Source organism: Platichthys flesus, chromosome 18, assembly GCF_949316205.1.
Source record: "Platichthys flesus chromosome 18, fPlaFle2.1, whole genome shotgun sequence".
Classification (NCBI taxonomy): Eukaryota; Metazoa; Chordata; class Actinopteri; order Pleuronectiformes; family Pleuronectidae; genus Platichthys; species Platichthys flesus.
Window position 1 is genome coordinate 10,185,028 of NC_084962.1, and position 54,338 is coordinate 10,239,365.

Genomic DNA, 54,338 nt, shown 5'->3' on the forward strand with positions numbered 1-54,338 from the left:
AGGTTTTTCAGTTTGTCAGTTCGTCTGGAAATGGGAATCTAGAATGTCATCATATATTTCCCAAGTATTCCCCTACTTCCTTTTTGGTTATGATCCTTCACACACCAACTCACTGAGTTAATTACAGTCCCCAATCAGATAAAACAAGTCCTCATTCTGCTGTGAACCAGGTTTCTGAAACCAGACTAAGGAACATTTTCTAACTTCAGAGGGCAGGAGAAGGAGAGAAGAGCGACATCTGCTGGGCTCTGAGGGACATCACACACTAAACTGCAGTAGAGATTATCACTTATTTTACCAGAGGAAATATGTGTTTTACTTTTAATCCAGTTCCCTGAAAGCTGGATTCCCCTTGGAGTTAATTCTGATTGTTTGAGTCTGAGGTTCAGGTCTTTGTGGAGCGGTTTCCCAAGGCTTCATCAACCTGGACCCACATTACGCTGTTGTACTACACATCACATATATGACTATGAAGTGAATAAAGAAACTCAGGTAGATTAAAATTATCTCTGTTCAAAGTTTGACTCACGTTAATGAAGAGGTAGACATCAGTAAAGAGTATACAGATTTGGTAGTGTGGTATTACACTACCGCGAGTAGCCGCTAGGTGGCAGCAGAGACATATGAAGAGAGGACGAATTTAGTCTCTGATTAGTTTCTCCTTTAAATTTGTTCCACCTATTCAATGATACACAACAATGTATTTGTGTTACATAAATGATATGATCTTATTCCTTTATCATAAATAATAGATATTGACAGGTCATGTACGACATTTTCACAATCACTGGAATTTGTAGACAGGGTTTGTAAAAACAAAGGGTTCCGCTGTATTGGCTTTGGAACTTTGAAAAAGGATTGAAAGTTCTTTTTCACAAGTTACTTTTACACGTAAGGACAGATTCATTTGATAGATTTATAGCTGAGCTTTGATTACCAGCGTGTTTATATGTGAGCTCTGTGTCTCCTGAGAATACATCCTGTCTGTCACTTGCAGAGGAAAATGTTTCGCAAACAATGTCCCCAGTCTCTGGGCACATCCTCTCCTCGTCCCGGCCCTTGACCTGTTCGGTTGACAGACGTTCACTCACCGAGTGATGAAGCGTTCCTCCGGGCTTCATTCAGATGACTGAGCTGCCTGCCATTAAATGAAAAACACTGCAAAACAGGACACCTGCAGCACTGATTTTATAAATGTCAGACAGTAAAAGTGGAGCAGGAGCTGATGGAGATGAATCTGGTTCCATGTAGTGAAATGACATTCAAGCAGTGTTGGGATGCAACAAAGTACATTTACTTCATGTATCTGTACTTTACTTAAGTAGATTCATTTCAGGTACTTCTCACTTTTCTGTACTACATATATCAGCAAATATCTATACTTTCTAGGCCACTAGAACTTTTTTTTTTTTTAAGTAATCAATAACCAGAAGGGATTTGATCCACTGATCCAATCGGAGCAGGCAGGAGCAGAGGTCCCACCATTATGATGTGGTTGACCTTTGCTACTTTAACTTTTAATATTTTAATAATGTTTGATATATACACTTTGACGCATTTTACACTCTGGTTTTTAAGTTTTATTGCCAGTTCCTGTTTTCCATCTTTTGTGCATCATAAACTTTTAGTGATTTTTCATCATTGTTCTGGGTCTTACACAATATGTATTTGTGCACTGTTTTCTTGTTGTTGTTTGTTGCACAATGTACTGTTCTGCAGCTGCTGTAACTATTTGGCCCAAGAACAATTTCCCCATAGGGACAAAAAAGTATACTTGATACTTGCATACAATGATTGAGTAGGTTATCCACACCAACAAAATCAAAAGAAAACTACAATGTTTTGGCGGAGAGTGCAACTTTTGAATATATGAACTGAACTAGTGATGATATAATAAGCTAAACAGATTTTTGAATGTAATACAACTTTAAAGAAACTCACAGCAACAAATCCTGCGTTTGGATGCACCACCTTAAAAGGTCCACTAAAGTCACACATTGGACTCACGGTGCTCAAGTTAGAATTTAACTAATGACCAGTGAGGGTCCACGCCTGGATGAATGAAGCCTGCTGACCAGAGCGAAGTCGGTCTGACATAATGTTCTCCGATAACATATCAGAAAATTCCTTATTTGGAGGTCTTACATGACAACATTGAAAACTTTCTCATACACACCCACACACACTATACAGGAAAATTACTAAACCTAGGTTGAACTGAACACACTACACTTCATACGTAATAATTATTAATATCATAACAGAGAGATTCGACCCATCGCAATCCTAAACAGATGATGAGTGAGTTCAAACCTTCCTGCGTCTTCTCGAATTAGCATTTGTTCTGTGCAGTAAATATTATCTGTCGCTGTCACTGATACCAACAAGAGAAATAGTAGAATATCTAAGGTGTGTCTTCTTGTTTTGACGCCACTGAAATCAGGACCTAAAACGCCAACATTTATCAAACAGCAGCATCCTGTGTCTGCTCTGTCAGGTCGTTCACGTGGAGACCAACACATGGAGGATATATCGGTTCACAGCAGTGTGGCAGGTTGTCTTATCTCTGTGTGTAACAGGAATGTGAAATATTGTCGTTGTTTTCTTTTTCCTGAGATACAGTTTCTCCATACAGGCTGTTACACAACTGGTTCCTTTTGATTAACATGTGGAGACGCTTTGAACCTTTGTAACATCACAGTTTCTATGGCATAAAGGGTTTTTATATTGCAGGCTTGAAATAACCACCGTCAACCAATGTGCTAAACTTAAAAAATGTACTTAAAATAAAAATGATATTATAAAGCAAATAATAAAAAAGAATTGCATTATAGCATCAAATATTTGTTCAATATTTGTTTATATACTATTTAAAATTTAAATGATGAAACCTAATACAATGGTCCCTCCCTCCTGTTTACCACTGTAACCGTGGCAACACTTTGGATAAATTATTTCCTTGTTTAAAGGTATAAAGTAGGTTTCTGATTTGTTTCCTGTTTCCAAACAATGATGATTGTTCAGCTTCGGGTCAAAGGTCGGGCTTGTTTGGCAGGATTGTCAAAAGGAGTATAATGGAAATGTAGGTTTAAGTCAATGGGCCTAACCAATATGTTGTAAATGCAGGTTTTCCATAGTGTGTGTGTGTGTGTGTGTGCGTGTTGACCTCGTCCATGGCCTCTGTTTAAGCCAGGAAAAGGTTCAAGGAGTGGCCAGCACCAGGACCTGAGGTTACCCTTAACACACAGAGACACACTAATTGTTTCCTTCGGTCACAGGATACAAACAAGTCAGAAACACGTGACCTGACACCGTTTCTGTAACAACACGTGAGGTGTCCGTCAATGTCTTTATTTGTGTTCATCAAACGACAGCCCTCGGTGAATACTTAAAATATGAGAAACGTCACCTGACCATGACAAAGACATGTCAAATTTTTATTAAATGTGTGTGCTGTTGTGTCATCATGCCCTGTCCTCACACTTTGTGTTACCATGGAGACAGAGGGCAATTAACAGTAGGGTGTCAGCGACCTTGTGACCACTCCACCCTCAAGCGCACACACACACACATTGAAGCGGCATTTGTGAGCCAGAGAGCGTCATCAGTGGACGTGCCCGTTGTTCAGGCCACGAAGAAAACTGGCATCTTTTCCCAGTGGGAAGCCAGTGAGGGATCAAACAAGTGAGGAATTTGAACTATAGTGTGAACTATACCCATGTCCTCCTGGTGAAGCTCATCGCTGGCAGGTGAAGAGAAGCAGATGACAACAGCATGTCATGATCAGGCCTCTCCCTCATGGTTCCTGCTGCTCCCTCGTGTCTCCTATTTGTCCCCAGGTCCTCCCTCTCCCTGTCTGAGTGCGTGTGGGTCTGTTTGTCCCAATCCACCTGCATATCTGAAACCCGTGGTCCATGAATCAACTCTGTCTCCACGCTCCGGTCGTCACCAGGCTTATCTGTGCACAAGAGTATTAAAACAAGCTCCAGGCTCCCCCGACCCCCACGTTTGCTTGACTTCTCTCTAATCCCATGTTTATCTGCGCCTCAGATCCATCATAAATCTCTGCTCCACGCCCGACAAGCCCAGTTATCTGTGTCTGTCCTGCTGCGGATCACCTCTACCCACAAGAACTCCAATGGGCTTTAGTCTCTTTCTCCCTAGAATCTTTGTATTCCTATTTATTTTTTTTCTTCATTGTATTTCTATATTTAGATATTTACTAACAGCTACGGGTAGAAACATAAGGAAAGCAGATTTTCATTGTAATTAGAACCTTTATGTTAATAAAACTTTTGAATCCTTTGAATCCTGACAGGTCCTGTAACACATTTAACACCGTTTTAACAAGGGATCGCGGGTCACAGTCTAAATTCATATAAAAAAAAAAGAGAAACAGACAATATACAAAACACACACACACACACAATATAAATAATGTAATTTGAAAGATGTTGTTAAATCACATGTCACATACAATGGATACTGCAATTATCAATGTCAATGTGTATGTGTGTTTTTGAGTGTGTGTGTTTGTGATTGGGTGTGTGTGGGAGAACGTCATCCCCACCCTGTGTTCTGAAATAGTCGTTCCCTCAGGTATTATGGTGTAAACATTTAATTCTTGACAGATATCTTCCTCATCCGTGCCTCTCCACCAGAAAAACACACACATCCATCACAGACAGTCGCTGCACACACACACACACACACACACACACACACACACACACACAAGCATTATAGGATATACTGTTTCCCCCTGACATGATAAGATACCTACCCAAACAGGGACAAACATGCTACAGCTGTCTCTGACTAAAAATTCCTTTTCCTACATCTCTCTCGCTCTATAGTACACAGCCGCACACACACTCACACACACTCACACACACACACACACGCACACACAGTTTCCGTCTGTCCGTCTCTCTGGGCTCGTTCTGGGCTCTCTCCATCATTCTGTGTCGTTTTACCTCAGTTTCCAGGAAAGACTGAAATAACTACACCTAAAATAATCGACTGTTTTCTTTCCACTAACTTTTCTAATTTTAGTTTATTTTATTTTCATTTATTGCCTTACGAGCTCAAACACCTCAAGGATCATGAACATATACTAAAAAAAAGTCGGAAACAAGGAGAGAGTTGATAACCGTGTCCACACTCTTGTTTCTCATTGATGTATTGTTAAGAGCTGCACTCAATGCTGAGACAATACATCCTCTGGGTTCTTTAAAATAAATGATATTACTCAAAAATATAAGGTTGACTCTTGTGAGACTGATCACAAATATCACAAATATTTACATAAATCTATGATGGAGGATGTGTATGTGTGAGTTTGAGGGTCAAGGTAGGTAAGACAGGAAATGGTGGACAAGAACAGAACTTCCTGCGTGAGAGGAGAGGGTGCTGCATCTTCCCTAAGCGTGTGCACGTTTTAAAAGGGGTCTTTGGGTCACAGGCCGAGGGGAGGCTTTTACTTCCTGTCTCAAACAGCCACACACACACATTAACATGGATAGAGAACATTCTCAAACTGAATTGAAGATATGGATAAATCTCATGAAAGTTCTCATTAAGAAAAGTTCTCCTCTTGTTATAATGCACTTTATTTTAAGTTTAACAAGATATTTAACAATATATTGAATCTTCTTTGTTTGTTTGTGTAATTCTGGAATTTCTTATCGTTATCCTTTCCTCGCTCGTTTGTTTTTATCATTCGACACTTTATCATACAGCCTCTAAACAAAAAAGAGACAGTGAGTTGAGTAAATGAATTTTATTATGCTTTTAGACTCTTTATGTCGACAGGAAAGCAGTGAAGTACAGAGTAATCAATGCATCGCCATCTTAAAAACAGATAAAATAACAGCACGCCCCTGTTTTTTCCACATCGGACATTTAGCAGAAGACAATATTTCACGTCGCAATCCTTCAGGGTCTGAAACCAGCGAGTGGAGTTCTGTGGAGAATCCATATTCAACAAGCACATATCTTCTGACGTGGATGTGAAATATGAGCTAATGATGCATAATTCACCCGAGATGAGATGGATGATTTTTACAATCCGTGCTCATGGAATGCAAGTAGTCTTCTTATGTACATCAGATTCACAGTTAAAGCACAGCGACGTCACAGGGAGAGGAATTAATGACATAATATTAACTGGAAATCCATTTTCAATACATCGATTCTAAACGAATTAATACTTTCTCGCTCCCAGCACGTTTGGAATATTTCTCATCAATCCAATTTTAATTAGTTTAGTGTTAAATCTGGTGCTGGGGAGATATACAGTTATAATGAATCCATATACTGGCAGTAATACACGTGAGGAACATGTATACAGTTTATATACATGACATAGAAAGCCAATTCTATTCCTCAACAACAACAAAAAAAGAGAAACACGTTGAATTATGTGTGGATTAGTGTTTGTTATCAGGAAATAAGCAGAAAGCTGCATCTTCACTCTCTGGACCGCGGAGTTAGTTCAGTGAACAATAACGGAGTCGCCTCAGTTTACAGTTAATAACCGACCAGAAGAATCCCATCATCAGTAGCCTGTGTAATGTTTAAGCATCGATACACATACATTACAAATAATAACACTGTTCATATGCATACGTACATACAAGAGTCAGTATGTGGCCACACAGAACCATGAACATTCAACATTCATCATCCCCACAATATATACGGGGAACGTCAGAGCCCTGGTGTGTCCGGACGACGCCCAGAGAACGGTTTCATATGGAAGTCACAGTATCGTCAGACGTGTGCACGGGATTCACGACGGTTCCAAAGATCCTCCAAGAGACAGGCCGCTCGACTTTCTGAGGTTTCTCTTCTGCTTGAAGAGATTTCCTCTCACACACGCCGACATCAGCACGTCACATTTTACATGCTAGAGAGTTAGTAACTGATTTAGACCATTTTCTTTTTGGGTTTACAGGAGTGTGACACAGAATGCTCAACTGTGTCACTGTTAAAATACAGGCCCTGCATTTGTGTGGTTGTGTGTGTCTGTGTGTGTGTGTATTCTCGAGGCATTTGACAGGAAGTCTTTGAAGCGGTTTAATATGTCTCCATTAAAAAAAAGCCGGAATTCTCAGGAGACCTAAAATTATTCAGGACCTCAAAATAAAAGATGTTTGGGTGGTCTTTTGAAAGTCATCTCTGTAGTAGGGCTGATGACAGATAATAATATAATATGATAGTAACTATGACACAGTGTCAATGGGGATAAACTGATTATTTCCATCTTATACCTAAAATAATCCTTCCAACAAGACTTTCCTTCTTTTTGTCTTTACATTCTCTCCATTTTTCTTCCAGTAGTTCCGACCACTTGCGTTTTTCTATATTCCAGTGTTTCATGGTCGAGAATTTTGTTAGTTTTTCTTTACTTTTCACTGTATAAGTTGTGCTAACATCTCTAACCAAAAAAGTAATATATCTCACCTGTAATTAAAAAAAGAAGATACTGATCTAAAGACTCATCCAGATCCAGTTTTTCCACCCTGGTAAAATCACAGACGAGATGTTGCAGTTAAATCTAACTCACACTATTGACAAGGTGGAATCCTAAATTCTGTGTTAAAAAATACAATTTGATTTTTCCGTCATATAAAGGTTTACAGTCAGTGTGCTGATTTGATTTGAATTTGCATATTTTGTTCTAATCTTTGCTCTTGAAGGAAAGGAAAGCCTGCAGATGTGCGGCTGAAGCAACAGGGCAGAATAAGAGTTGGCATTTTTTGTCTACTTTTTGCATTTGGAGTTTTTTGCTATGGTGCTACAGGAAACTTCCCCCTCTATTTGGAATCCTTTTCTCTAGGGATGGGGCTGGTGGCGGGGGTGGGAGTCTACATACAGGTTGCGGAGCGGGGACTTGGGGATAATCTTACATTTACTCTGGCATTTTCCTCTTAGACGGCGGCACCAGGTGTGCAGGCAGATCTGAAGGCAGTTCATGTCCCTCCAGTTTCACTTTTATCAGGTGATTTGCCAAGGCAAACTCCTCATCATCCAGCATCCCGTCCTTATCGATGTCCGCCAGCTTCCAGATCTTTCCCAACACTGTGTTGGGCAGCTTTGACTTCACCATCTCCCTCTTGGCGTTGGCCCCCGTCACCTTTCCGTTGACGGGAGATAACGTGTAGAAGATTTCATCGTACGCCGGCTTGTCGCGCACAACCACCCATTCGGCATCGTCGATGCCTTCTCCGGCCCCTTCGCCGTACCCGTGGCCAAACGGGCCGTCCAGAGTGCCGTCGAACGCACCGCCCTTCACTACTGGGTTAGGGCGTTGTGTTTCTTCTTGGCGAACCAGGACCATTAGACCGGCAATGTCGTTGGACAGCATGTCGTCGACCGCTTCAAGGAGTTTGGGTTTCAGAGGCTGGAATTTGTTGAGATCCTGAGACTGGAGTAAGTCCTGGAAGAATAATAATAATAAATAAAACACATCTCAAGTTTAGAGCTTATCAACTTAATCCTATATTTATAAATCTGCATTCCTTCACTCTTTCCTCATTACCTGCATCTTCTTCAAATTTGGGAAATCTCCAGGGGATATCTGATGCTCTCTTTCGATGCGTTTGTAGATATCTGCCAGACTGCCGATCAGTTCTTTCTTCTTGTTCTCCTTCCCGAACACAGAGGGCATCTCTTTCTTCAGGGCGCTAATGATGTAGGCATGAACCTGCGACCAGAGAGCGATTTGTTCATCACATTCAAGCTATTTCAGCAGCTACTCTGTCAGAAAAACAACAATAAGTCTCATACATAAAATGCTGTAAATATCAGCACAACAAAGATTTTAATTAGTCCTTAAATTATTTAAATAACAAATTTAAAATAATTTATTTAATGTTCAATTGGACATACTAATATATGTCCAATTTCTCATTTATTCTAATATTTAACCTCTATTGTAAAAAAGTTTATCACAGTTTTCAATATAAGCCATTATTGGTTTCCACGATGACCCCACACAAATTTGTTTCTGTTGTATGAAATAATAATTAATAATCATTAAACGAACCTATAAGAAAATATTACTAGATCCCATTTACATATGTACAGTAATTGCAGTTTTATAATTGTCCCACTCTCGACCTTCTTTGTTATACTTTCCATGGAATCAACCTTTTGAAAAAAGGCCTTGAAGTCAAAGGATGATCATTACTCAAATAAGAAATCAAACATTGCAAAAGTAATGGGAAAATAAGTATTTGTTATGCTGCTTCTGTGAAATGTGTGTGTGTTTGTGTTTCCCAGAATCCACCTTGTGGCCTTGAAGCTCATCCCAAAACACACACAAACCCCATCAGCTGTTACACAGGAAAAATGAACTCATCTTTCCCAGTGTTTGAGTTGTGTGCATGTGCACATCCTACAACAGGCATTGGGCTGTCGCCTCTCATACCTGACTTCCTGTCCAGAGAGGAAACAGGAAATCATTCGCTCAGGAGGGGAGGAAGACCATTTGTCTGGTTCTATTGGTTCTCAGACAGCAACAAGCTTTTTCTGTCAAGGCTAACAGCTGGACAGGATGGACAGGGCGAGTGAGTGATGCTCCGACCATCGGAACATGACACGCTCCAATAACAGCAGGAGGGACATTAATCAAAAATTAAAAGAATAAAGAAATTAAGTATTGTTCCTAAAAAGCTCCATCATGACCTACATCCCAGGTTAAATAATCTCTTTTAACTGTAGCTGTAACTGGGCCACAGTCAGATTCTCATCAGGACGGTGGGGGGGGGTGTCTGTCTCTCACCTTGGCCAGTCTTGCCCTCTTGATCAGATCGTTGAGTTTTCGAAGCGCTGCGTTTCTCGGTAAAGACTGAATGTCCTTAAATAGGTCCTGCTCCTCCGCCTCAAACAGCTTCCTGTTGTCAGGGATCAACAGAGGGTGGGACCAAAACGAGCCGATGTAGACACGGATCACCTGTTGGGGACCGAGAGGACATTCAGTGAGGCTGGGACCAAAACAAGAGAGAAGAGACATAAAAGGACCAAGGTGGGTCATAAACTGTTCCTCCTCTATGTTAGTGGATGGGACATGGATCAAACTAAAAAGTCCAAGCACACGTCAAATAAATGTTGGCACAAAAGTCCAATCAAGAGTAAAAAGGTTTAAGGACTATAGGACTATACCTCCGGGGTGTTGACTATTTTCCCTAGTGACCACATCAGGGCCCCGTAGACTCTCATCAACTGCTGGGTCTCTATCTGGTCAGCTTTGTTCAGCACAACCCTGAAGAAAAACAACCAAAGAGGACATGCCGCATTAATATTACATGAATCCTCGTTAAGGTTTATGTGCATGCACTGAGTGAGGAAGACTTCAAGACTGCTCTGTGTAGCTTTAGGTACCTAATCTTGTCCTCGTGGTTCTTCAGGGCCTTTATCACGTCTGAAAACTCATCAGAAATGTCCAGTTTGTGGGCGTCAAACAGCAAAATGATCCGGTCCACTCGCTCGGCAAACCACTCCAGGACCGCAGCAAAGTCATACCCTGAGAACAGGAAGAAGAGGAGGAGGAGGAGGAGGGAGAAACACGAGAGTCATAGTGTGAAATACAAGAACGAAGGTTCCAGATAAGAAGAGATTGTTTCTCTCTCTTGTTTCTTTGCTCTCATCCCATCCCGTTGTCACCAGAGGCATTTGAACGGACCTCAGTTTCAGTTCAAGTATCTACGCTGATGATCAACATCATCTGTTATCCCAAAAATGTGAGAATGGACTGTGATGTTGCAACATCCTCAAGAGAAAAGCCTTGCAATGGCTTCAGGTCACAGAGGAGGGACGCCCACATTGCAACATGGTGAGAGACAGTGTGTGTTTACTGATAGAGATGGTGCAGCCAAGGTTCAAACTCAATAAGAGGACTCCATTAATCTTCAGCATAAAAAATTAAGTTTTGTCTTTTAGAATACTTTACGTGAAGAGCCACAGTGAAAGTGAAAATGCAGTTATAACAAGTCAGTGACTGAGTCTGTCGGCAAGACTCCATCACTGACTCCTGGGACCTTCTGTCTCGCTCAAGGACTCTTACCTGGAAAAATTCCACAGGATATGAGAGGAGAACAAAGAACAAAAGAGCAGAACCAAGGGATTAGGGAGCTGAAATTTACAACCCACACTGAAGGACACTTCAAAGACAATGCAGTCAGTGGTAAACCTGTTACAGCTGAGATTACTGGAGAGCATGTAGGAGGCATTTGCTGTCAGTTGGTAGTAGTTTTGTGTTAATACAGGATTTTTCTGAGAAGCTATGTTTGTTTCTACCTTCACTCTACAGGCACTATCAAGTTTTAGACGTTATCACTTTGAAAATATCTGATTCTGACTTGGCCTGATACATCAATCTCCCTGCACAGAAATAGTAGCTGCTGATACTGTCGTTCCACAGCTGCTCCTCCAAGCAGAGGAATCACTGTCTCCTAAGGCTGAATCATTTTCTTAACTGGCTCATGATTGTCAAACAAAACAAATGCGAGTTCAAGCGATGAATGGCATTGGTCGTCTTCCAGGACAAATCAATGTTGATAATTCAAAAGTCCCCTTACTGGGACGTGAGCAGGAGTTTATCAGTGGTAGCAGTAAGCATGTAAAACATGGAAATATGTTTCCTTTTGTTCCACCTGAGAGGAGAAAGAGGCCACACTGCTGCTGCTGGAGCGGAGAGTTTAGAGAAAATTTGAATTTTAGTGGTTTGTTTTTCACACAAAGCACTTTTCATATGGTTTGGTTCAAAAAACAAGATTATTCTCTGGTCGGCCAATGAAAAAACGCAATGCTCATTTCATTGTATATAATTAAGGAACTAAATGAATCTGAAAACTTTTTGTAGTATTATCATAGAGAGGCTAAAAATGCTGTTCAGGTAACACTTGATTTATTTGGGGGCTTTTGGATGGGCGTAGCTAACGTGGATTTACCGAGATCTTTTCGATTCCTATAACTGACGTGATGTCCATCCATTATCAAAAACAGAGAAGGGGGCAGGAATATACTCAACACACTTGATGTTCGAATGCTTGGGGCCTGAGGGGTTTTGGACTTTAGGGTTTATCCTTTGCGGAACAAGAGCATCCCCTCCCGAAGAATTTCTGGTTGTTAAAATAACTTTCCCTAAACTTTTCAGACATGAACAACAGGAAAAACTCCAGTGTATTCGAATGAGGGGGGGCGCCTGGGTTGAGCATGCAGGAGGCAGGACATGATTTTTAAATTCTGCCAGGGATATTTTGTGTTGTTGTTTACAGAACATCAACCCTTGTCGTCACAAGCTCTCAAATTTCTTAATTGGTCTAAAATATCCAATATATGTAATTGTGATTTCTGTGTTTTTTTCCCCCCAAACCATATGACAAAGAGTCCGGTGAAGAACATGCAACAGTCTACAAATTATTTAAAGCCAAGATAAGTTTATATTCAGGCTTTTTGCAGCTGGTTGGTGCCGATTTATTTTCTACAATACCTCCATAATGGCATCTATGTAGGGAGCTATAGTCTGACAACTCTTCATCTAGAGACACACACATACACATACACACACACACACACACAGACACATTAAGATACTGATAAAACCACAGGTTAAAAGAAAAGAAACAAAAGCAAAGGATGAGACACAACATAAAAATATCACACACACAAATGAAAAAGAATGAAGAAAGTGAACATACACCTACATATACACACACAAACAACTTGGCCATACACAAACTTTGTCCTCAGAGAAAACATCTGTGCTGACTCAGTGGACGTTAGTTATAAGGCTGTCTATTTTGTTACATCTGAACAGACAACGGTCGGGCCACGCCTCGCCGTGAAGTTTATTTGGTTTGACACTGTTTTAACAAACACTTGGATTGAGCCCTCATGGAAAATAAAACAGAGCTGATGCGGGACTGTTTCAATTAAACTACATCTGACATTTAATTCTTGTTTGTGCTGATGCAGCATTTCTTTCTTATTTGTCCACAGAGAAGCTTCGGTTAACAATTTATGTTCCTGTAACTAAAAAGTTTCTGAGCTGAAGTTCTGAGGAAAATCCACAAAAGACCCAACCCTAATATGAGGTAATGTGCTGAACCCAGAAACCCCAGTTTGTTTTTATTTAGCCTTTGGAACGGCATGTGTGTGTGCTTGCATATTTCATCATGTTAACACCCTGAAATTCAAGATACTCTCTTTATAATGTTGTGCATATGAGTAACACTAACACCAGTTCCTTCCACCAGCATCTGATCTGATTGCACCAGTACCAATCATTGATCCTTTTATATGATATTAATACAAAATTTCCCAACCGATATAATATTAAGTTGTAGCACACATGAATGCTAGCATACCAGCCAACACACCAGTTAATAACAACATCCTATATAAATCTTGTTACTATACCAACGTTTTTGTGATACTGTGATTTGCAACTGGCGACATATCAGCTCATATTCGATTCCACTATTTGAATTTGAGTTAATACCTGTAAAGGTTTATATACTCTAACGTTCAGAAAATACTCTTTCCTCACACTGTCCATTGCTGTAGCTCCTCTTTTCAGCCTCTGTCTGAAACACTTGGTTTTAGCTCCTGTCTCTTTAAGGCCCCCCTCTTAATGAGGCCCACTCTGATCCGAAATGCCAGTTGGCCCCCTCTGTTGTGATTGGTCAACTGCTTCCAGTGCATGTAGGAAAGGTTGGTCTCTACTCTTGCTTAACCTGACTTTGTTGGAGACGTGCCAGACTAGCCACTAGGCGCTCATTATGCAAATGTGGGGTATTGTGATGTCCCGTGTCATTACGATACTAAACTCCTGACGAGTCGTTCAGGAGCAGTGTTGTCTGTTGGGCAGAGGAGCTTTGTTTACCACAGACAGGGCTGAACAAGCATAATATGTCTCCTTAAGAGAGAACACACAAAAGGGTGGAATGGAATGAATGTTAAAAGACTAAATTATAGCCGTCTTTAATCATCCGAGCTCTTTTGTTAATTTAAGTCGTTGGTATGGCGATGCCAGCTTTCAGCTTTGGGAATCCTGGTCTTGCCAGACACACATCAACCTGTAAGGAAGCTGGCAACGTTTCTCTGGATCCTTTCACATCTAAACTTCTCTTCACACTGTCGTCTCTCTCTGAAAAAACACATTTGGGTAAACAACAGAACACCAACATAATCCTACCAGGTTGTGTTTTTGATCTTACCCGTGTTGCTAAAACAAAAGCTAAGACATATATACTTAAACTGTCCTATTAAATCTGTGGGTCTCTATGTTGACAGTATGTGATCATTTGTGTTGTCCTTGTTTTAAATTCAGCGTAGAGAAGTGCAGAGGCAAACCTACACATTGTGTGCATTTATTTTGTGTCAGTGTGTGAGAGAGACAGAGAGCGCATTCGAGGACGATCTTTTTGTTGCTGCTTCCTGTTCTTTGAAATGAATGAGGCATAATCCTCCCGATAGCTACGAGCTAAAATAAACACATGCACGTGTGCGTCCAAAAGAAATGCTGACATTGTTGTTCAGAGATCAGTGGGACAAGGGGGGCTGCAGCTGAATGGGTCCGGTGAATGCACACCAACACACACACACACACGCACACACACACTAACATAAACAGTGGAAGATAAAAGTGTGAGCCTCGAGTGTGGTGCGTTACCTCGACTGAGTCTCTGTTTCTCCCCAGACAGAATCCCTGGTGTGTCGATCACACTGATGCTCTCCAGCACTGGGTTAGGCAGCTGGGCACACACAAACCTACATGAACACACACACACACACACACACACACAAACACAAAGACATTATAGTATCAGGACAGAAGTGTAAAACACTTTAAAAACAAACATCATCCACACCAGACCTCTAACGTTCCCTTATCTGCCTCTTCTCCTCCATCTCTCTCTCTCTTCTCTGTCCAGCTGAATAAATACCGACAGGTTAGCGGTCATCCTCACTGTGAACCCCCCCCCCCCCACACTAATCCCCACTGACAGTCAGCGCTGTTTCCTTTCAGCACTGGTGGGCCCTCACAGTGAGGACTCTAGTGCAAGAGTGTAGAGTTTTGGAAGGATGACTCTGCAAAAGTTGAGCACATCTCCCTCTCACAGACACACACACACAGACACACTCTCTCTCTCTCTAACAGAGGGAAGCCTGGCCAGTGAGCAGAGGGAAATTCAATCACATAGGAATGTAGAGCAGTGGTGTGGATTGTCACTCTCACTCTCTTGTTCTTCACCAGTCTCTTCCTCAATCTTTCCTACACCATATATAAATATCATATATATTACCCTGGTATAAACACACACCTCAATAAGATATCTTACCACTTCTGCCATCATTCTATCCAAACTCCCTCTTCAACGTGTGTGTGTGTATATGTGTGTGTGTGTGTAGGGATCTACCTGTTTAGGAATGCGTTCCCAAATGCGTTCAGCTTTCTGAAGGGCTTCTTGGGGTCAACCACCAAAGCGTTTCCGGGAATGACGCCTTCGGTGTCGCCGTGCATCACCGCGATGAAGGAATCCGTGGTGGGTTCGGGGCCGATCCGCATTCCAGGGAAATCCTGCTCCAACAGGTAGCTGGGGGCGAGATGGGGACATGAGACGTGGCCTTAAACTAAACAAGACAAGAGATGAGATGGTTTTGATAATATTTTCACCATGTAAGAAAAGTTCACCAATAGGCAGCAGGACAGATGTGTGCAACATCTTCAGCCTCTTATTTGGAAGAAGCCCTGCGTGCCTATTCACAGTGATCATGTTGAAAGGAAACTGATACAGATGGTAAGATGTGATTTAAAAATCAGCAGAAACGTAGTCTGCCTTGAATTAGAAGCTGCTGGAACCAAGATTAGGGCGTTAACATCATCGCAGGCTGGACGGCCGCCATGCACTGGCTCCTGAATAAGCAGAATTAGGTTTGTTGCCAAACAAAGAAAAAGTCCCGCAGAAGGAGAGTTTTGTGATCATATGAGACAAAGACAGAGGACGGAGGAAATCGTTTTCCCCTCAATCAGCTCCTTACTCTGAGTGATGGGGCTCCTGCGCGGACAGGATACTGCCTATGTTCCAATGTAAACTCATGAATCGCAAAAAGTGAATATATTCATCAAATATTCTGCAGCATGATCTCAATCCTTGGACGCAAAAAGAGGAATGTGGTTCAGCTCTTCCTTTTCTGTCAAGACAAATGGTCAGGGATAATACCTCGCCACAGGCGTGTTTCCTCACTGGTGATCAAGAACAGCTGACGGGGTGAAAACAGGGGACAGAATCAGATGGAGATTTTCTGCATGTTTGCTTTTAACTGAGCACATTCTTCAGGGAGACTTTTTAAATTACATATCTCAAAATGAACATTTTCCAATGCGTTTTACAGCAAAGAGTTTGCAACTGATGTAAACTTTTGACCTCATCTGTAACTATCACCATGGCAACACGACTGAGTCAGATGCCATATATATGTTTTAGGGTGAGAGGTCAAATCCCCGGCTGTGAATTCAGTGACACCCCACACATGTTCGAAATGAAGATTAGTGCGTTTCTGTCAACTTTGCGAACACGGGCCATAAAAAAAAAGAGATTTACTGCTGAAAGGATAATAAATTTCAAGTGTTGGATGTTTACATATTCTAACTGCAACCAGATGTAAAGATAGGTCTCATCTCCAAAAACACACACATATATATATATATATATATATATATATATATATATATATATATATATATATACACCTTGTGAGAGGAGCCAGCAGTGCCTGGTAGCGCCGTCTCTGTCAGTGTATGTAGAATCCTCCTCTCTGTCTGTGGGGAGGCTACCATCTGCCAGGTTGCATGTTTGATAGAGGAGACATACTATGTGTGTGTGTGTTTGCAATCCACATATGTATCAGCTCATATTCATTCATCACATTTCTTCCTGCCCAGCGAAGATAAAACTGAAAATTCGCAGGCGCAGGCTTCCCCCAACCCACAGCCTCAAAAGTTCCAGTTCATGAGCTTTAAAGCATCAAATCGACCTGGGACTAGAGAAGACAACGAGAATTCTATTTGTAAATTTGAAAAAAAGATAAATAATATATAGTTTCATGGCAAAAAGAGAAGACAGGCTCAGATTTCTGCCTTCTGACTAACCGCCAAAGAGAAAGACTTATCCTCCATCGTATCTGGTCTCTCCATCCATTTTTCTCTTTTTATTTTAACATGTCTTTAATTACGGTTCCAAATCTTTTGGAAATTCACATCAATCTAATATGTTAGCGGCATCAAAGGTTTAATCTTTCAGTCCACCCCCTGTTTTTATAGCATCAAATAAATAATTAAAACCTAAACTACAATTGGGGAGCCGTCTTTTGTCCATCATTAGTTACAGCCTATAGGATTAACATAGGGTTGTCCATGCCTCTGTCTTTCTCAAACATTCCTGCTTCACATTAATTTGGTCCAAAAGCATATGAGACAGATTCTAGCATCGCCACATTGGCTTCCTGTTTGTCTCTGCATAGATTCTAAGAATTTATTGAGGACTTTTAAGGCTTTACACAACTAAGCCCCATGCGTATATGAAGGGTTTACCAACTCTCCATGAGCCAGGGTGCCACCTTCCATCAGCTGATCGTGGACTTCTGGTAGTTCCTGGAGCCCGATTGGTGACTAAGAATAGAAACTATCGGGCCTCTGCAGAACAGGGCCCCCAAACTCTGGGAGGATTTACAAGCGGAGATTAGCCATGAGGCATCTGTTACTGCTTTTAAATCCCTTTTCTATGTTAACTAAAGCTTTCACACCTTTGCGATTTTAATTTCATTTTGGATTTAATGCTGGTTTATCATTATGTAATTTCAGCTGTAACTTTGTTAAGACAAGGAAGTGCTTTACAAATAAAAACGTATTATTATCATCAATGTAATTTCTGCACAAGTCCTATTTTGTTTTCATAAGAGAGAAGTAAGCATATGGGCGATAAATGCACATGGACCCAATGACAAAGCACAAAGTCTTCCACGTAGTTTAGGTGAGGCTGACAGGCAGATTGTTCAGCTTCATCCTCGAGACCTGCTCTGCTCCCTGTTTCACAGTGGGACCCTGCGATGTGAAACCAAAGGCTGTCGAAAGCCCTGACACCGGGTTACTCAGCAATTTCTACATTCCTCGTCCTGCTGCTACAATGTCAGTGGCGAGGGGGTCAGGCCGCTGAGTGTGAGGGTGTTGTCGTAAGAGAAAGAGTAAAAAGGAAAGAAGAGAGAGAAAGAGAGATGAGAGAGAGGATCAGTGAGAATCAGAGACGGCAGCAGAGGAAGAAGAGAGCGAGCAGGGATGTCTGCACTGCCTTGTCTTATGGCAGGAAGTCACTAACAGCATCCTCTCTGTAGCTTTCAACTAATTACTGACAAGGCTCTGTAAGAGAGAGTGTACGTGTGTGTGTGTGTGTGTGTGTGTGTGTGTGCATGTGTGTGTGTGTACGTCTGAAAGGCAAGATGTCAGCAGTAGTTCTGCAGTTCATCACACGGCTGCTCATGTTACCCAGCTCTCTGTGTATACAACTATAGATAAACCTATTTTATGCCATATAATTTACTGTTGAAGGGGGTTTAACTGATCAGAATTTATCCACGTGTATTTGGCACCAGTCTGCAAAATGACTACAAATGGGTGCAGCATACAAGAGACCAGGGACGTGCACAGACAGGGGATCAGCTGAGAGACAAAGGGCACTTCTCATTATTATCTATTTAAAAAAACAGAAGTTAAATAATAATACCCTCAAACTCACACCATTGTTAAATACTCAACCAACGGTAGCAGGATGAATAGCTATTAGATGAGGAACTACGATCAAAATAATGCAGTTTAATGCAGGAAAGTACAAAACAAAACATGTTTTTGTACTGTTTAATTTTGAGATTTTTTTCTTCCATGTCGTCACTCTAATGATAGAAAACTTCCAGAAATACACATTTAGATGTTTATTTTTTACCCTCAGTCTGTTTGCTAGCAAGACACAAGTTAACTATAATTGTTTTTGTCTTTAGGCTAATTAGCTGTAAACTTGAGGCACTGGTAGCTAAGTCCATCAGCACTCAGCTCCACACAAGCAAAGACAAACCAGTACAACAGGCAGAGGAGCTGGGAGGTGGGAGGTGCTGCCTGTCTGACATAACTGTGATGACTGTATTGACTGTAATCACTTGTGCACCTTCTAGCCTCACGATTCCATTAGGATTCAGCAGTTAACGATTCAAATTCACGACAATGCCTCTCGAAGCATTTCAATGAATCACATCAACGATTTCCTATACGACTGCACATGGCTGCTCTTTCATCAGTTAATATCATTAAGTAAAGTAAGTCAGACAAATATGACCTCCCTTTTTATTTAGAAGTGCTTTATAAAGTATTATAGACTGTTATTATTACTACGTGTTTACTGTTTCATTAACTTTAGACTTGTGTGCTGCACCTACGGCGTAAAAGGACAAACTCTGATCATAGCCTTTACTGTATCAAAGTGGCCCCGCCTGGCCCCCAACGGTAGCACCCCTGCACTGAGGCACATCACTCCACAGGTCCACAAGCAACTCTGCTCCTCTGAGGTTTTCTGATCATCCCAATTAAAACTGATCTTTGTAAAAAACCTGCAGAATTCACATTTATGTTCCTGGATAAACGGGGTGATCTACCTCCGATTAGTGCTGTCGTTATCCGTCTATAAAGAAGAGTTCAAAACCCCAACTTTCAATCAGGAGCAAAAATCTGTCTTTACACTTAAAAGAAACAACATAGCAAAATTTGTAATAATTATAGTCACCGACTGATATGAAAATGTATATGAGCTACAACAACACACTCATAACACTTGCAACACACAACTTCCTGGCTCCCAGGAAAATATTTATGTTGTAGATACGCCGGGTCCCCCAGACCCCCGGCCCCTCGAGGCCCCGGCAGCTCTGCACCCGGTCACACGTCGGCCTCCCACGTCCACACAGATTTCACTTTTAAACACGCTGCTGACATGTCCATCCGTCAGTCTGATCATCTAGACTCGAATGCAAAACACACACACCTCTGCAGAGACGGATGCAGTGCCAGGCAGTGCTGTCTCCATACGCATCACAGGGTTCTCTCTGTGTGTGTGTGTGTGTGTGTGTGTGTGTGTGCATTAAGTTGTCTGTCAAATAAACTTTTTATGGATTCAATAAAGCTCGCAGGGGCGTGGCTCCAACCAGTAGGGTTTTTTCACGAGTGTGTGTGTGATGGATGATTTCTGTCTGTTATTCCACTTGTTTGTTTTTTACTCTTCTCTACTTATTGCAGTTCTATCTTCTTTAAATTAACTCTATTGTAAGACCACCAAACTCCTCCTCCTCTTCTTCTTCCAGCCTGCTGTCAAACTGCTCCACTGCTGAGGCTGAGCGAGGGAACCGTCAGTTTGGGTGTGTCAGCCTCTCCCTTTCTATCAGTGTGTGTGTGTGTGTGTGTGTGTGTGTGTGTGTGTGTGTGTGTGTGTGTGTGTGTGTGTGTGTGTGTGTGTGTGTGTGTGTGTGTGTGTGTGTGTGTGTGTGTGTGTGTGTGTTTGTGTGATCCCCTCCTCTCTTTCCCACATGAACCGTGTACTGTGTTCTCACCGTATGAAGCTGGTCTTGCCGGTGGAGTACTGTCCCACCAGCAGGACCATGGGCTTGTTGTCGAAGTCAGCATCCTCCAGGGCCGGGGAGTGGAACTCGTGGAACTTGTAGCTCTCCTCCAGCGGCAGGAGCTTGGTTTTGTAGAGCTTCTTCAGGCCCTCGCTGACCGTCTGAAACACCTCCGGGTCCTTCTTCCTCCGGTCGTCTGTCCCAAGCCAGCTGAACATGGCTGCAGGTGTTCAGTCCGGTGAAGCCACAGACGCTGGTGATGAGCAGTTGTCAACCAATAAAGTCTTTGAGCGATTTGATGTTTGTCTTGATTTTTTCTTCTTCACATATAAAACAAAGAAAAGCTCCAATATTTTCTTGTAAACGTCTGTTTTAGGGGGAAAAAATAGCACAAATCAAAAAAAATAAAACAGATTTATTATAGAAGAAATAACAGACAGAGTGAGGCCTGCTGTTCTAAATAGGTGATGGAAATATTAGCTGGCCAGATATTATATTCAGCTTCAGATTTTGTCAACAATCAAAAATATTGCAATGGAATTTAAAGATGACCCTTTAAAGCTCTCTCTCTCTCACCATCCGGTCCATCAGTCCTCTGAAGTCCAGGCCACTCTATCCTCCTGGGCCACAGCCGCACTGCCTTCAGCTGGTTTATCTGTTTATCAGTAAATAAACCGAGGTAAACAAAATAAACCCTAAATCCTTCCTGTCACGCACGACATCCCGTTACCGCAGCTCGGTTCGGTCCAGGAGGAAGGAACCCCCCCCCACCCACCACCACCACCCAGCACGATGCACCGAGCTGCTGTCACAGCCCCGGTTATTGTTCCGCTGCTCCCGCAACAAAACCACCACAAGCAAACTCCTGTTCTCTTCTCAAAGATGAAATATTCACAGGGAGATGGGGGGTTGTTTGTATTAAAGCGCTGCAGGTTATCTTCTGGCCCGGTCTGTCACGGCTCGGCTCTGAATGGCACAGCAGCTGATGTCCTGCAGCCCCATTTAAATACCGACGCGAAGGAAACCCGAGCCCGCCGGAAGTGCCCAACGCCTGGCAGCGAGCGCGAGCGCGCCGCGGTCCCGCCCCGGTGATGCAGGGAGGAGGAGAGGATGAAGCCCAGCCGGGGGACGCCATGATGGAGAGGAGCAGGGAGGACGCGAGAACGACAGCCCGCCCCCTAGAGGTGAAAATGAGAACATCTCTCTTTTATCGCAGTATTTTAGTTCAGAATCAGAATCAGAATCAGAATTCTTTTTATTGCCATGTTTATTTGCACATACAGGAAATTGCCTTGGTGTGGTTAGTTATATGACAAATTGACTAAATTGTAGAAAATAAAAAAGCACACTCTTTTATGAATATATGTTGATTGTATCTTTTGACTGGAGTCCAAACAGGTATTAAACATCCTATTATGTTTTATTGTTTGACTTGTTTCCTTTGCACTTTATATCATGTACTTTTCTGCTTTGTTCTCCCGAATTAACAAGAACATTTTCTGTTTTCATGAGAAAATAGTAGTCTTTCTGAAATACTTTTCTGTTTTTCAATTTCCGCGATTTAGTTAAGTTAGTTGGTTGATCCACTACACTAACGTTTTACTTATTTTGCAAGAGACTTCATGTAAGAGCCTCCGTGGCACTTGGTTTCGTCTCTAAGTATGCGTCACAATGTGTAAGGCTTTGCATTGTAAATAATCACAGGCTAAATCACAATAATATAATTAAGAAAAGCCTCTGAATTTGTTTTTAATATTGTTTATATCTATATAGCAATAAAAAAAGACAATGACAGCAATTACTAGATATTCAGAGCATTCATATTTCTCCTTATATCTTTGCTTGTACAGCTATTTCATGGTGACTCCCATTTGACCAGCAGATGTTGCTATTTACTGACTTGAGTCAAGCTTTTGAGGTTGGTGTCAGGAATAAAACTAAGTTCAGAACGGAAGTCTGTCCTGGCCGACACCACATAGGGACATTTCCTCAATTTTAAAACTGTCATGAGACAAACCTTAAACCCACAACAAATCAAAGAAGATGTAACCAGTCCGCTTTATTAGTATTTGTTTTGAATTTACAAAATACATGTTGAACAACATACAGAATTATGACAGAAAACATCCCTGATTGATTTCCCAGAGTAGAGCCATTTTAAGAAATGGTACATATACGACTTAATGCACGGCATCAAACTGACCATCACATTGCAGATAAACTTAGTTGCATCAGAATTCCCCCTTTCTGTCAACTGGCAGGTCTCAACTCTACAAAAGAGTTATTTCAGTACAAATATGTAACACAGACAATCGCTGAGTGGATGTGGTTCGAGTTCAGCGTCAATGTTTACAACATACTTCATGGATCACCAAGGAAGAGGAACAACATTGACAAAATCCCACAACGGTTAACATAACATCTGTAGGTACAATAGTGGAGTATTAGTATTTAATACATACTTTTAAGTGTCATTATAAGCCTATGACGACGGGGAATGCAGAAGTGACACAAGCAAATATTGAAATCAGTAACGTGTCAATGTGAGAGCATAAAATATGTAAAACTGAAAATCGACAAGTGATACAATGATGCTATTAATATTTTTTCTTCAGATTATATGTTAAGAGAAGTAACAAACGCTAATGTAGCAAACTAATATTGACTGAGTCTCCCTTTTCCAGTAAAGAAAATATTGTCACATGGTGTTGGTCAGGCAGCTTAATTTTCCTATAAAACCTACATTAGATAAAAGTGCTATAAATCTGTTCTTCATCAATGCACAGTAAATCATTGTGATAATAACAGAGACAAAGCTTCATCTTCCTCTGATCATCAGCATTTCCTTCAAAAAATTACAAAATACATAATAATATGTTGATCTAGCCCGGTATACCACCAGCAGGCAAACAAGGTGTTTCATCAAGAACGCTTTAGGTGCGTTACCTGAAACTAAACCAGGGACGGACTAATGCTGAACGATACTACTTCTTATCAGTATTGTCATGGTGAACCATGTTCACATAGAATAAAAATGTAAAACTAAAAGAAAACACTGGAGTTTATTCATAAGGTTGTTGTGCTCCAGGTATTTCGATATTGGAAAAACATGACACCAGCACTGAACAGGGGATTAGTGATTTGTTTGGGTGATGTCTGAGGTACTGGTGATCAGACTTTGTATTAAGATGGCTCCTTCTGGCTGTCTGCAGTATATCAACCCCACCTCTTCCTTGTCAAAGTCAAAGTGCACCTCGAATGAATTATTGTCAAATGGGGTTAATGTCATGTTTTATGTAGTTCTTATCAAACTGATGTTTTTTTCAAGTGCTTCTTTTTATTTTGAGATAAAAATGGTTTTGAACATTCCCGCAACTAGTTGAGCATGTGACCTAGATACCGTCGCTCTGTCCTCCAAGCGCTACGGCGCAGACTTTGGCTTTATTTCAGCTTATTTCTATTTTTACTTAATTTCGGATAGTGGGAGGATATGGCGACTGGTGTACTAGATGATCAATTAAACAAATAAAGATACAAATAATAGTTTGCACAAAATCTAGGTGATTACAGTGAGGCTACTTCATAAGTATTTAAAGTGATAAATGTGACTTGTAAATCAATAAACTTTTGTTCATGATCAGATCGCAGCAACATATAAAAGCTACTATTCTAAGTAAAAGTGATAGGTGATGATTGTGACTTATTTTCTATCATATTACATTTAACTGGATAAGTGCAGCAGAAGATGTTTTTTTGTAAGAACGGTGTAAATATAGTGATGAGTATCATCTACTGATCCATTGAGATTACCAAGTTCCATTTGGACCAAAATGGAACTTCCAGGCCGTCCGACCCTGGTCCACCACCTCGCTCCTTCTCTCTCAGAGCCTCCGCCTCTTCTTCTGACCCTTGTCTGACAAACACATTCTCCAACTTCAGCCCCCCCTTCGCTGCTTCCACCTCTTCTCCCCCCACATGGTTCTCGCTCCCTTCCTCTGCCCACATCAACCCATCCAACGTCATCTCTGGAAACACAAGTTTCCTAGCTTTAGGGTCCCAGTTAATACAAATATTTCCCTCCTCCTCCTCCACTATATTGTGAGCTGTAGCATCACTCAAAAAACCACATTCATTTGGTATGAAATCTGATTGGTTGGCGAGGGGAGTGGGCACACGATTGGTGTTCTGGGACGCATAAGCAGATAGAAGGGCCACTGTCTCACTCTTACTAGCTTCCTCTGCAGCTCCATCTATCTTTCCATCAGTTCTCACTCTGGCTTTTTCTCCCAACTTCTCGCCCATAGTGAAGATTGTAGATTGTAGATTTAAAGGAACATGGAAGAGGCCGGAACCTTGACACTCTCTCCACTCTTTCTTATTGTGACTCTCTCCTGCTGTGCATTTCTGGTGTTCAACAATTAGATTATTCCCATCATCTCCGTCCTGCCACGGCTCTCTTGCCTCCTCTTTTCCCCCAACTTCGATTTGAGGAGACACTCCAACAAATCCATAGCAGACCGAAAGATCATCGTACTCTGGTGGCGGTCCAGGCTGCTGATGGGAGTAACTTGTTGGAGGATCTGCTATCTTTTTCTTGAAGCATGCAGGGTCTGAAATGTTGCTGTCCATGTCTGACTCATATTTGATCACACTGATGACGGCAAAGTTGGCATTCTCAGGAGGTAAAGTCGGTGGGGGAGGGGGAAAAGATGTGTTCTGAAGGGTGAAAGAGAAGTGACATGACGTTCAAGAGAGTTACCGAAACATTTTTACGGTATTATAGTTCACTTCTCAGAATGTGTTAGCGTGTTTCGGTTAACGGGTGTGTGTTCTTGCATTACCAGTGTATCAGGTTTCTTCTGTCCTTTCCCCATCAGGTAGTTATGAAGGAAGTAACCAACCACCATTATTCCACAAAGGCACAGAGATGGAACAGTGATACCCCAAATCAGGCTCAGCAGATGGAAAGTCATGGGGTCTGGAGGGAGACAGGAAGCAGGAACGTGTCAGACATATACATGCATACATGTGTGTTAATATAAGAAAGATTATATGAACAGCTTCTAAACCATATCAGGACTCATTGTGGAAAGTGGACGATTCATTATTTTCTAACTGTAGACAATTTTTCTTGATTGACATTTTGGAATTGTGCTCTGAGAGAGGACACCCCTGCTAAAGCTAATATCCTGTCTCTCCACGCCGGAGCAGTGTTTCTCAACAACTATCTAGACTGAGGCGGCCCAGCTTATTCTAATTTGTCCTGCCACAGTGTTATGTGCAAAAACTTTTTGGGTACTTATCATAATAACATAGGAGATCTCTAAGTTGGTGTATGCTCTGTTGATGTATTGTTAAGCTGTGTCCAGGTATTTGCCTTGTGCTCGCTCGCACGCCTGCTCTATCGTCCGTAAAAGTTTTACCATCCACGAGAGTAAGGCCTCATAGTTTCAGCTGCAGAATCTGCTACGCATGAGAGCGATGTGCACCCACAAAAAAACTATCAAACAATGAAAACACAACCTCCTTGGCGAGATACCAACACAATGCAGGAACAATCATCGATGCCCATTTCTCTTCTGTATCGTGTTCCGCCCATTTCTCTTCTGTATCGTGTTCCGTCACATTCCTTTCAACCAGTCAAACAGAGAGAATTATATTCCCTTTGTCTCACTCTCGAGAAATGAGGTTGTACCTGGAGGCGTGGTGATGCAGAGCCAAGCCGAGGACTCGCACTGCATGGGTATGGACACCAATCTTGACTTGGCAGAGAAGCAGTACTCCATTTGGTGCTTAACATGATGTTTGTACAGACGAGACACTACTGGGAAATAATGCTACAAATACACACACACACACACACACACACACATACACACACAGATAACAGGTTACACTGGTTCAAGAACTTTTGGGACTGCTTGATTCGACACCCTGTCAATGCCAGGAGGGTAGGAGAATATTTTACTGACTGTCTGTCCATGATGGCCATTGCGGATTGAGAGGTTGTAAGTCATGTGGGGGTATATTGTTGCCATGGAAATCACTGGTGTGTGGTTGTTAGGTTGATATCTCATTGGTCCTTTCAGAGTGACGATGGCGTTATTGCCCTCTGTTTCCACAGAAACCAGCGGAGGACCCAGACTAGCTGCACAGACAGACACATAAATTGAATTTGGGTACATTTCAAATATTCAAACTAACGGTTCGAACAGCGCTTTGACTCACTGTCCAACTTTGGATCAAATCTCCTCAGGGTCATGGTCCATTTGGAAGATGCTCTCCTGCCCACAGCTCGGACTCTGGCGTAGTATCCTTGCTCCTGATCCCACGTCTCCTTGCTCAGGTCACACCAGCTCCGCACTGTGTCCGTACACTGCTGCACACCCCTCCAGTTCACCCGTCTTCCTTTACTTCCCTCCACGCTGTCCCCGTAGCTGGCAGAGACGTATGCCCACACAGATACAGAGGATGACTGCACGAGCTGGGATAATCACAAGCCAGCTAGTTCAATGTGGCCTCGAGCAAGGAACTTGAGGTTATATTGGCTGATTGATCGGATTACTCTTTTCTTTTTGGTCTAGCCCTATCTCTTTTCATGGCTTCTTTTTGTCTGTAAAGTCTCTCGAGACTTGCAGAAGAAAGCCCATACAAAAATGTTGTATTCTGCTTTATCCAGGTGAGGTCAAATGTAGCGTGTGAACTTACATGGCATACTGCACTGTGAAGCGTGTGTCCTCTGATGTGCTGTTTCCCGGAGACCAGTGCAGAACATTCCTGAGATTCACCGAGGAGAAGGCGACGTTAACGGGGCTGGGAGGAGAGGAGGACACTGAGGAGGAACAGATTGAGAAAGAGAGATGAGAGGCACATGATTAATATGAGCCCATGTTTGTCAATAGAATGTAATAAAACCTCATAAAAAGTGAGAGCGGTTGCTGTAACCTACTTTTGGCCCAACATACAGGTCATAGAAGAATCTGTTGTGCTTTGATACTTAGAGCTAAATATCATAAAAAATATAACAAAATCTAAACAAATGAAATGAAGAAGTTCTCTATAAACAAAACCTAACAATAAGAGAACCAGATCACATTAAACTATGTTTCTAAGGGACACACTGATTCTGTGAGTGTTTTTTTTAAGTTACAGACCCTTGACAACTGTGTACATATTTGCTGTCTTGACCATTTATAATCACTTAATATGCATGAATGAAAAAAGTTTTATAGCACCATAAAATTGGGCTCAGAGGACAGCACACGTTTACAGAAAATAATTTGTTTGTGTACCATCTTTGCAAAAAGTTGAAGTGGAAGCTTCAGTTATCAAACAGTTTGTATTATGACCTACTTAGTTAGTATAAATGTCATAAAACTTATTGGACAAGAGATAACATAGATAATTGTGATTTTAACTTGTGCATAAAATCAGATCGTTAAATAATATCTGCTCCAGTTTCTGATTTGAATCTCAAAGTTGTCATGCTTTAATGAATCTACACCACTTGATATCATGTTTTTTTTATAGGCCGTGATGTTTTAACCTTGAGTTTATTTTACAGTAAGTTAGGTGGTATACATTATGCACGTGAATTATCCATAGATATTTGTAGTTATATAGGACTTATCCCAAATATTAACACAAACAGTGCATATAAGGCCTATTGCACTGCAGGGGTGGATTCAACGTAAATCTGATTAGTACAACAGTCCTGTCAGTGATCTTTCTCCAAATTAAACCAGTCAATTAACTTTTGGAGAATTTGTATTTTCAAAGTTTGTTATGAGGTTCACAATGTGCTTGAAAAAGGAACAGTTTTCAGAATATATTCAATGATGTGTGACTTTGGTCAAAACTATAGAACTAACAATGAACCTTACCGAATCAAGTATGATTTAGTAGTGCCCCTGCATTCTGAGTTTCCAATGTATAAACACTGTGGTATTAATGTGCATGACTTTTTCTTTTTATCACTAAAGCTCAACGGTTGAAATGGGACTAGACCTTCGGTCCCCAATAAGTAAACATTAAAAGAAAAGGTTACCAAAGGCAACAACGACTCTTGTGTCCATACCTGTGAAGTCCAGAGTCCCCAGGTAGAGAAGAAACCACAGTTTCCACATTATCTGTCCAAGGAGAGGCCAACATGTTCAGCACACCGTCCTTATGGTCCTATAGCTCCGGTGTTTACTTCTTCACACGACGACAGGGAGTTAGTTTAGATGAAAGTTTGATAGACAAGAAGTCCAAACAAGTTGAGAGGAAGTAAATAAAGGTGCAGGTTCAAGTCAAAGTGGTTGGATGACTGTGAGCAGCCAAGCCTCGATAATTAATGTTAAACTCCACAACCAACGCAACAGGTTTCCGTGAATGAGGAAGAAATGTGATCCCACCTGTTTGTGCTCAGTGTGTGTGTGTGTGTGTCAGTGTGTGTGTCAGAGAGAGGGGGGGGTTGACTTGATCAATGACAGAAACAACAACTCCTCCCTCTTGCCAACCAGAGTGAGGTTAGCACAGGTGAAAGAATCAGATCCTTCCATTTTCAAAATGTAAAAACTCAGCATTAAAAGTGAAAATATTTCAATTTATATCACTAGCTATTCAATAGCTAGTTAAGATTAACTAAAGCCTCTTTCATATAAAATATACCTTCCATTAGTTTCCATTTGTTTTATTTCATCTTTCAAAAGAGGTGCATAGGATTTTTCTCATTGATCACATGTTTTGAAATTAATGCTTTATTTCCCAAAAAACTGCTGAATGTAGTACAAGAAAATGTACACGTCTTACAAAATATATTGTTGTGTGAGTACTGTTGTAAGTACAGGTATTAAATAACCAAACAGAGTAAATATAGGGACTTTACATTTAATGTATATAAGTTTATATGTAGTGTTTATAGAACACTTGGCTTATGATTTCAGTTTTTTTACGTTGATGTTTTTTGTGACCAATTCTTTTATTACCATAAGAAGAAGAAGAATCCACTTTATATTATTTGCATTAATGTGTAATACAGAGTGTAGCTGCAGACACTGGATTCACAAAAAACTTCTTGCATTTGTCAACATATGAAAACTAGTTCGCATCTTCATAACAAATCATTTCAATATTGATCCACCATAAAAGTCGATAGGGGATCAAGTAGAAAACAGGTAGCGACGATAAAACATGAAAACATCTTATTATAGCGATTCCTAGTGGTCAAAATGTGGCGGTGCTTGCAATTTCACAACTGGGTCAAACTTTAGATTTTTTAAAAGACGGTAAATTGTAAACTATATGACGATATATTTAATCTGTCTTCACTTATCAATATTTAACATAACTACAGGGTTACACATAAAGATCGTCTGATGAAGCGGAACTGAGTAGTTTCTGGCCTTGTTGTCTCTTCGGATTGTTTTTGCTGTTGCGCACGTTACGGCGCTTTCATCCTGATGCACGTTAGCCTTTAGCTGGTCCAGAGGATTCAACCGGACAATTTAGCCGGTCACATGTGATATGGTTCGCTAAAATAAAAAGGATATTTGCTCATTTGGACGCAAACATGGCGCTGTCGATGGAGACGCAGCTCCAGAGCATCTTTGAAGATGTTGTGGTAACGTGCACGTTCATTAACGGGTTGTAATGCGAGCTAGTTGTTAGCATCTCATTCAGCGTCAGCCCAATTGACATATGATGGGTTTGCTAATAAGTAATTCAATCAATACGTACATTCCAGCGCTTGTTTTGTACGGTTACATTTTCCAGCTAGCTCAAACTGTAACTATAACTATAACGTGTTCATCATTCACGTTGGGCTCATAATTCAAAACAATGGATGCTCCAGTCTCATGTTTAATAACTCTAATTAGCACCTTATTTCAACTTCTTATCATTCATCCATTGCACATTTTATAACTGCAAACAGACATTCACCTTCCTTTAAACAAGACAATACTCTGCCAATATCACGAGCGTCTGACACCTGATGTGTGTGTGCATGCTACACTGATCTGATAGTGCAGCATGTTGTATCATCAGGTTGTTGTTTTCAGAAAGAAAGATGCAAAGGGCTCCAAAGACTCCTGCATAATATGTTCTATGTTGTTCTCTTTCTTCTCCTCACAGAAAACTGAGATGATCGAAGAGGCCTTTGCTGGGTAAGATGACTCCTGATCTGCACTCATCATTTAGTTTACAGAGGGTTTTTGACTTGTGGAAGAAGAAGGGAGGAAGTTAGTGTTATCCTGAATGAAACGTACACAAATGCACATGTGTATAGTGCATTTGATTGTTTCTTCACTTCTATAACATATACATATTATAACAAGAACTGTGTTGTGGTTAAGGATGTGTATGGACTCTCCAGAGGATGAGAGGACTAAACTGATCAGTTGTCTTGGAGCCTTCAGACAATACTGGGGAACACTACCACAGGTCAGTGCACATTCATACACACACACCTACACACACGCACACGTTTACAGATTAGGTGATTTATTTGTTTTGTCTCTCTGCAGGAGTCTCATGAACAGTGTGTACAGTGGATAGTGCGGTTTATTCACAGCCAGCACAGCCCCAAAAGAATCTCCTTCCTCTATGACTGTCTCGCAATGGCTGTGGAGACCAGCCTGTTAACACCAAGGTACAGACACACTTACAAATGCATATCACCTTACGGACATGGGTAAAAAAATAGGTAAGATTCTTTGTGAACCTGTAATGGGTCAGAGGACGTCAGCTGAATTGCTGGTCCTTCCTATTCATACTGGTAGGTCCAGGACACATTTGCTTTTTGCAGCTGATGCCAGATGTGAACTGGTTCATTCTGTGTTGGACCTCTTTTTGTTATTCTCTTCCATTGTTATTAATCCTCCAACTAATGAATCTCCCTCTCTGTCTCTAGGATGGTGTGTGTCGCTCTGATCAGCTCAGAAAGTTTGGAGTGGGAGAGGACTCAGTTGTGGGCGCTAACTTTCAAACTAATCCGCAAGATCATCGGAGGGGTGGACTACAAGGTCTCTGACACACACACACACACACACACACACATACACAAGCAGTGTTTAGAGAAGTCATCTTCAGCAAGCTCAGTGATGACGTCCTTCATTAAAATGTTCCTTTTGTAATCTCTGCATTATTATTTTTATTATGATGTGTTTATTATGACATTATTACAACATCAGTCTAATCACTTGTTTTCTGTTGTTGTGTAGCTGTAGTGTATGTTTCTCTTGAAATCATATGCTGATGTCAACTGGAGGTCATACTCCCAGTTTTAAAACTCACTTGCCAGATACAATAGAGTTTATTGACTCTATTTGGAGACTGTTGTTGACACAGAGATTGGGCCTCCAGCTGGAAATTCCAGTATGTCAAACATGTGTGTTTTAAGCTTGAATCAAAAACGTCCTTGATGTAAACCAATGTATCTTGAGACTCAGTGGCTTTTAACCAGCATCTTGCAAAATGCAAAAATTTCTGTTTGGATGTCCTGCTTTCCAAACAGACAGCCCCAAAAAATTGAAGTCTGAAATCACTGAATATATTTTAATCCAAGGTGTTTGTTGGTTTCAGGGTGTTCGCGACCTGCTGAAAACCTTTCTGGAAAAGATCCAGACCATTCCAACTACTGTCAGCTCAGCTATAGTCCAGCAGCTTCTGGCTGCCAGAGAGGTACCTGTCATTCCATCTTTTACTTTTTTACATATAATTCATTGTAATTTTTTTGGTTAATGACTCATTGGAAAAGTTTTCTGTAAACAGGCCTACTACATCATGTTAACGTTTTATTCTTTAAGGTAGTAGAGTATATCCTGGACAGAAACGCATGCCTCCTGCCAGCCTACTTCTCTATAACAGAAATCAGAAAACTGTATCCAGAGGGACAGCTCTCTCACTGGGTAAGTGTGTGTTACTTGTCGGTTGTGTGCATGTGTGCAGCTACATATGTGTGTAATTAACACTCTTATTTAATCTTTGTCTCTCTGGTTGTGTCTCTTTTGTAGCTTCTTGGCAGTCTGATATCAGACTTTGTGGACAGTTTCAGACCCACTGCCAGAATCAACTCCATCTGTGGTACGAGACACAGGAAGCTTACAAAATACCTGTTAACCACTGTAAAGACACACAAATATAGATTTGGGCTGCTTCACCTCACTTTCTGTTGATGTGTGAATGTGTGTGCCTACAGGACGATGCAGCCTGTTGCCAGTAGTGAATAATAGTGGGGCCATCTGTAACTCCTGGAAATTAGACCCCACTACTCTTTGCTTCCCACTGAAAGGCATGCTGCCTTTTGACAAGGTAACATCTATTCATTCACACACATCACACACCTACACATCCTCAGAAAAACAATATTTATGTTTATGTTTTCTTTTTAAATCTAGGACCTGTTTGAGCCCCAGACAGGCTTGCTGCGTTATGTGCTAGAGCAGCCGTACTCAAGAGAGATGGTGTGCAACATGTTAGGACTCAACAAACAGGTAAAACAACCTCCCTCCCCATTACACGTTTGCTTTCACAGTACCAGGCACTCCTCCTTTTATCGTGTCCTGTCCCTTTAACGTTCACCATAGACTCAACCCTTTCTTTTGTTGCAGTCCGACACTCTCTCTGCTCCTCCTCTTCCTCTTGTTCCTCTTTCATTTCTGCTCCTTGACCCTTATTTTTCCATCCTGTTCCTACCTAAGTTTGTTATCCTAGTTATCTCGCAGCGTCTGTATCTGTTCATCTATACCCACGTCTGTTCTTCATGTCTTTCCTCTTTTTCCTATTTACTCCCCTGAACACCTCTCATCCCTTGTTGCCCTGGTAACACAGCTAATGTTTACAAGAGTATATGTGAATCAAACCAATGCTTGACCCATATGCACTGGTGTTAGTTTGCCCTGTTTGGTTCATGCAGTCTCAACTCAGCTCATCTCACTGTGCGCAGCCATCGTTTGAACAGCTACTCTTTTACACAAAGTCTGTTACTAACACAAAACAATAATCAATACAGTAAATTGACTTTTTCCTTTATGTTTTAACCCTGAACAAATAACCCAGAATCCACTTTGCATGTTTGAATCAGCTGAGTTGACACCAGCCGTGCTGACAGTAAAACAACCTAGCTCCTTAGTCACCACTTTTCTCTCTGTCTCTCCTTTTTTTCTCTCCCTTCTCCGTATCTTCTTCCTTCTGTCTTTTGTTTTTCTCTCTCTCTCTCTCTCTTTTGTCCTCTGGTTGTGTGTTGTCTTTGTCTGTCTCTCTGCCATGCGCTCTCTAGACTCTGAACATTGCCCAGGTATGTCGTTGTTCCTCTTCCAGGTCACCTGACCTACCAACTAACCTGCCCGTTGGACGCTTAGCTTAGCTTTGGAAGCACACAGATCATGGCCTAGAAATGGGAAAGTTGATCAAACAAAAGAAGAAAGAAAAGACATTCTTAAATGGAGTAAAAGGAGAAATGCCAACAGAGCTTGAAATGTCACAGCAGGGCTTTGATATACTGATGTACTGAATATGAACACAAATAGACAGACTGGTTGATACATATGATAGATAGGTTGCAACAGGTACAGTATTGACCATACACACTGTTAATGGATAGATTTATAAGGTTAATAAGGAGTAGGGTGACTTTGGGTAATCTGGGCCATTTTTTTCAATTTGACTTTTGCAACTTATTCTGTTATCTGTTATACCTAAGATCAAGATATAAAGACAACAATACAGCATCTAGCTGCCTGATGATGGAGCTGCTGATTATGTTCATTTAGTCTCAGATTATTTAGTCCCAGCTGGTGTTCGTAGTCTCTGGTTCCATCTGATAACCTGTCAGCATTTCCCACAATAAACCCTGCTGTTGACATTTCAAGTCCTGCTGCACTGCATGTATGGATGTAGTCTGGTCCGTGCCTGTTGTTAGCCAGGTCCTCTCACGTCTGACCTCATGCTGCTGCTTTACGTTGCAGTGACCTGGGCAAAAACTATTGGTATTGACTTGGGCTGCGATATCATGTAATCGCGTCTTGACAATCAAGAGACTTCTAGCTACATGGCAAAGATCCTGAAAGACTACCACATGACTAACCTAAACAACTATAGTAAAAAAGCTAGACAACAGTAGCACGGAGATTGTGCATCACTTACAGTAAAAATGATCAGAAAGTCTACAGGTGAATCTATTATTATCTAATTATTAATATTTTTATGAGAGCTGGATGGGTTTTACAATGCAGTGAACTATAATGAAATGAATTAATAATCTGCCCTGTGAGTCTGTGGATCTTCGACTCTTCAACTTCCAGTCTAAACTCTCTTTTAATTCTTTGTTATAGCAATTCAGTCGATTGCAAACCTTATTTCTTCCAAAAATCAACTGTGCCAGTCAGTTTTATTGTGTTCAGTGTTTTGCCCAGGTCCTCTGGTTAGTGATTCTGATTGGCTGTCGGACTCGATAAGTGAACTCTGACTTGTGTTGCATGATGTTCACTGGTTAATGATGCGCTTTAGTGAAAGATGACAACGATTGATACGAGGGAGACTTTTTTTTTTGTCTAAAAAGCTCCTTATATAGTAATAAATAAGATAATATATGACTCAAATGCCAATGAAAAGAAATCAAACTCAAACAGTTAATTACAAAGGAATATTTGTCTCAAATATTGTGGCCATAGACTGTTTGAAAAGATGTATGACGCATCTTGAAATAAAGCCAAAATACCCTGCATACTAACGCTACCAAAAACCTCTATAGAAAGATCAACTTATCTGCCGGCAGCCTATGGTCACAATTGTTTATTGAAATTCAAGACTTTTGGTTTATTACCATTATTAATTTTAAATATCCTGGTATAATACGAAATCCAATCACACATAATCTGTGCTCATTAGTTGCCACCTACAAGACACTATAATGTTGAGTCTTACGTTAATGATTTGGGCTGTTAAATTTTGTAAGCACAGAGTCAGACATAGACTGTTCATGGCAGACACATGGCATTTGTATTAGCTTTACAATCAGTCAACATGCAGTGATTACAAATGGTGTTGTATTGATGTGGAAAGGTTATATTTTTTTTATCATTTTTTTTTTTTATCGTTTTATGGTTTGTTTGGACTAGACTATATATAGGACATCCTCCGAGAGGTTGGGATGTTGGTAGGTGATAGGTGAGATTATTGACCAGCCACTGGTAGTTTTTTTTTTACTGTTGGTAGGACACTGGGAAGTAACTAGGTAAGGCGTTTGGTTGATTTCTTTTGTTGATGTGGACCCCTCTCTATTTCTCTCCGTCTCTCTCCTGCCTTCCCTCTCTTTCTGTGTGAGTGTGTGTGTGTGTGTGTTTTTGGGGGGGGGGGGGGGGGGGCAGGAGAAGAGCAGTGACACCCTCACCACTCCTCTTCTTCCTTCCAATCGCACCAGCTCCCCACCTTCTCCAACCCGTTAGCCTGCATGCAGGAATGTGTTGCACTGTTTTGTTTGGTGTTTGGTTCTGTGCCGTGCCGTGCTGTGCTGTTCAGTCCCTTGCTGTGTGTCCCAGTAGTATGAAGACAGCCTCTGTTGAGTCCTGCAGTGCAGAGATCCTCACTCTTGCTCTGTCAATACTGGGGGAAGTTTGAGTTTCTTCATTCAATTCAAAAATTGAGGTCCATAATGCTGCAAAAGATAAAACCATGTCTACCCAGTCTTCAACAGGCTAGAGCCCTCATGGAAGAATGTACTCAACCCCACTGTACTTCATGGACCCTGAGGCTTTAATATCTCATAATTAACCTGCCTTTCCCTCACTATCTACCTCCCCTGCTTCCAGCCATTCAATCCCCTCCACTCTTTACTTTTCCTCCTGTCTTTCACTGAAAGTCCCAATTATAAATCTGGCTCAGATAAACCCAACGTCAGCAGTTCTTCTGCATATGGAAAACTACACGATGACCCCAGAAAACATGTTGTACTTTTTCAAGACTTCAGCTGTGAATCAACGTGTTTGCATCTGTTTATTTTACTTTATTAATGCTGATCAGCAGCTGAAGATTAAGTTTCAAATGTCACAATTATGAACATCAGAACAGTCGCTTGTGATCGGTTCTCTAGTTCTATATAAGACATAGAGTAACATTTCTGCAACCTCTTGTGTGCACTGGAGCTGTAGAACAACTCATTCTCTGACATAGTAACACCACAGGTACAATACAGGCAGATCTGGAGGTAAAGGTAAATGTGAAAGCAAGGTCACAGGAGGATTATCCAGGTGACAGGAGCAGGAGGGAGATGCAGTCCAGCATGCAGGGGGTGGGAGGGTTGATGCATCAATATCTGCTGCTTGGAGAAAATAAAGTGCTGTGTTGTGTGGTGAAGTATATTGATGATAACCATCCTCTCTTCCTCCCCCGTCTTTCTTCTGCCCTCCCTTTCCCCTCTGTCTTTTCCTGTTTCCTTCCCCCCTCTTTCTTGTCTTGGACGTTGTTCTTTTCTATTTTCTATTTGACTCCATCTGTCTCCTTTCCTGCCCACTGTTTTTTTCTTTATCCCTTAACAATCCCCTCCTCCCCCTGCCAGCATAAGCAGCGTTGCCCGGTGCTCGAGGAGCAGCTGGTGGACCTGGTGGTGTACGCCATGGAGCGCTCCGAGACCGAGGAACACTTTGACGCCGACATCGGAGGAACCAGCCAGCTGCTGTGGCAGCACCTCTCCTCCCAGCTCATCTTCTTTGTGCTGTTTCAGTTTGCAAGCTTCCCGCACATGGTGCTGTCGTTACATCAGAAGGTGAGAGATGAGATAGGAATGAAGAAGTTTGCAGGAAGCTCAGTTTATAGTTTGCACCACTCACACACATACAACCCATGTAAAGTCAACACTGAATCAGCTCTACAGCCCCTTAAACTTCTGGGAAATGTTGATAAATACTAAATGAAGCCAACTCTCTGTAGGGAGTACACCACACAATAGTTTTCTGTTAATGATGGATTTATTCAGTTCAACTCCTGTCGACATCACAATCATTCAATCATCAGTTAAACTATTTAAATACATGACAATTCACATAATAAGCACGCAGATAAATATGAATGACAAAACATGCAACTTATAAACATACCTTGCTGGCTGCACACAACCCAGAGGGAACAAATCCAAAGGAAAAAGTAAAAATCTCCAAAACAAAAAATGCAAACTAAACTTTTAAGCAGAGTACATATAAAATAAAATACATCTCCAGCTGCATGTGCTTTCAGATTACAATGATAACATAGACAACAAAATCATCTCAATATTTAATATAGGGAACTAAAACGCATCGAATAATGACATAGAAGAAGTAGAATATTTCAGGCAAAAACATGGAATAGTATTTGAAATTGCACATTTTATAATATTATAAAATGGTCATAAAAAATGTTTTGGGGTTTTTCTGTATTTCTTTAACGCGCTCCTTTTTGACTACAGCTTGCAGGCAGAGGTCTTATTAAAGGGAGAGATCACCTGATGTGGGTCTTGCTACAGTTCATATCAGGAAGTATTCAGAAGAACGCCTTGGCTGACTTCCTGCCCGTAATGAAGTTGTTTGACCTGCTTTACCCAGAAAAAGAGGTACACGTCTACCAAGAAGCTCTTTTGATTTCAATATGATTATAATTGTTCAATTTATAAAATTTCTTAAACAATTGTATAGTACAATAGAAGTAGTAGTGTTTAGTAGTGCCACTGATCTCTTCTCTTATCACCGTATGTTTTCTCCCTCGTCAGTGCATCCCAGTTCCCGACATCAACAAGCCACAGTCGACTCATTCCTTTGCCATGACCTGCATCTGGATCCACCTCAACCGCAAAGCTCAGAATGACAACTCCAAGCTGCAGATACCCATCCCCCACTCTCTGAAACTACACCATGAGTATGTATCTTTAAAGTACTCTGTCCTCAGTATCTTTATCACTGTGCTCTACCATGAGTGTGTGCTGTACCACTAAAGTACCCATCATTATTGCAATAAAACCCCAAACTAACGATGACACTTCATCCAGACCGGCTGTGTAAAGTCTCTGTAATCGCTCTTTTCTGTTAGGTTTCTCCAGCAGTCTCTGCGTAACAAGACTTTGGGCATGTCCGACTATAAGATCGCCCTGCTGTGCAACGCCTACAGCACTAACTCCGACTGCTTCACTCTGCCGATGGGCGTCCTAGTGGAGACCATCTATGGAAACGGATCTATGAAGATCAACCTGCCCGGCACCAACTGCACAGCATCAGGATCAGTCACACCGCTGCCAATGAACCTGCTGGATTCACTCACAGTACACGCAAAAATGAGGTAGGAAAAGATTTCTAGAAAGTACTGAAGTAGTAAAACACTGTTTAGAAAGACGCTGGATTTGGGAGGAAGCTTTTTATTTGATTGTTTCATGAACATATTTCACTTCTCCATCGCCTCTTTGTGAGTCTGAGTGTCGCTGTCTCCAGTCTGATCCACAGCATCGCCACACGGGTGATCAAATTGGCTCATGCCAAATCCATACTTGCCTTGGCCCCTGCACTGGTGGAGACATACAGCCGGCTTCTAGTCTATATGGAGATCGAGTCATTGGGCATCAAGGGGTTCATCAGTGAGTACATTTAAATCCACTGTGACGAGTAAGAAACTGTACTTTTTGGAACAAATCAATAGGATTGACTTTTACTGTGTAGTTGTTTACCTGCAGCCCCCAAATCCCTAAATCTGTCACCAATAATGGGATTTATGAGTTATACCGCAACCAGCCACCAGGGAGCGATAAAGACCCTCTCTTAGGGAGCAGTCACACTGTCCATCCTCATATACAGTGAATGTGTCAAACTGATACTGAGCGCCCTCTGTTGGATCACAAGGCAGGCTACCTCAAATGATCTGATACGCTTTTAGAATGTATATCTTGAATTGGAACAATTCAATAGTGTGACTTGAGAAAAAGCAGCAAGTTAAAGTCTCAACCAAGTGTCTACTATCCCATAATTGCACAATAGTCTCTTGTGAACATGAGGATGAATGACAATAAAGAATAGACATCCATCTTAATGCGTCCACTGTAATTTCAGGATTTGTAGATAATGTTCAGCGTGTCCCAACCCAGGCTGTCTTCTGTCAGTACTGCTCTGAACAGCCTGTCTCAGAACATTCATATTCAACATCGCTTTGTGTCTCCGGGGGGGAACAGACGTGAGCTGAATAACGTGACTCTCTCTCGTCTGCTCAGGCCAGTTGTTGCCCAACGTGTTTAAGTGTCACGCGTGGGGAATCCTTCACACTCTGCTGGAGATGTTCAGCTACAGGATGCACCACATCCAGCCGCACTACCGAGTCCAGCTGCTGAGTCATCTGCACAGTCTGGCTGCTGTACCCCAGACCAACCAGAATCAGCTGCATCTATGGTAATGTGCACACACACACATTCTCATATATGCAACATACTTACTTAGACTGAGTGAATAACTGTTGATCTAATGTGACCCCTGAAACCCAAGAAGAAATGTTTTCTCTAACAGCTAGAAATAGGTTTCTCCTTGTATGTAACGGACCTGGATGTGAATTTTATTTCCTATATATTCCTGAAACTTTGGCATATGTCTCCTTTAAGATTTAGCTGTTTCTACAATGTTTCTATTTAGCTACTAATATTTCCCTGTCGTCCAATTACTAATAACACTTTCATTACAGGATTAATAAAGTATCTATCTATCTATCATCTATCTATCTATTAGGATCTATACTCTTAGAATCAATGTCAAAGGTTATGGGCCTAACATAACCTTACAATGCATCTTGATGCATCACCTCCAGTAAATGACATGTGAAGATGGTGAAAAAAGACAGAAGAAGATAAAGGTTGATATCATCTCTACTTGATTTATCTCCATGTTTTCATGCCTCTGTCTTTAGTGTTGAGAGCACAGCGCTGCGGCTGATCACGGCGCTGGGAAGCTCAGAGGTACAGCCCCAGTTCACACGCTTCCTGAATGACCCCAAGACGGTTTTGTCGGCCGAGTCTGAGGAGCTGAACCGAGCCCTGATCCTCACCTTGGCCAGAGCCACACACGTCACTGGTAGCACTCACTCTGGACATTCCTTTTATTGCAGTGTCGGTGGACTTGTCTTACATTTTGTGTCTGTATGTAGATTTTTTCACAGGGTCCGACTCCATCCATGGCACCTGGTGTAAAGACATTCTCCAGACCATCATGACCTTCACGCCTCACAACTGGGCCTCACACACTCTGTCCTGCTTCCCGGCTCCACTACAGGTGCAGATATGTTCATTTGGGTGGTAATGCCCCTGGGACTTAAGTATTTCTCCTCAAATGAAACTTTATACTGTCTCTTCCCTCCAGGCGTTCTTCAAGCAGAACAACGTGCCTCAGGAATCTCGTTTCAACCTGAAGAAGAACGTGGAAGAGGAGTACAGGAAGTGGAAATCCATGGCCAACGAGAACGACATCATCACTCACTTCTCCATGCAGGGCTCCCCCCCGCTCTTCCTCTGTCTGCTGTGGAAGATGCTGCTGGAGACGGACCACATAAACCAGATTGGCTACAGGTGGGCTGTCACTATTTGGTGTCACACCTCTGGTTCCTTTGATAAGACCCATCCGATAAACACATTCACTCAACATATACAAATTGTGTACAGTCACTACGGTGTTTTATTTCCTCACCACCTTGAACACCAGTGAAAGTAATGAGGGTGGGGCGGTGTGGCCTAGTGGTTAGAGTGGTGGTTCTTCAACAAGAAGGTTGCCGGTTCAAGAAGGTTGCCGGTTCAAACCCCACTCTCTCCCACCTGCATGCCGAAGTGTCCTTGGCAAGATTCTGAACCCCTAAATGGCCCCTCATGAATGTTGAGTGTACTAATTGTAAGTCGCTTTGGACAAACGCGTCAGCCAATGACATGTATGTATATGTATGTATGTATGGTTGATACTGATTGTTAATGATGCATCTCACTACTGATGTTTGAGGCATTTTTAATTCACACTAATTGATATGGGGGGGGGGTCCCGAAATGACATCTGCATCTAATTGATTGGATACAGAGGTTCTGCCTTGGGATGATGGCATGACGGTATCCTGACTTTGTGTCCCTCAGGGTCCTGGAGCGAATCGGGGCTCGGGCGCTCGTGGCTCACGTGCGCACGTTTGCGGACTTCCTCGTCTACGAGTTCTCGACCTCGGCCGGCGGGCAGCAGCTCAACAAGTGCATCGAAATACTCAATGACATGGTCTGGAAATACAACATCGTCACACTGGACAGGCTCATCCTGTGTTTGGTGAGAACACACACGTTCATTGGTACAATACGGACATGTAAGACCTGAGTTTCCTGTGAATGTGACGAGGTCCATGTGTCGTTCTGCTCGTCTCCTTCCAGGCGATGCGTAGCCACGAGGGCAACGAGGCTCAGGTCTGCTATTTCATAATCCAGCTGCTGCTGCTGAAGCCCAACGACTTCAGGAACCGGGTCAACGATTTTGTCAAGGAGAACGCTCCCGAGCACTGGCTGCAGAGCGACTGGCACAACAAACACATGACCTACCACAAGGTATGCACCTTACAAAAAACTCACTCTTACACAAAGTGGGGACAAGTCTGATTTAAATTGAATGTTATTATAGCTCAATTAAATTATGTATTTGTTGTTTTCCTTCCAGAAATACCCGGAGAAGTTGTACTTTGAGGGCCTTGCAGACCAGGTCAACCCCCCCATGCAGCTCCAGCCTCAGTACCTTCCGATCTACTTTGGCAACGTGTGTCTGCGCTTCCTGCCCGTCTTTGACATCGTGATCCACCGCTTCCTGGAGCTTCTTCCCGTCTCCAAGTCTCTGGAAACTCTGCTGGACCATCTGGGAGGACTGTACAAGTTCCATGGTGAGTAAAGGCCGTCAGCAAATGAGAAGCTAAGTAGTACGGATGATTTTGTTCAAGGAAAGAGGAGTAGCATAAATACATGGATAAAGCGTGTCAAAAAGAAGAAGGGCCATAACCCTAACCCTAAGTCTTTGTGTGTACTGTTGTGTTTGTGTGCAGACCGCCCTGTTACCTACCTGTATAACACGCTTCACTACTATGAGCGACACCTGAGAGACCGAACCAACCTGAAGAGGAAGCTGGTGCACGCCATCATGTCATCACTGAAGGTATGCGGAGGGAACTGGGGAGGAAACGGCTCCTGGTTTCACTGGAAACCACAGTCAAAATCCCCAGGGGTCATATTACCGTTTCAGATTTACATGATTAAAACGGTTAGCAACAGCCTTCCAGACACAGCGTGCAAAGTGGGTTTGTTTCACACCAATGAAAACATGACAGCGCCGGCGCCTCCTGAGGACTGAGTCTGAGAGGTTGTATGTGGGTTCTATAAGAGCTGAAAGTCACCATGTGTGCAGAATATACAGACAGAAAATCAATTTTGAAAGTGGGCACTTACACTACATATATATATTATTCATATATATATATATATATATATATATATATATGAATAACTTTAACTCTGTTTATGCACACTTTAAAAAGAATACAGTTATAAGATCTATCACAGTATTTTTAGTCACTCATCCTGATTGATTTTTCATACTGTTTCATCCATAGAGGTAAGTCACACACATTATCTTACACGTACATGTATGGGGAGAGCGTGGCCTAGGGGATAGAGCGGGTGTTCTGCAACAAGAAGGTTGCCGGTTCGAATCCCATTCTTTCCCATCTGCATGCCTAAGGGTCCTTGGCAAGATACTGAACCCCTAAAAATGGCCCCTCATAAATGCTGAGTGTTCTTAAAAATGTAAGTCGCTCTGGACAAAAGCGTCAGCTAAATGACATGAAATATAATGTCGATCATTTCTATTAATTGTTAGCAGCAGCAGTTTTTTCACTCGTGTGCTGTTTTCACAGGACAACCGGACTCCAGGGTGGTGCCTGAGTGAAACCTATCTGAAGTTCGGCATGAACCCCAGAGAGGACAACGTGTGGATCCCTGATGACACCTACTACTGCAAGCTGATTGGACGCCTGGTGGATAATATCCTTGATTAATCTCGTCCTATTAGAAGATGACAACATCAACCTGGTGCTGGGTAGACTGTGGGTCACCGCCCTGGGTAAAATAAATTGGATCTGTCACGTTGGCTGGGCTGATTTCATTTATTTTTATTAAAATGACTGTTGGCCTTGGGCTACGTTACTCACAGTTCGCACTCCACTTCTGGCAAACAGGAAATCACAGGCCTCAGTTGTACCTGGATAATATATTCATAATACTGCTGATACGTCTCCTCTCCCTCAGAGCCTCTTTGTTTTAATTTGAGACAGTAATTGTTTGTGCATCTGCAGTTACTTTAATCCAAGTTCATCCAGAGAAGAGGCCTGTAATTAAAACTGTGTCGCTGCTAAACCTCGTTGCCTTTCAAATGCCCTTAACTCCTTCTCACCCATGGCGGGAAAGTCCCCGGGTCCTTTCCCCAACTGCGACTGGAGGTTCAACGAGTTCCCCAACCCGGCAGCCCACGCCCTGCACGTCACCTGCGTGGAGCTGATGGCGTTGGCCGTGCCGGGGAAAGAGGTCGGCAACGCTCTGCTCAACGTTGTGTTGAAGAGGTATGATTGGCATTTGTAAACAGGCAACATCTCTGAGGGCTAGTGCGTCGTCCCTGAATTGTTCATGACAGTGTCTTTTACCTTTCAGCCAACCCCTGGTTCCAAGAGAGAGCATCACAGCCTGGATGAACGCCATCGGCCTGGTGATCACTGCACTTCCTGTAAGAAACTCTCACAACTATCTTCCCTGTCATTTACTGTTTGATGAAGTCACGTTGAGTTTCTCCACCGTGACCCTCTGCTCTGCCGTCTCAGGAGCCGTACTGGATCGTCCTCCACGACCGCATCGTGTCCGTGATCAGCTCCCCGTGTCTGACCACGGAGACGGAGTGGGCGGGGTATCCCTTCGCCCTGCTGGACTTCACGGCCTGCCACCAGAGCTACAGCGAGATGAACTGTAGCTATGTGCTTGCGCTGGCGCACGCCGTGTGGCACCACTCGTCCATCGGACAGCTGTCTCTGATTCCCAAGTAAGGAAGTCTTCCTCAGTCTCAGGCAAATGGTTCATTTGTGATTGTCGTATCATTATTTACTCGTGTGTGTGTTTAGATTCCTGTCAGAGACTCTGAAACCCGTCGTCCAGACTGAGTTCCAGTTACTCTACGTGTATCACCTGGTGGGTCCGTTCCTGCAGCGCTTCCAGCAGGAGAGGACACGGTGCATGTTGGAGGTACACACACACACACACACACACACCCTTTGACTAAATATGAATGAATAAGTATAAAGCTGCTTTCAGACGTGCACTGAACTCCGGATAATCTCCTGACATTCTCTGGAGAGGCTGCACGTGAGAACACACCGATGTCAGAGTGAGAAGCTCCGCCCACTAATTAGAACTCAGCAGAATGTAGGAGCACAGCAGGAGTTCCTCGGCAGGATTCACAGCGAGTGTGTGGGTTGATGACGTATGTGACAGGCGACAGGCTCAGAAATGAGAGAGACCGAAACAAAACGAATATCTCTGGATGACACAGACGAAGATGTCATTAGAGTTTTTGATGAAAAGAGCCGACGCCAGTATTGAAGTGCTATAAACAAAACATGTTATCTCCGCAGCAGAATTGCCCCAACTGCTGCGACACCTGAACGAGACGGATGTTTGTTGTGAATTGATCTTAGTGCGGAATCTCCTGCTGTGTTCTTCATTTGTGAAATGTAAACTCCTGAGAAAGTCCAGACCCAAATTGTGAGGAAATCCTATCGAATTCATGTCTGAAAATGTGCATCATTTTCCTTTTTTTCTTGCGTTTGAAGACATTGTCTCAGTTTTGTCCTTCGACTTGGATATATTTGTGTTTCTCCTTTTAAACGTGTCCCTCTGCATGTTCCAGATCGGCGTGGCCTTCTACGAGATGCTCCAGGCGGTCGACCAACACTGCCAACATCTCAGCTACATGGACCCAATCTGTGACTTCCTCTACCACATTAAATACATGTACACTGGAGACAGTGTGAAGGAGCAGGTGAGGTTCTTACTTTGACACATGGTCATTAACGCTTCAGCACTGAACTGGAGACGGGGAAGAAAATAAGTGATCAAAAAAATAACAAAGGGAGGTGCTCCTCACCCGCCTTTTCAAGCAAGATGACTTCTGTGATCTCGCTGCTCCTCGGGGGTCTGCTTTCATTTTTCTAGTTAGTTTGAATGCGTCATCCCCCTGTGCAACCACACCGCTCCACACCAGTGTCCAGCTCTGACACCGAGCTAATTAGAGGAGATGAAGCAGTAGATTCTCTGGGTGCTTGCGGCTCAGGCTTTGTATAGACTTTACACATCATTCATTAAACGGACAAAGCCTTTACTCAAACTCCACGTGTATTTTTCTGGGCTGGGATCCAAAACCAGTGACGTTCATTGAATGAATGGGATGTTCATCATTTCTTTCAACCTCTGTCTGTCTGTGTCCTTCTGTCCCTAGGTGGAGAAGATCATCATGACCCTGCGTCCGGCCATGAAGCTGCGACTGCGCTTCATCACGCACAGCAGCATCGTCGAGACCGCGTCGTCCGCTGCCGCCGCCGCCGCCGCCGCCTCCTCCGCCCCCTCCTCCTCCTCCGCCCCTCAGCCCCAGCCCTCCTCGCTCACGTCTTCCGTCGCCGCCGCCGTGGCCTCGCCCTCCTCCACGCAGCACACACACGCGCCCATGTAGGCACAAAAGACAGTTGCGATCAGGAACACGGATGGACACTCGTCCCAAATAGTTTTGGCTGAATTTTTTTTTTTTTAACGTTTTTTTTTGTAGGAAGGATCCTATTTGTTTATTGTACGTTAAATGAACGAGATCCATCCTTTTTCCAAATCCGCAGTGCAAAAGAAGCTGCAGCCCAGAAAACACTCATCATGAATTCAGAGGTATTAAGATATTCCCACCCCCCGTCTGGTTTTGGAGCCTCACAAGGACACAGACATTTTTTATTTCATTTTTATATTGTATCTAATCTTGTTGCCTCATTAAAAAAGCGTTTTGGTATTCGGGTGTCTGCTTCTTGTGTACACCTCATGTGAAGTTTAGTTGTTATTCAAGTTCTTGAAGTATAAAAAGAATAATTTTGCACTTGTAAAGAACAGGAAACATTTTTCTTTTTGAAGTTGTCCACGCTCTCCTTTTCTTTTTAGTGAAAGGTCAACTAGTAAGCCCTGAATAAGAGATTAAATGAGTAGAATGACAGAGGGAAATAAATAAACCTGTATGAAAATGTCAAACTAAGTTGAAGGAGAAAAATGATACAAACAAACTAGATCACACTGAGGCAGTACATGACCTTGATGACCCAGTTTCTGAAAACGCCGTACCATTAAAAATACAGTAGAGCAACACTGTGCCCTGACATTTGCAGTTCCCTTCAGTTACCTCCTCTCAGTCATGCGTTTTATTTCCAAAGCCTAGAGAGAGACAGAGATAGAGAGACATAAGAGACCTTGTTGTCTTTATTACATTTCTCCTTTGTTGGCCAGAGGAATCTCTCAAAACCATCTGAACAAATACACATTCGACTCAGAGAGGGGCCCGGCTTCTGCCAAGAATACTTAGGACTTTGGCACCTAGTTGAATCTGGGATTGTTGCCATATGAAAATTGGCAATGAAAGGAAATGTGAGCGAAAGACTTGATTCCAAATCATCTGGGTGCGTTTGTCGGGGCCAGCAAATCAAATTATATCCAGGGATTTGTTGTTGATGTAGATTTGTGCAGTAGTGAAGCCTCACCTGGTCTGTGCATGAAGTGGAAGTCCACCTGAGAAGCTAAACTTGAACGAGGACATCTAGAGGGGGACAGAGAGACAGCTCACCTTCAAAGTAAAAGATCAGGAGGACGGAGGTTTGATTTAATGAATGAGTAATGAGTGACCCTTACTCCTTGTGCTAGTTGAACAATATGTCATTTATTTGATCACCGAATATAAACTAAAAGGTTTTGCGTGAATTTTCCGAATTATATTAAATTAATTGCATCCCACACTTTGATGGAGGTTGGAAACTACTGGGTTATTCTCTAATAGGTTTTTATAGCATGAAATCCAAATATATAAAAGTAACTTTTAAATTAGGCTGTCAAATATATGTACTAAAGTAGAAAAATTCAGTGGTTTTCTCTTAAACATGTATCAAAAGCAGCATAGAATGACACAGACACACACAATAATTTCTCCATCTTCTTCTTGTGCTTATAGTTTCTCATGGGAATGAGCAGGTTAAGTGGCCTAGTGGGAGGAAAGGTCGTTCTCCAACAAGAAGGTTAGGGGTTCAATTCCCACTCTTCCCCATCTGCATGCCAACGTGTCCTTGGCAAGATACTGAACCCTTAAAATTTGGCAGGACTTCAACCACCTATTAATTGCAGAAGATCTTAAACTTTTTTAATATATAAATAATTAAAAGTATTTAAATAAAAAAATTTAATTAAATTAATACTGCGCAGTCCACGTCTGCGCAGGAGGTAAATACAAGACATTTAATATAAATTTAATTAAAACAAATTTAATAACAGTAAATAAATGAAAAACATTTTTTCACTACTTTCTAATTTTCTGCAAAGTTTTGTAAAAATGTGATGATGTTAAAGCCCTGGAAAAGCCAATTAAAGCCAGAAAAATTATAATAATAATCCTTTAAATTTCAATAGGGCAGCACTGTCTGTCAGTGCCTGTCAGTGCTCGGGCCCTAATGAAGGTGGAGCCTTGGGGTGTTTGATCAAGTGAGCATTGATGATGATCTATGGTTCTGACATTTAGAGTCAGGCTTCAGTTGTAAATGTTTGCTCAAGTAGCAGCTAGAATTAGAGTGTATCGGGAAGTTAAACTGAAAAGAACCTAAAGAGAGTCATCCATCATCCATCCATTTATTATCTACACCGCCTTTCCTTTGAAGGTCCTGGGGGGAAGCTGAAGCCCTCCACCGATGGGTTTTCGATATCTACATCAATATTTCCATCTCATCCAACCACCAATTTTGGCGAAAATCAGTTTTTGCATAATCCTTATATGAAAATATAACAAATCAAAATCAGTTTTTAGTCTCCTCACTGGTTACAAGTTTCAGTGTCAGTCACTGTGTCACCTCTGGGCGTCACTGATGGGTGTCGTCCACCTGATCAACACCTTTGGACGTCACATCGAATTAACAGCTTGGTACAGTCTGCAAGGATTCTAATAGAAACTCAGGTTTTGATCTAATTGTGAGGGCTGACATCTTGAATCAAAGCTCCGCCCTATTGGCTGATTTAGAGTCTCATCTGTCTATGACATGCTTTACTTTTACTTTAATGAATGATTCCATTGTCTTCCACATGGCCGTACACTTATTTACTTCCTACACTAACAATTTAACAAAGGGACACAAAACAGTTGAGCCCAGATAACAAAAAAAGAGGAGGGGGCACCAGTTTACCTGTTAATTGCATGTTCTAGACTAGATTGCCGTTTTACCAAGTGTGAATTTTGATTAGTTGTGTTCTCCATGTCTAAGATGTGTTCTATGGTTGATCGCCATGAAGTAAGTCTGCTTACCTCCACACAAACCCCCTCCAGTGTTTTGATTGTGATGTCTTCAGATTTCCACTTGGTCCTTCCAGTCCTCTCCTGATGTATTAGTTTCTTAATCTTTTCATTCCGGCAACTGTTATCTGTCCTGGAGAGTTGAGGTACTTGATGGATGTTTGAAAGCTTTTCATCAGCTTTCTGTTGTTCTGCATAAGATATTGAATTGTTTGAGGATTTGTCCTTTTACAGATGATTCATGAGGGGACTTCTCACCCATTAGAAATGCTCTTATTTGGAGGTAAGACTTCAGTGTTGTGAATGCGAGAGAAGCTACTAAGCCCTTGTCAGCTCAGCATTCTGAGATTTGGTCAGATCAGTTTGGATCAAATCCAGATCATGAGCCATTTCTCTAAGAAACATTGATTCCATGTTTATTTTCAGATGTTTACATGTTGCAAGTAACAAGAATACCTCCATGTTTTTTCCATGCTTACTTACCTAAGAAAAAGACCTGATTGACCTTGTTGACATTTATTTTTCTATGTTGATCCACTTGACCTCTGTTTCATTATTGTAAGTATGTTAGTACTTGGGTTGCATAATCATAGCTCTCCAGATTGAAAGCCCCTAAGCCTCCTTTCTGTTTTACTGAGACTTTAAATTTGATTCTGTCTTATGTTGTTTGATGCTTGGAATAGAAATGAAAATTGCAGAAGAATCATTTTTAATAGTTTCCACTCCGCTTAGTATTGGACTCCATCTGTTCAAATCTTGTCTTAATGTGTTTTCTAAAGTGATTTTTCATGCAGTTATGCTAGAGTCTTAATATTATTCCCAAATATTGAATGTTCTGTGTCATGTTTAATTGTCTTTTAAAGATTGTTTCATTTGTATTCCTATTGGTGCTTCACACGTATATGATTTATATCCTGAGACCTAACTATGTTTTCCGTAATTTATGCACTGATGCTGTAATATAAGTTATTACTTGGATTGGCAGTCTACTTCCTAGCTCTATTTCTTTAATATGTTTGCCTATCAGCTGCTTCTAACATTTCAATATATATAATAAGAGGGGGTTTCTCTGCCGGGTTCCTTTTGTGTTGGGAATATTCTGCTGCCGCTAACCACAGGTTGAAATCTCTTCTCTAAGCCAAAATAATTAATCTCCAACATAAAAAGCCAGTTGACTGAATCAAAAGACATCAGCAGGAAACCCTTTGTTTTGCTTTTGAACACAATTAGATTTATTGTTCGCCTGTTATCTGCCAGTAGCCTTTCTGGTCTAGGTTTTATCTGAATCATTGCTTTTAGTTGTTGGCTAATATCGTTGATATTATTTTGCCTGTATTGAGCCCGGGCCCATATGATGCACACTCTGTAGCATACTTTTATAGATGAGTTATTTAAAGAGTGCTTTACTGACGCACTCCAAAGTACAGCACTGCAGCCGGTGAGGTGCCGAACCACTAGAGGGCAGCAAAAACACATTTCCAGCTGGTTTTACCCTTTTAACTTTGTTTTCTGAAGAAATAAGATATAATGGTGTGCTATTATTACCTCGAAGGTTGTTGTTAACATCCCTGTCTATTTGTTTGGAAGCAATACTATACAAAAACAACTGGAGAGAGCTTACTGCCAAACCTAGAAGGAATCATATAAGATTTTTGTAGAATTAATTTTTACAGCTTATCAATTGAATTATTGATGGAGAAACATCAGACCTGTTTAGGAAACTGACAAATTAGGAGCATTTAAGAAACTGATGTCCGAGTGTGTGAAATTTAGTGCAGCTTGATTGAATTGACCGCTGGGTCCTGGTGGAGGCGTGTGCTCCGAGTGACATTTCTCAAGACACTAAACATACTACGGCCGACATCTTACAATAATCGAAAGGAATCCTAGAGCTCCTACAGCTGCGGATTGAAAAAATCCCACCAGACTCTGAAACTGGGCTGAGAGAAGAGGTGGGCCGGAGGAGGGAAGAATGTGTGTTTACCACACCTTGGTGCCAAGATGAGACTAATTTGACAGTTTGAACACTTTCCTCCGCTCCTGATCAGCTGTTACCTGCAAAGACCGTCTGAAGTGTCTGAGTCCTTCAGCCGCCTCCTCTTCCTCAGCACCGCGTCTGAATCCTGATGAGACCCTCGTGTTTCAACAAGAGAAAAATAAGGTTGAGACAAATCAATCATTGCTGCTCATCCTCGCTCAATTACATTAAGTCTTCACGGGGTCAGCTGTAACTGAGTTACATGAGCGTTATGTAAGCTGACACTTAATCACATTAGAGACCTGAGCATCTCTCCTGACTTCGGTTGTGATGACTCCCTCCTCGTGGAGAGTGGCTTCATGTTGATGAAATAATTTCATTTTTCAAGACGTGAAGCCTGATTTGATTATTCCTCTTCATTAAAGTTTCACGTTTACCAGGTCAACTGTGACTTAATCACATCAACATGTACGCCGGGCATTAACCCATTGTTTCTGTGTGCGTCATCACAATTATAAACAGTCTATGGTCATCACATGATCTCTGTAGGGTCTGAGATGTAGGTCAGGGGTTTGTGGTGTTGGGCCTTTGGCTTAACCATTAAACTCTGGTCTTGAATGTAATGTGGCAACATGCAGGATCCGCGGGATGTAGACACACCGGGAGTTTGATATCACAGCGTGGTCGTGTGAAGCTGTCGCCACATATGTGTGCTCTGCGCGTGGGAAGCCCCAGTTTAAATATAGTGCAGCAGTGAAGGTCACAAGCTGAGGATGGGCTGGTGTACAGTGGGAGCGTGTCTTGGCAGGATTTACTACCTGATCCAACTGTGCTTGTTCAAAAAAATAATGAACGTTTAAAAAGAAGGGAAATGGATTAGTTTGAGGAAATGCTTGCTCAGCTGAATCTCTAGCTCCAGTGCATACAGTGAATTGAACTGCTTTCTACTTTACTTTAGTTAATTAGTGGATATAGTACTGTAAGATTAATTGGATTAATCAATGTTGATAAACATGCTCTATATAAATACATGTTCAACCCATCATGAGTAAATCTCAGCCGTAGAGGGCAAACCTCGGCCAATTCCTGGACAGATGAACATTTGAAATTCATTGTGATAAGATACCTACAATTACATTTTTGAGAAAACATTTTTTGACATTAACCTTGACTTTTAAGTTTGTTCCATGTCCCATCCACTAACATTGGCAGGTGCAGATTCAGGACCTATACTGCAGCCATCCACCAGAGGGCTATCGCTTTTTGAGTCTATGGGCAGTGTCGGCTTGTTTCACTTCAGACGGAAACATCTCAACCTATTGGTCTTCAATAAATCAATGCAGACATTGATATTCCCCAGAGGATGTTTGTCACTTTGGTGTTTCTCTGACATCCTCCCCACCTTGAGGTTGACATTTGAGAGATCAAGCAGATGAACATGACATTTGGAACAGATTGTCAAGATCTCTAGAGGGTAAATTATCTGAGCCTCTTTTAGCTACAGCACCATGGATCAGAGCCTTTCAGTCAACCAGTTTTTAATTCAGTTCATTAAAACTTGGTGCTAACTATCATTTTATCATGATGGACGAAGGCAGTGAGGCCCCCAATGACTGCAAGATGCTGATTGCCCCTTTAGTTTAAGATTTAAGATTTAAGATGCATTTATTAGTCCCAAACACACGCACAGACATGCAAAGGCACACTCATGCAGGTAGGGAAATGTAATCTCTGCTTTTGACCCATCTGGTGCAGGACACACAGAGCAGTGAGCGACCATGTACGGCGCTCGGGAAGAAGACGTTGGGGGAGTAAGGTGCCTTGCTCAGGGGCACTAGACAGGGTAGGGAGACTCTTGGATTTTTGGACAGATCAATCCAGGTTCGTCTTTTTGTTGTTTCTCCGTGGAGTCGAACCAGAGACGAACCAGAGACCTTCTCTGCCCATAGTCCAAGATTCTGCCACTAGAATTCATCACTGCACTTCCTGAAACCCTGAATAATACCTAGACCAAGTGTGACGCTGCAAAGAAGAAAGGCCTGTGAGATATGCGCTCCACAGATGGACACACAGATATTTGTGGAGTTAAGTAGATACCAAAGATAAAAAAAATTACCTTCACATAGAAACTGTGTCCTGTTCCTCTGTCCTTCATTAGTTGAGCTGTCCATGATTCACTGGTCTTTGGTCTCAAATGTATCCCCCAAGGTAGCCTCACACACACTCGCATGTTTGACATCATACATTCCCAACCCCCCCGCCCTAACCCTAACCCTAACCTTAACCATCCATACTAAATGCCTAACGCGAAACTTTAGCCTAACCATAACCTAAACTTACTTCTAACCCTAAAACAGCCCATTGAAGAAAGTGAGGACAGGTCACTTAACCAGCAATGTCCCCACTCTGTATGGTGCTTAAAATGGTCCTCACAAAGATACAGGAACACACACTCACACACACACACACACACACACACACACGCCTCAGTGCCAGACTCACAAACAATATGAACGCTCAAGTTTCCTCTCCATTCTTCCTCCTTCACATTCAATTATTTCTAAATGAGAAGCTCCGAGCAAAACACAGAAGCACAAACACAGAGCACTCCATTTCCTCATCCAGGGTTGCCATGGTGATCGAGTGCATCTGGGGGCGAGGGGGGGCTGGCCTATACTTTGCTTGCATTGCGCAGGCCTATGTGTGTCTGTGTGTGTGTGTGCGTGATGATCTCCTGACCCTATCACTGTGGATTTTGTCTCCGATCTTATTTATTTGACAAGACGGATAGACGGAGGAGAGGACAGACGGATGATGGGAGCAGAGGTGAAAGGGAAATGAGAGGAAGAGAGGAGTGACAGAAGTGACAGGGTGTGTGTGTGTGTGTGTGTGTGTGTGTGTGGGGGGGGGGGTGGGGGGGGACTTCCTCTGCGCCGGATGCTGATTGTCGTCCTCCCTGGCAGTCAAGAGTCGCAATCAGGTTGAGTTGGGCTGCCTTTTTCAGATCGGGGGTGAACAAGCATTGGCCCCCACCTCCAATATGAAGATTAGCTTGTGTTTGTGTGGTGGTGTGTGGGGGGGGGGGGGGGGGGGTTGAG

At 42.1% G+C, this 54,338-nt stretch overlaps 3 protein-coding genes across 3 annotated transcripts; 1 reads left to right on the top strand and 2 right to left on the bottom strand.

The window, feature by feature from the left end:
- Positions 1 to 5,767: 5,767 nt before the first annotated feature.
- On the bottom strand, positions 5,768 to 21,830 carry ehd3 (EH-domain containing 3). Its single transcript, XM_062410885.1, has 9 exons — positions 21,244 to 21,830; positions 20,659 to 21,034; positions 15,432 to 15,608; positions 14,684 to 14,781; positions 10,390 to 10,531; positions 10,171 to 10,270; positions 9,791 to 9,961; positions 8,546 to 8,710; positions 5,768 to 8,443 (listed from the first exon to the last, which is right to left on the bottom strand). Exons 2-9 carry the CDS (start codon positions 20,883 to 20,885, stop codon positions 7,916 to 7,918), a joined length of 1,608 nt encoding a protein of 535 aa, XP_062266869.1. The 5' UTR covers positions 20,886 to 21,034; positions 21,244 to 21,830; the 3' UTR covers positions 5,768 to 7,915.
- Positions 21,831 to 22,701: 871 nt separating this feature from the next.
- On the bottom strand, positions 22,702 to 29,091 carry il20ra (interleukin 20 receptor, alpha). Its single transcript, XM_062410884.1, has 7 exons — positions 28,745 to 29,091; positions 27,376 to 27,499; positions 26,896 to 27,104; positions 26,640 to 26,815; positions 26,363 to 26,504; positions 25,509 to 25,645; positions 22,702 to 25,383 (listed from the first exon to the last, which is right to left on the bottom strand). The coding sequence occupies exons 1-7, from the start codon at positions 28,791 to 28,793 to the stop codon at positions 24,457 to 24,459; spliced, it is 1,764 nt and encodes a 587-aa protein (XP_062266868.1). The 5' UTR covers positions 28,794 to 29,091; the 3' UTR covers positions 22,702 to 24,456.
- A 1,009-nt stretch (positions 29,092 to 30,100) lies between these two features.
- On the top strand, positions 30,101 to 46,739 carry med23 (mediator complex subunit 23). The gene is made up of 30 exons (XM_062411762.1): positions 30,101 to 30,271; positions 30,784 to 30,815; positions 31,005 to 31,092; positions 31,176 to 31,300; positions 31,562 to 31,673; positions 32,233 to 32,331; positions 32,457 to 32,558; positions 32,664 to 32,733; positions 32,849 to 32,961; positions 33,048 to 33,143; positions 37,205 to 37,411; positions 38,090 to 38,233; positions 38,390 to 38,535; positions 38,707 to 38,952; positions 39,102 to 39,244; positions 39,872 to 40,046; positions 40,555 to 40,718; positions 40,792 to 40,916; positions 41,004 to 41,209; positions 41,759 to 41,939; positions 42,041 to 42,211; positions 42,321 to 42,537; positions 42,697 to 42,806; positions 43,564 to 43,690; positions 44,100 to 44,265; positions 44,354 to 44,426; positions 44,521 to 44,735; positions 44,815 to 44,935; positions 45,600 to 45,731; positions 46,188 to 46,739. The coding sequence occupies exons 1-30, from the start codon at positions 30,221 to 30,223 to the stop codon at positions 46,416 to 46,418; spliced, it is 4,188 nt and encodes a 1,395-aa protein (XP_062267746.1). The 5' UTR covers positions 30,101 to 30,220; the 3' UTR covers positions 46,419 to 46,739.
- Positions 46,740 to 54,338: the final 7,599 nt, after the last annotated feature.

What these genes read in the sequence shown, in the direction of transcription:
- ehd3 (XM_062410885.1), bottom strand. Translation starts at nt 20,885, where the DNA reads ATGTTCAGCTGGCTTGGGACAGACGACCGGAGGAAGAAGGACCCGGAG. An exon ending in GGCAAGACCAGCTTCATACG is followed by an intron (nt 15,609 to 20,658) that starts GTGAGAACACAG and finishes TCTCGCCCCCAG; the next exon opens with CTACCTGTTGGAGCAGGATT. An exon ending in AAATAGTCAACACCCCGGAG is followed by an intron (nt 9,962 to 10,170) that starts GTATAGTCCTAT and finishes GGTCCCCAACAG; the next exon opens with GTGATCCGTGTCTACATCGG.
- il20ra (XM_062410884.1), bottom strand. Translation starts at nt 28,793, where the DNA reads ATGTGGAAACTGTGGTTTCTTCTCTACCTGGGGACTCTGGACTTCACA. An exon ending in GGGGACTCTGGACTTCACAG is followed by an intron (nt 27,500 to 28,744) that starts GTATGGACACAA and finishes GTTCCTCCTCAG; the next exon opens with TGTCCTCCTCTCCTCCCAGC. An exon ending in ATTTGATCCAAAGTTGGACA is followed by an intron (nt 26,816 to 26,895) that starts GTGAGTCAAAGC and finishes CTGTCTGTGCAG; the next exon opens with CTAGTCTGGGTCCTCCGCTG.
- med23 (XM_062411762.1), top strand. Translation starts at nt 30,221, where the DNA reads ATGGCGCTGTCGATGGAGACGCAGCTCCAGAGCATCTTTGAAGATGTT. An exon ending in ACCAGCCTGTTAACACCAAG is followed by an intron (nt 31,301 to 31,561) that starts GTACAGACACAC and finishes CTCTGTCTCTAG; the next exon opens with GATGGTGTGTGTCGCTCTGA. An exon ending in TGTTAGGACTCAACAAACAG is followed by an intron (nt 33,144 to 37,204) that starts GTAAAACAACCT and finishes TCCCCCTGCCAG; the next exon opens with CATAAGCAGCGTTGCCCGGT.